We start from the raw sequence: 71,641 nt of genomic DNA, 5'->3' as shown, positions 1-71,641 counted from the left end.
GTTCTTTGAAAGAGAGGCGGAATTAGCAGGAGCCCAAGGAAAATGCAGACTCTCCCTCCCAGACTCCAACAAACTCAGCAACATGGCAGATAAGGTCTCCTGAGAAGGGAATTTAAGCACAGAGAAGAGCTAGAAAATTGGCAGTTACCGAGAAAGACCATGTTAAAGCACAATGGCAACCGACCTATTGTGATAGAAAGATAGGAAGCAGAGTAAGAGACCATTATAGCTGTGTCAAAAGCTCTTTAGGGACCTGAAAATCAAAAAGAAATTACAGAAAAAGTGAAAATTAGACCACAAAGCTAAGGACCAGCATAAAAGAATAGCATAAAAATCAGAAACGCTAAAGAACAAAATTAATTGCAATTAGTAACGGACATGAGGCTGCAAGTAAAAGTGCTAGGGTATCAGCAGAGGCAGAAAAAGAGAACACACAGGCTATTATTTAATGGGAAAAGAGGAAACAATGATTGATATAGAGAAGGATGAAGTAGCCTAATCCATCTCTGCTTCAGGCTTCCTAACATACTTCAAAAATTAATTCGAACACGGGGACAGAAATGCAAGCCAGAGCAGAGAAAAAAAAATCTTCAGATAAATGAGATATGGTCAAATTATCAGTGTCTTCTGAAATCCACCCTTAAGCATTGAGGGTACCAGCTGTAGAAATCTCTGATCTGTTCAAAAATCATCCCTGAAATGCATGGTGTGGGAGAGATCACAGGAAACATAGGAAGGGCAAATACAGTATCTTTATTTAAAATAAGGGAAGAGGAGAACATGGAAAAATGCAGACTATTCAGTCTCCCTGGAAAAACAGTAGAACAGACTATTACCTGATCAATATATAAAAACCCAAAGGAAAACCAGTTGATAAAAAACAGCTCAGCATAACGAATTTATCAAGAAAAAAAATAATTTTAGTTCTTCATTTCAATGAAAAGTACATCAAATCAGTTGTTCATTCCACAGAAAACTAATTCTCCTCTTTGACAGGGTAACTAGCTTTGTGGGTATGGAAGAAGTAGTTGAAATACATGTTTAGCAAAGCTCTCAGTTTTGTCCCATGTGGCCATAAGCAAACCAAGGAAGTACGGTTTAGCTTAGCAGTTGTTTAGCTTTTTGGACCCTTGAGCCATAAATTGTCTTGCTGTCTGTCCTTACCATTAACCTTTTAACAGGGAAATATTCATAAGGAAGAATGCTTCCTTGGGTCGACTGCAGACCATGTGCTATGGCTTTGTGGCTCATCAGCAATTCACAGATGATGGTGTGGGAGTCACTGGTCTACATGAAATTGCCTGTAAGTGCAACTAGGTAGACAAAAAAACCATAGAGTCAGTCATCAACTACTAGTCTGAGATTTCATCTGGATCCCAAAAGAATCTGTCCCAGTCCTGAATTTGTTCCAGTTCTTCAGCAGTATCTTGAACAACTGAGGACACTGTGTATTATAAGATCTGCAGATCACTCTGAGTTAAGAACACATTTGTAGAATGGGACCTGAATTCAAAGTAATCTCAATAAATTGGAGAAATTATCTGAAGTCAACAAGACACAATTCAATAAACCCTTCAACAAAATATGAAACTAGGAAAAAAGAAAGCAAATACTGAGACATCAGATGGGGAATAACTGATAAATTAGAAGCATGTATTTCAGGATACAGTAAAATGCAAACCCAAGGCGAATCTGGTCTCATTTTGGCAACTCTTACTCAGTGTCATCTGCAAAAATCATGAGGAAATCTCTATCTGCTACTCCACCCCAGTGAGGGCTGGGCTGGTGTCTGGTATCCAGGTCTGTGCATGAGATGTGAAGATCGAAGCAGATGAAAATGTAGAAGACAGCTGCAAGAAAGACAGAGATTAAGGAAGCATGGCACCAGAGGAGATGGTGAAGGACATAGCATTGTTTGGCCTGAAAAACAGGAAAGGTATTTTTTAGAAAAAGTTGTTATAAAAAGATTTCCAATGGAAATGGATCTTTATTCCCTTTGGGGGAGGGTGATGTTTAATAAATAAATAAAATACACAAATAAATAAAATATGCATTATTTTATCATCTCTGTGTTGGAGCTTAGTGGAGGGTTGGATTCACTCCTACTATTTTCCCTTGACACTACTGAGAAAAAAAAAGTAGGATGATGAAAACTAAAACAGGTGAACAGGAGAGAAAAAAGTCAAAAAGTTAGAACTAAAAACATGTCAACTTTTCAATTTTCAAAGATGACAGTTAAACATTAAAAGATAAAACCAAAATAATGTTATTTTCTCTTTCTTAATTAAAAAATATGAAAGAAAAAGGAATACTTCCTATTATTTTCTATAAAAGCATAACTGAATATTTTTTACCAACTCTGGATGTTTTAGCCCTTCAGCTGCCTCAGGAGCTGAGATTACCACCTCTGCCACCAAAGAAAAGTGCAAATATCACAGGTCTCTCTCCATGACACTCGCCTCTCAGCTTCCTCCCAGTGCAGGCTGAGACGGTAGGAATTTTTTCCTGTTGCTCTGTATTGGTTTGGTCACCTTATTAGCAACATTACAGTTCCTCATCAGAGCTAATGCATCGTCTTTGATCATCCTCCTAGTTTACATTTCTCATGTCTTTTATTCACATCTCACAACCCTCATTATTATACACATTTCCAAACTTTCATCTCCCAAAGGGCAGAGAGGGAGTAACAGAAAAGTTGGAATTTAACCAGATTTGGCACTAAGCTTTGATTTATTGAATCAAAGGCCAGGGGGAAGGAGCACAGAGAAAGAAAAGGGCAGGAGAGGAGTAGTGCACAACAAAAATTTGCAAAGATCTTAGATGCCAGCAAAACCTTGACTGTTAATGACTGGCTGCTTTCTGCAGTGCTGATGGTGAGGCCAAATCTCTCCAGGCTCCTGGCTCCACAACTTCCCCTGGCACGTTTTGTCAGGCAGGCCGCTGAGATGGATCCCAGCCAGCAGCTCAAGGGCTGTCACCCTCCCTATATGCAGATACAGACACCCCCTGGAAAGGTGCTTTACCACAGGCTCAGCAAGGCTGGACTATTGCCCATCCCACCACCACCTCTCTCTGCAGGTGAGACCACAGGCACAGCCCGGCTCGCTCTCCCTCTCATCCCACCTCTCTACTCAGCTGTGTGGGAAAACTACTGACCTCTCACCATGCCTGCCTTGTCCCCCCTCTGCCTAACAAAGTAGCCTCTCTGGTCAGAGAGAGCAAGGTCAGCCCAAGGGGAGGGAGCCCTGGTGCACCCCAACACCAGCTGCATGCCTACAGCAGCAAAACAGGGCTGCACAAGGGGTGCTTCTGACAGGACCAGAATGGGTAGTTGGTCTTCAGCACCTTCTCACTGCCCAGCAAGGTTGCTGCTGGCCCTGAACAGCTGCAGAGGGTGTTTTTGACACAAGTCCATCCTCCAGAAGGTGCCAGAGGACCAGCAATGTTTAAGGCCCCATGCAAACCTCCTGCTTCTCTTCTGATAGGAGCTGCTGCTCCCCACAAAAGTTTATCATACCCAGCATCACGGACTTCAGTCACCCCTCCAACAGGTTAACGATGCAAAAACTGAGCTGCACTTGGAAATGCTGCCTGCTCCCAGTAAACAAACAACAAAACTGCCCAACATTTTACAGCTGTCTGGGCAGAGGCAGCAGTCACCAGGAGCCCACTGCAGGGTGACAGAGGGAAACGCTGTTGCTCCCTGTTGCACAGTTGTCTGCCATGTGAAAATAATAACGGCTCCATCTGCAAGAGCCCTCTAGCTGTCGACACTTGCAGATTTAAAAATGCTTTGCAAGAGACAGACAGACACATTTCCCAATTTACAGATCATTACCCAGGACACCGGAGGTACAGGCAACCAGCCTGCAAGGTCAAAGAAGACAGAAGTCAGCATAAACTTATCAGAAGCTCAGAGATCCTCCATGCAAATATACTAACCATCTGCGAAACAGAAAGGATAGACTGAGCACGGGAAGAGATGGCAATACCACTGCTTGTCTTGTCCCTGTTTACTGGATAAACAAAGGACTCCTGTAGATAAACAAAAGATTGAGAGTCTAGCACTTTTTCCACTGCCAGATTTAGAGATAAACACACAGATAAAAAGGGTTTCTTAGAATAAGCTGGACTGCTTTGGCTTTTGGCACTGGAAATGACAGAGATTTGTGTCAGTGGGACTCCGGAGTACATTAATCCTTTATAAATGCTTTTTAAATAATACATGTGCCCTGAAAGAACATGTGAGGACTGCCTTATTAAACTGAGATCTAAATTTAAAGGCGTATTTGGGGAAAGGCATCATTTATTAAACTGTTGCCAACACCTTCCAATCTTGCAGGACGCCCAGAGCACAAACATCCCCTTCCTGCCTTGCTGGACCCCTTGCCAGCCCCAGTGAAGCTCACACTAGGCTGCCAAAGCAGAAGGGCAGGGAGCTGCACGGCCCCAGGGCACTGGGACACTGCCAGGCCAGACCGTGGGGACCGCCTGCCGAGCCTCCCTGCCTGAGGGCTTGGTGCAAAGCCCAGCAGCAAGGGACACAGCGAGCAGCAAGCTGTGGAGTCCTTGTTTTCCCCAACAGAAAAGCAATATCTGATGCAGCATATATTAAGACATCCCTGTGACTTTTGCCAGGGCTTTTATACGCATCAGCTTTGGCTTCTGAACATCTGAGCGGGCAAACTCTGTAACACATGCTTTTTTTTTAGCACCTGGGCAATTTCCACACTTAAGTCAAAGCTCACTGTAAGTGTTTTGCTCTGTCAGGGACCTGTTGGCCTACCTTCAGAAGCAGAAAAGTGTATGTCCAGAAGGTTGAGTTCAGAGACAAAACCTACCATCCGAACCGGACCCCAGGCCCCTAGGCTGATCTCTTGTAGGTGACTTCAAAACCAAAGTTTGGTCCTGACACCACTGTGCTGCCCAAATGAGTTCATTGATGCCTGACTTCATCTCTTCCAGGGCACACACATGTATACCTGCAGTGTTGCTTGTGCACCTCAGGCCTGACCTGCAACAACGCCTGCTTTTTAGATACAGAGGCTCCCTCTTCCTCCCTGTGGTTGTGGGGTCTTTTAGCAGTGGGTAAATGGGGATGAGGACTACCTGCAAACACCTTTAATCCACTTGTGCTTTAAAGAAGCCCCAGACCAGCAAAGATTAAGATCTGTTGCCCCTGGGAATTAATCAAGATGGAGATGTAGCATGGATGGATCTTCTACCCACTGGTAAGCCATACTGGTGATTCCCCTTTAGCTCTGGCACCACCAGCAGGAGCACCAGACTCCTTTTCCTAGAGAAGAAGCCTCTGGGCAGAGGGTGCATTTGGGGATCTCCAAGTGCTTGGGCTTTAACCTTACCATACTGGAGGAAGCACTTCTCCATTTTATTCTCCAGAGGAAATCAGAGCAGTTAGCACCCAGCCTCCCTCCATGAGGCCGTGGCGGGTGGGGAGCAGTACATCAGAGATGTGAGCTGCAGACCTGAGCTTCTCCCTCCTCCCCTTGGACCGTTATGGGGTCCACCTGGCCCGGGACTTGCTGCCAGCACAAGGCATCCTAGTTTACCTGCTCAGCGACAACAGTTTCAACAGACTTTATTATCAGGTGAACAATATCAGGCCCAACAAAAGCATCAAAAAATAGAGACAGAAAAAGAGAAATTCCTGACATGGCCTAATTTGAGGTCTAACACCAAACAGGTGTGCGATAAATTGGAAATTTTCTTCACATAGCAGAGATCAATAAATGTAATTATTTGGACTTCAACCTCATGAATTCTGAAGAGCTTCTTGGATTACTTGGAGAATAAGTGCTATTTTATATGATGTCAAAGCTGATCAGAATAACAACACTCACAGCAAAGACCCCATCAGTAGGGATGAAACCTTACAGTATCTCACTATTCTTAAAGGAATATTACCAGGGCAGAAATCACATTAAAAGAATTGATGTCTCCTCTCTTGAGCTATTAATAAAGCAAGCTGGGCTTGTAAACCTCTCATCATTCCAGTCTCTATCTCTGATCTTAAACCTAACACATTCTTCAAATTTCATTTGTTTTCCTCTGTGATACTGGCTGTTCAGGCTTATGCTTTATTTAAGATGGATGGTGAAGTTAGATAGGACTGACTGTCAGGGATGAGGCCCAAATCCAAACCATGTTCCCATGGACCTGTGCCCTGGGATTTGGGAGAAAATAAGATTGGCTCCCAAGTCACCCTTGATAAAGGAAAATTAAAATGTGAGCAGCAAACTAAGCCAGACACAAAACCCGCCCCAGTTTGGTCTGTTTCCAGGACCTTTACATACACTGGTATGAATCAGGGGTAATGCCACTACAGTCAAGGTACTGCTCAGCTGGAAAAATGGCATTAGAGGAGAATTTCTCAGGCCCTAGGGTTGAATCACTTTCACTTCCCATTAATCCTCCCCAGTATTCCAGCAGTGCACAATGTGGCTGCACTGAGCTCGCAGCAGTACAGGACAAAGTCTGAAACAAATTTGTTCCCAGCAGCAGCCTACCAGCCCAGAATTCTATGCATTTTAACCAAGGCTATGCGCTGGAGCCAAAATGCCATCCTTAGAGATTGAGTATTTAGGCTGCACTTGCCTCAGATGCAGTAAGGGGAATTTTAACCAATTTAGATGGTGCATGACCTTGTCTAAACAGAAAAAACAGGTCAGGCTTTCTTGTGAACCCTGTGGATGAGCAGCCCCTTCCTTGCTGCCAAACCCCTGCGTCCGTCTCTTTGCACTACTCCTGGGCCCTGGTACCTACAACCTGCCTGAATGCAACCTGATAGTCACTGTTACAGCTCTAGTGTAGATTTATGTACATCCAGATCAGCATTTGAAACACCCAAGCAGAGGCAGGCCCCAGACCCTGGCTTTCAGAGTGCCTGCAAGACAGGTTTCATGTCACGCTATGTGCAGAGAAGGCCAGTTTTTTGCACTTAACTAAAATGCAGGGGGGCAAAGTACATCCCAGTCCTTTGGCTTGACCCCAAATAAGCTGTCAGTCCATGCATCTGAAAATTGCATGTGCAGTGAGAGGGGCTGGTCAGCATACGCACAGAGCTGTAATTATCCCAGCAAGTATTTCCTGCTAGAAATAAAGATTATCGTTGTTTCATTCAGAGCAGTTCCCAAACTAAAATAAGAGGCAAAGTTCACAAAACAGCTTTTTTAACTGGTAGAACAGTGTCATCAGCTTGATTCACCTATCCCACCTCACTGCGAGGACAGAGCCTATAGGCAAAGAGCAGGTCCCTGTGAGATGATGAAAAAGGATGAAAATGCCTGGAATTACCCACACTTCAGGAAACAAGCTGGAAAAAAGTCTTCAAAGCAGGAATAACCTTGAAGAAGTAAACCAAGTACTACCCTTCCCTTTCATTTCCAGCCACCACAGGACAGGACACCTTACAAGGCAGCTACTGAAGCTGGACCAATATCAGGATGGGAATCCTGCCACTTCACAGTACCATGGAGACAGGAAGAAAAACCCAGCAAGACCAAGTGAGACAGAGGAAAAAGAATTTATTTACTTTGTGCCAGAGCCTTTATTTACACCAAGAAGTCCAAAACTGATAAGATATCAGAGTAGCCGATCATGACACTAGCCTCCCTTCCTTGAGGCCAGACATATCTGTGCATGTATGTTTTACTTCTTGGAGCCGGGTCTCAAGATATCACCCACTGTTTGTAAAGTACCAAGGCTGTACCCAGGCTGTCAGTGCGCAGAGACCTAGCCAGCAGCTCCTGGCAATGAGCTCTGTGAAGTGCATGTTGTTCTCTGACACTCAGCTCTGGGACACCTGACGGCTATATTCAGCTCCTCTCAGGTTTCTCATCCAAGAAGTGGAGCAGGGAATGCTTTACAAAGACTCCTGTTGCCCTTGTCCCTGGGCACATTATACAGCACTGATACTACCAGCACAGGTAGGGACAGCCCCTCCACAGAGAGACACCAGGATCAGGGATTGGGGGGGGAGGGGCGGGGGGATGGACGACCCAAAACAAAACAAACAAAAACAAAGTCAAAAGATGTTAAAACAAGCTCAGGGAAGACCAGTGTCTAAGAAGAAAACATTTCTCCATAAACCACTGGCAAAACCATGCTGTTCCTGGTGTCTCTGCTGGTTGCACTAATTGCCTTTATAAGTCATCAGCTTATCACCTACAACTGCGTCTGATAAGTCAAACAGCTTGTAACACTTGGTTACAAAAGCCCTCAGGAAGCAGGAAAACAAGTAGGCTAAGGCAAAATTAGTGGAAAGGAAAATATTACTGATTTAGTTTGTTTTTAAAACAGGAGACCAAAGACGCCACAGGTGACTAAACGAGGAACCTCCACCCTTCTGCATGGCACAACACTGATCATATTCCCTCCAGACATGGGCAAATGTTTCCTGCAATCAGAGAAATGCTGAAGATGATACATGATCTGACAGCCCGAAGTGAACCAGGTTCTGTCCTTGGCAGCCCCAGAGAAGATGCAAAGCGAGGGCCTGACTCCACTAGTGTAACTGAGACAGGAGTCAGGACCAAGAGCTCACAAACCGAGTAATATCAACATTCTGATAAAATTAAAATATGCCAGATAGTACCTGTCATTAGGTGTTTATAACTGGTAGATGCCCACAAGGAAGTCCAGCTGTGTGAAAGGGAACAGCTTTCCAAAAGCCTTGGAGATGGTGGGAGGGAAGAAGAACATTCCCCTTCTCCAGCCACACAGTTCTTTGTTTCCGGGTTTTATGGGGTTTTTTCTTTTTTCATCCCCAAACAAGTAAATTGAGTTTTTCAGCAAATAATGACGGAAGATCATTGGGGGATAGATGTCAGAAGCATCTCTGTATGTGTGTGTCACGCTCTCATTTCTATTATTCCTCTTCTACATCTTCTCTTTCAACCTGTCTGCATTACAGACAGATATTGCTTTCTGTTCTGCAGAGATCATTATATTCGTAATTGGAAACCTCAAGAAATTTTTCTTCCCTCATCTCCTCTCAGGAACAGCCGACAATAGAAACTTTGGTGTCAGATTGTCATTCAGATTATGGGAAAGGAGATATAGCTATGGAAACGACCTAGAATTTTCTCCCCTTCTCTCTCTTCCTTCAAGTACAGTTAAGAGCTGATAAAGAGGTTGCATTGCCCTGAGTAACTGGTGAGCACAGCAGTGGTAGGTAGAGACAGATGCTCCCTTTGAGTGTGGTTCAATTTTAAATCCAGACAACCTCTATATGCAGCTGATTTTCTCTTCCAGTCTATTATGTGCTGGAGCTTCTGCTCCAGGTTTCAACTCAGAAGGAGAATTGTCCTACCTGCCATGCTGAAACCACACTGACCACATCTGCTTCATTGTGCCACCCCTCTCTGTGTTGTACCATATAGCATAAATAATTGCCATTTTACCCTGTGTCTCTCCAAAGCTGCGCCAAAGCAACCTTGGCCACAGGCAGTGTCTCCTGGATGTTCTTGCTCTGCCAACAGCTGTATTTCATCATCCTGAGAAACTGCAGTAAACATTAATAATAGTGATGGTTATCTGATATCCTTTCTTTTACAGGTTTCACCACCTTGTGCTAAAAGTCTCTGAGACAGTGAGTGGAAAAACAGAGCAAAAGTGGATCCTGGAGTGGATCCTAATGGAAACGTCAGCCCAAGGGGAGGGGTAGCAAAGACATTATCCTGGGTAAAAAGAAGGAAAAGATGAAGTGGAAACAAAGGTATAGGAAACAAAGGTATAGGAAAGGTTTCCAATTCTAAAAAAAAAATATTAAATTGGGGCTTAAACACCTTGTTCTAGGCAAACACCACTAAAAACTGAGGCAAAAGAGCTTTCTGTCTAGCTGTGGTGGAAAAACAGTGGAAAATATTTAAAGACCTTTCTTCCTATATAGCAGAAATGACTGTACTGAGGCAATGAAGAAAGCATTATGCAATAATGAAGAATTTTCTAATGAAAAAAAAAAGAGAGAGAGAGAGAGTTTCATCAAGAAACAAGAAAGTGAGGAAATCTCCCTGCATCACTGGCCAGCTTCGAAATCTTCTGCAGTACCTTTTGTATCAATAATTTCTCATTAAAAGTTCTGTCCACTTGAAAGATAAGGAGCCCTGACCTGGGCATCATGTCCACTGTCTCCTCAAACCTGTTCAAAGTCCAAGCTGTAACCCATCATACGATACTTATTTATCACATTTACAGCAGCCTGCCATGCATGCTGAGCAGTGTCCGAACACTGAAGAAGGATGGAGCCAGATCTCAAGATCTCATAACCTCTGTCATCTTCTCTCAGAATAAGAGAATAATAATTCGCAATTTAGGTTTAAGACTTATTTTATACTCAGGCCAGTCTTCATCACGTTGGCAACGTAAAGAGGACTTCATGTAGTAAAAAAATGCAAGTTTTTATTCATTTATGGCTCCTTTACATTTTCAAAAGGGAAAAAAGAACCTTTCTATAACTAAAAATCAATCTCCAATGTAGAGATCTGTTCAGTTCAGGTAAACAACCCAGCAGAAATGTGTCTCTCAAAGGATGCTGAAAGCGGAAAGGGAAATGCTACCATAGATCCACTGTTTCCACACACCTTTGGCTTTTTCTGCCTTCAGGAGTGCCCTGGGCAGACTTTCTAGCCATTTAGCTGGATTTAGCTGGCAAAGACGAGACATGCCCTCTCTGCTCAGCATCTGCACTATATGCTAGTCTCTCTGGGATCATCGCACGGGGAGCAAAAGCCCTGGGCAAGGGAATGCTCTGCATTATGCATGTAACCCACTGTGGGCTCCCATGTGGATGCTAAACTCACTCTGAGGACAAACGCACCGTAACATGAGCACACAGGATGATGTCTGCTTGTATACCCTGGGACACCTGTGGTAGACTCTGGGCAGCACCGGGAGCTGGCTAGAGGAGGCAGGTGTGCAGAGCCTCACCTATGGCTGCTGGCAAGTCCATAGGGAGCCTGTTCGTTTTCTCATGGAAAATGTTGGGAAAGCATTTCTCCGTCCAATTACCTGTGCAGATCGGGTAATCCAGAGTTGGTCTTTTCCATGTTTGACAACCCTGGGCATCACAGGCCCTGCTTTGTAACACCGGTCTCTCCAAAATCTTTCCCATACACCTTCCTCCATCCATCCCAGGACAAGACACACCATCACCATGCAGCCAAGCCACGCTTTACCCGCGCAAAGCTTGCCTCATGGCTCAGCAAGCTGTGCAGAGCAAGGTTTATCACTGATTCATGAGCCTGTCATGCTGTGGCCCAGATTCCCATCACCCAATTTGTAAATCTGTGTAGCCAAGCCCTATCTCAGAACATTATTCCAACATATGCTGCTGTAGTAGATGCAGTTGTCAGCACAGGATCCTTGACAGGAAACAAAAGATTTCCACTGGGTCCTCTAATGCAGTGATTCATCTTTTTTCAGGCTTCATCTATTATTAATTGTTATTATTATTTTTATAATTTTAAGCACTTACAGGATATTTTTCCATGCACAAGGCTAAATTATGATCCTGATCTCTGAGAGGCTGTATTTTAAGTCAACAGATTTTTCTCACAAACTGCTGTGAGCTCATCATAATTTCTGCAATATTTACAGTATGTCTTAAATGCCTACCACCTAGATCTTTAGCTTTCTTTTTATTTTTATAAACATTTCTTCTTCTTCTGTTTGCAATGAAGTAAAACAGACTTAGAAACATAATAGGTATTATAAAAAACAAACAAACAAAAAAACCCCAAACTTTTAGAGTTTTCTTATTAATAATATGATTTCCTAGCCAATCCCCTGAATTTTCCAGAACTGCAGAGGACTCGTGAGAAATTCTGGTGAAGGCCAATGGTGCTAAAACTACACTCTTCAAGCACAGCAAAAATACCCCATGGTTTATACATATGATTGTGTTTCCTATACTATGTCTTGCGCTACTTGAGCGTACACAGAAGAAATACTTTTTGATCTCTTCCAGACTACATGCATGTTTCATCCATGCACAGGGTGGTCTCTGATCTGGGGGTCTGGGTTTGTTGTGGTTCCTGCCCACCCTCCCCATCTGACTGTGGTATCTCAGGGCACATGTAGACCCTGTGCACTGCAAAGTGAAAAATGACCCAAGCTTTGAGGCAAGGACTATGCTCACTAGGAGAAGGTTTTACTTATTGTGTTCACAATCCTTGCCCAAGCATTGGAGTTTCTGGTTCAGAGCCTTCTTTTAGACATAATGAATAGAGGAAACCATTTCCATGGCCTTGGACTGGGGCAGTGGCTGCTGGGACACCCTATACTGAAATGGCCAGAGCAGATAAAGCAGCTTGCCGCAAGGAATAATGATGGATGTAAAAGCTCAGGTCAAAGAACGGTACTGCAGCTGCTCCATGCATCGCCTTTGAGAAGCGTGATCTCTTTCCAGTGCCTGGAGGCAGGAAAAGAGTTCAGAGAGCACCATAGTGCCTGCTTCTGCTGGCCAAGCAGCCTAGTACCACACCTACTGCTCTCCCAGCCAAGAGCAATACTATAAGAGGCAGGAGAGAGGCCTGTGGTTATTTATCGTTTTAAAATGAACTGGACGTATTGATTATTTTTCCCTTTTCTTTCTGAAAACACAATTAAGTTGGTATAACAAACAGCTCCACTAATGGACTGTGTCAGTAACTGATGTCCATCCTGAGCTGAAATGAACTGCATCCTTCTCTGCTTGTTTCACCCCTGCGTTCCCTGCTCCAGCAGTGGTCCACATATTGACTCGTGAAATCCTTCCAGACCTACCACAGAGGGCTCTCCTCTCAAGACGAGAGTCACCATTTTTTTTCTGAGGGGCTGTGGTGCATGCAATGAGCAGATGTAGTTCCTTCATCTTGCACTGACTCCTTATCCCATTTAAATAGTGCAGGGCAGCTGACTACTAGGCAGAGGCTCAAGAATGTTTCATGTTCATTTGGATGCTTTCTAATGGGGAAGCACAAGGAGGCAACAGCCCCTTCGTGCTACTTCTCCTAGTCCAACACAGAAAATATGCCAGGAGTGGAAGACGTTTCTCACAAAGGTAAATCAGAAAGAGGATGACTAAAGACATCCAGACACCCAGCCAGTGCCCCAGCCACTGGCTCTCTGGGACCCATCCCAGAAACTAGCCCCCATTTCCTGAGTCCAGATATGAGACTGAATCGAGTCGAAACATCTCAGCAAAGCTCCTGCCGTCAACAAGGGTCATTCTTCTTCCCTTCCTGCTGTCAGATCCTTCCAGGAGTGCATACCCAGCTTTCCATCAACAAAGCATCATGGTGCTGTGATTACAAGCCTGCCTTGGGGAGTAGCAGCTGTTGGGCTCATAACAGGACACAAGATGCCCTCTGCACTTACAGCCAGTGGGTCTCAGTGGTACTTAAACAACAGCATCAGTGTGCACTGACTGCACGGCGCCACACACCCCGGCTGCCTGACGGTCTTCTGGTGGTCCACGATGTGAATTAGGTGGAAACAACCATGTCCATGAACTAAACCACAAACAGGTGGGGCTGCTTGCATGGCTAAAATTTGGTACATCATTCAAAGTGCCATTGAATCAAGGGCCTGACAGACATGGGGAGTGCCCCAGCTGAAAGCACCCCCACCCCATGCCGTTTTGGGGGATGGAAGTACCTTGTGCAGAGAAATGAGCTCCAGGCTGAGCTGGCGGGGCTGAGGGCATCAGTCATCTCTCTGAAAGGATTACAGAGAGTGGCCTTGCATATAAATAATAGAAATGCACCACCCAGGACTTTCTGTCTCTGTCAGACTACGCTCAATATGCAGTTGTGAGAAATACAGCAGCCACATGGTAATAAAAAACAGGCTTATATTTGTCACCTCACTGAATTCAAAACAAGAAGTACAAAATATGATACATCTTCCTCCAGCAGACAATGTCTTCCGTATCACCTTCAGGCCAGGTTTAGACCCACTGAGGCCCCTGAGGGAAGGTATAAATTACATGCAGACATATGCACATGGGTACTTCCACAAGCAATCACACACAATGCATTCACTACCTGCCTGTACGGAAAACTAGAATCATAGAATCATAGAATCTTTAGGTTGGAAGGGACCTTTAGAGGTCATCTAGTACAAAACCCCTGCAATGAGCAGGGACATCTTCAACTAGATCAGGTTGCTCAGAGCCCCATCCAACCTGACCTTGCAACCTGACCTCCAACTACTGCAGAGGATTAAATAGCCTGCCCCACCCCACCTCTGCCTATTTCCTTCTACTGCCATCAGTGAGAACCATGAACATGTACTCAAAGGCAGAGGTTGGCCTGTAAGTCTCCACCTTACCCATCTAATTAAGCAAAAACCTGTATTTTCAAACAAGCCGACTGTCACGTGACATTGCCTTCTCATCACACTAACAGCTCAGATACCAGCAGAGCTACTGGTATGAAAAAGACTACACTTGTACACAGTGACTTTGCCAGAAGAGCCATTCAGTGTTTCTATGCAGACAAGGCACTGCCAGGGAAGATGCATCTTTTGGTAACCCTGTGTTTTTCCAGGTATTTTTCTGTGGGATATCTGGAAAGCCAAGGACACGTAATGAACAATCCAGGCTCAGACTGTGTGGACTTAATCTGCCTGTGAAGAAGAAGGCCTCAAGGATGTTGCAAGTTAAAACCAATGTATGTAGCTGTTACTAACAAATGTGATTTTGTATTTACCAAGACTTACAAAGTGCCATTGTACAAACTTACTGTGGGGACCTGCAGGATGGCATTACGTCTTCCTAATAAGTTGCAAATTCTGAGATTGGCCACAGGCACTACTCTGTCAACAGGGGCCGCATCCCATACCACCGGCGGGAGTGTCTCGTTACAGTTTAGCAAAACCAAGGCAATCCACATTCGGGAGTTGCTGATGCTGCTAGTGGCTATCCTTACGGTAAAGCCCAAGGCCGTACTGACCAATTAACTAGGCTTGTGTGTAATAAGGTGGTTAAAAAGCTATATTAACCGTGCTGTGTCTGTAATAAACTGGCATTTGCTTGATCATATTGGTCATGTGCTGTGTCCGTGACTTCTGCGTCAGCAGTTTTCTACCAAATTATGTCAGGAATAGGGCAGTTCCTCCAGAACTGCAGCAGGGCTGCAGAGTTGTAAGAGCACTGCTCAATACCCCCACACCACCAACCACTGTAGCCACACAAGCAAAATCCTACAAATGCAAATATTTGTCAAGAAAGGCACAGTTTAGGTCCCAAATTTATAACTGAAGAAGTGATGCTCAGGACCTAGAAAGCACAGATACTTTCCCCAGCTCACCAAAAGACCATTTCTGGATGTCTTATGTTCTGTCAACACTGGAAATATGTGAATGGCTATAATCATGCTTACTGGATTGAGTGACATGACTAGTTGATCTTTACATCAGGGTACTGTCTCCCTTAGGGGACTGATCATCTCTGAATTATTCTTGAGAACCTCCTGTGTGTGTCTAAGGTTGATTTCATACAGGTAATGCTTCATGCTGTTAGCTCAGACTGATGCTACTGTTTCCCTCAAAGAAATACAATGGAGGTGTGAAAGTGGTTTGCAGGGGACTAGGTTGCACTGCTCACCTTGTAGGGAGGTAACAGGGTTCCAAAATCTTGAGCTGCAGTCTTTGAATGCAGCCAAAACAACTGTTATAATATGTAACTGGGGGTTTTCCTCTTCTGTTATCTTTGTTTTCTTGTTTCAAGGGCAGAAAGAAGATGGAGAGAAAAGCATCCTAAGAATAAACCCACTCACAGTTAGGGAGAAGTCCTCCATGCACTCCCAGCCTGAACAAAACCAAACCTTTTCACTTTCATCATTTTTTCACAGAAAAGAGATTGAATTCATTAACTGTCTATTTTAGCCATGTAGTTGCAAATGCAATGAGATTAGATGAAGTAGAGAGATAGGACTTAAAATTATCTTTGAACAAAAATCTAAGGCTGTCAAAGAGTACCCTGAGACTGATAGATTACTTCCATTGCACTTGACACCCATTCCCCACACCACCAGGACCCTGAAAGTCTCCAGTGCTGCCATACCCTATGATGGAGCCTGTGAGTCCCGTACTTGGCCAGGCATCCTACAAAGGGCCTGCTGGGGAATGAGAGAAAAGCAATACTCTAGGGAAGTGGCATCAGCACGGGTCATGGCCAGGAAGGCAGGTAGTGCCAGGCAGGTTTTCCCAGAAATTGTTCTGAAAGTCCATCTTTTGCTTTGAGCAAATATTTTTGTTGGTACCTAATCACAGCTGCCTTTCTCAAGTGCTCCCTGGTAATGCTTTCATTCTTATTCCTCTGTACTGTTCTGTGTTTGTGGCTAAGAGCCTCCACAGACTCCTCTGCACGTACCACTGAAATGGGGTTACTTCATGCTCTGGCAGATAGATGGGATTGTGCTGTGTATATTTACATTTAGAAAAAAAGGTATCGCTAATGCATTTCAGTAATGATGATAATAATAAAAAAAAAAAACATTTCTAGCCATTACAGTAATGGCTTTGAGCTAATTGCTTGCATTTGCACTCAAATACGGTTCTCCCCTTTCTGACTCATTTCCATTTTTATGGAAATCAGCTTGCTTGCTAGACTTTTAACTCACAGCTCTTGAGGACCAGCTGTTGCCTGACTTCCTCACTCAGGTGGGAACTTACTCTGCTGGTTGCAGTAGGACCACTTTATGGAAGAAGATGCTGCTTAGCACAGGTGAAATTGCCAAACCCCAGCTCATAGTCCATAGGCTGTGTTAGGAGATGCTGTGTGCTTTCATTGCATGAGGAGGCACACCCAGAAGCATGCAGGCAGCAAGAGCTCCACGAGGGTGTATGCCACACTTGACAAAAGTCAAAAAGTGGGACCAAGGTTGCTCTGAATTCCTTTTAACTTCCCATTTATGAGTTTTTGAAGCCACAGGGAAAGACAAAGAAGTTTGAATTTGGAAACTTGCTTTGGCCAACCTACAGATAAGAAAGCCCGTTCCACAATGGATAAGCTGAGGCCATGGTCTGGCAGGATCCACAGCCGCTGGCAGTCCTCCTGCAGAACTATGGGATAACTTCTTTTCTCTTGAGCACTAGGGCAAGAAAACGCAGCTAAGACGTGCATTTTGGAGTCACCTTCAAGCACTTACTGATGAACAGTGACTGAATCTGGTCAAGGATTGTTGCACTTTTCACAAAGGAGCACAAAGCCTATCGGAAAGCGTCTGCTGCCTAAATGCTGCAAAGCTGCCTCTGCTCAGAGCACACTCGAACTAGCTTGGAAAAAATGACAACCGTGAGCAACACACCCTGAACACATGGGAGGAGAACTCCAGCTCTGAAACATGTTTTGGACACTGACCTGAAAAGAACAGGGAGATATTCTACTGCTCCATGCTATTTTTCCACACGCAATCTGGCCACACAAAACCAGAAGCTAGGAAGGGAGAGCTGCTTGAAAGAGGAATGTATGCTGCACTGGTGTCTTTTCTTCTCTGGGGTGATTGAGAGAACTGTTAATACCTGCTGAGCACCTGTGTCACATCTCTGTTTGGCTGTTGTGAAGTCCTAGTAACTACCACGGGGAGGGAGCTGTTCCTAAAATACCTGTTTGTGTTGCTGTCAGAATCAAGTTTGGGCTTGAGTTCCCAGAGCTAAATGACTATTCTCAGGTGCAACTCTAGTATTACTTTGGTCATGTTGGGTGAATTTCCCTAGGTGCCTCTGCTGGAAGAGCAGAGTTCTGGTCATCTTCCTTTTCCATTTAGCACCTCAACTTGTCGGAGTATCACCAGTATATTCCCTGAGTCCTACTTTGCACAGATCCATGTACTCAACATTGTCCCCATCTCTTTGCATGTTATTTGCCAGTTTTTTCCTCCTTTTCATTCACTCAAGACTTAGAAAAAGGCTTCAAGTCTTTCTTCAGGCAAAGCACCTCCAGGTGTCCCCAGGAACTTTGTCCAAAGTTTGCTGTGTCCGCTTTAATGCTGGACATAAAATATGTGACTGTATCCTTGAAAACTGAATGAAGTTACTTTATTGCTGTATCCTACTGCATAGATGTGACCCTTTTTTTCACTTGTGAACCAGCTGAGGGAAAAATTAAATGAGTATCTTATAGATCTACATTCCCAACTCTGAGTTCCTTGCTCTATGTCCCTAAATCTATCTGTCAGCTTCTATCACACATTAGGGCCCTTGCTGGAACAACGGCTCCACCATTCTTAAATTAGCTTTCCTTTTTGGTGCTTAAATGAAAAGAGACATCTAATTTGTGAGTGAAAACGTTTGTCATTTCTTAGGGGGATCCAAACACACAAAATACAATTAACATCTCTGAAGAACATTGCAAAGAGGTTCAGCAGCAGCTGACAGGGAAAATGAAATGAAAACAAATAAAATCAGTTGCTCTAATACCATAACTCGAGTGGCAAGTGTAATCTTCTCCTTTTATCTGAGATCGGAATTGCTTTCCTGCAACAGCTTTCATTATGAAAATGTGGCACTTCTCTGCACAAGAATATTAAGACAACACATGCCCACAGGGGCCCAGATCATTTTAACGAGGAACAAACAATCCAGAATGCAGCTTTTATGTTTTTTTCTGAACTAACACCTGCTTTGCAGCAAATGAACAATGATAATGATAAGTACGACAACTCAGATATCTGCACTGAGATGTGTGTCGCTGGCATTTTTTCTTCCTACCAGCTAAAGAAGGGCCCGGTGGCCAGTGTTACTTTTAGGCTGCCAACCCTTGGCCACAGGCTGGAGACAAGGTCTGTGTTTTGTGGAGCTGTTGAGCTTGCGGGATGGTCCTGAACTCTTCAGGAGACTTTAAAAGCAGCCAGTAATTTATTGAGGGCTGGATGGATCTTTACCACTGTTTTACTACTGTGGCTCAAGACTTATAAAATATTTGCTTATAGTCACAGAGTGAATTAATGACCCAGGCAGAAAAGAAACCAGAAGGCCTGGTTCCTGCTTTGTGGCAGTTCCCCTGGGGGCCCTCAGCTGCATTTTTTTTTCCCCCTTCAAGTTGGGAGTAGGAAGAGATGGACAAAGGAGGAAGCTGCATACCTACCTGTAGTTTTCCACAAGTAGTTATTCTGGATACCTTTCTTAAGGCCCGAGTGAACGACTTCAGCACCCATTAAAAAAAAAAAGTCCTTGTGAATTTAGCAGTTCCTAAACCCAGCTTTATTTATTCTCTGAATGAGCAGGTATCAGCTATGGCTGTGAAACTTATGTGCCAGAGCTCCTCGAAGTGGAGTCTCCTGTCCAGACCAGTTTTGATATCTTGGGGCTGAATTCTGCCAAGGTTTCCACTGTGACACATTTCCCACCTTCCTGGGAAGGCCCCCTGCCACTCTCTTTGTCTCTCGGAGAGCAGCTGCCATGTGCTGTCCCAGTTCTGGCTGGTGAAGGCAGTGTGACACCTGGCTGGCACAGCTGACCTGGGACTAGTGCAACGCCTCCTGCAGAGAGATGCAGTATGCTTCAGGGAGAGATAAGCCACCTGGATGGAAGTGACCCAAGGGCTGATCCAGGCTATGAGTTGAACCATGATGTCCTGTGCAATAATCTAAAAGTGAAATGTAACCTAGTGGTTGAGATCCAAGTGATATGCCAGCTTGTGAAAATATTAATAATAAAAACCTTTAATTCAAACAGGGATTTCCCACATAAAGACATCCTGGCACTTACTGGAAAAACAAAAAGTATTAGCTTTGAGGATCATACAACCTGCCTTCACTTATTTGCCATCACTTTTTTTCCAAAACTGTTCTGCATGTCTTGTCCTCAAGTTGTTTCTATCCAGTTTTTTCACTACAGATTGGATGATGGAAGAGAAATTATGCTTATTAAATTTGCTATCACTAAGCTGCAAGGGACTGCACGTACAATGGAGCACAGGGTCAGGATTAAGAATGACCTTAACAGGCCATAGAAATTGTCCAGGGAAGGAGCAGGTTAGAGAAGGTGTATGCGTGAGATTTTACACTGTTGAATAACCAGCAGCACAAAAAACAGGATGGAAAGGTACAGGTCAGATCAGAGTTTTACAGAAAATCAGCAACAGACCCTATTGTACCTTAACCTGCGGCAAGAAGCATACAGGCTGCTCATTAGAAAATACTTTTTCGAAAGTAAGGAAAGCAGCTTGGTCACACAGATTGCCTGGGAAGCTGTGGAGTCTCCCATCACTCAAGAGCTTCGAGGAGAGATTTGGACAAATGTCAGTCAGGATTGATTTGCATACCAGTGATCCTGGATAAGACAAGGCAATGGACTGCAGGACCTTTCTACACCTCCCCCAGCTCTATATTTCTATGGAGCTATGAGCTAGACCTGTTGCAGGACGGCTCCGTTGCTGCACAGGGGGTTCTAGCCAGGGCCCTGGAGAAGGAGGGCTATCCAGTTCACCCAAGGCCTGGAGAAGGCCAGAAGCTTGAGATTTGGGACAGCCAGGGTCACAATTAACCTTGCAACCATGACAGAATCATTACTGTAGAAGCAGCCCAGTGATTTTGCCAATAGTAACTGCAGAGAATCTAAGACTAACTTGACCTGAGGATTATTTTCCCTCTGGTTTAGGCTGAATCAGAGTTTCTGGTATAGCCAGTAGGATGACTGTCATCACTTAGGTAGCGACTTGCACAGGATTTGCAATGCTGTAACGCCCAGACACTTGGAAAGAGTTAATTTTCAGAGGAAATTCATGTAACTGAGCAGACAGTCCGTGATCTAGATCTCCCTCTGCATGTCCAGTCCCTAGAACTTACAGGTCTCTTACAGACCTCCTACCTTCAGCTCAGGTTATAAAGGGGGTCACGCTTTTAAGCTCTGGAAGTTCCCCCATTCAGTCCCTGGTGTTAGCCAGCGTAGCAGTCATCCCAGTCACATTGCAGCTGCATTACTTTTGCTCTGCGGATAAAAAGAGGATTAAAGTCTTCAGAGCTGCCAATCCAGATTCTTTTGGTAGCAGTCCACTCATTTATGCAAACAAAACCTGCAAAGCTGGAAGGAGACTGACACATAAGATTTAGAGCAGAGTATAGAATAGTGATGCTGTGTTTTGCCAGACAGCAAATCTATGTGCATCTCACTGGGAAACCAAGTGGAGACCTTAAAGAAGATGGAGGAGAGCAGAAAGGATGTCACAATTCACCCACACACATTGAAAGTAAAAGGATAGGAAGACCCACACAGATTGAAAGGAAAAGGATAGAAAAATTTATTTGCAAGACAAAAGATGTATTTTTACTTAGTCCTCAACAAAGAATTATTGCTCAAAAATGAAGATCTGTTTCAGGATTACACCCTGATCATCTCCATGTAAAACAGAATTTCCACGACAATTAGGGATTTCTCAGAAGGGTCCTGAAAGATAATTTTTTGTAAAAAAGATGTACTCTGGTATAAGCTTTGTTCAGTCTGCCAAAAACTTACTAGCTTTGTCTTAGCCATCATAAGATATATCAGAAAGCTTGACACAGCTTATATGAAGGGTGGTATTTCATAAAAGCGACTGATCTCGTGCCAACACCCATCTGTGTTCCCACTCCGCTCGCGTCCCAGTTTTGTCTCTTTTGTTTACCAGGGGCTGGAGCCTGCCCGGAGCACCAGGCTGCACACACAGGCATCAGCTAGCAGAAAAAAATATGACTGAAACAATTACTAGTGGCTAGTATGCTTTGCATTAACTTCTGTGTGGGAAAACTCAGTCCTGACAGAAAATGGTCAGAGTGGCAGCCCTGGCTTTTGAAAGCCTCCCTGTAGCGAGACCAGGGAGCATAATGTGAAAGCAGAGGTTGTTATATATTCTCAGGCTGTCCCAGTGCCATTCTGTGGGGAGATGGGCCTTCAGCTTTCATTCAGACTTTTCATGCTCCTCAAAGGGTACAGCAATGGAGCCAATTAGCACTAACGATGGCAGAGGTGATTTGGAGCATGGGCACTTGTGTATAAGAAAATGACTGGTGCTGTCAGATCAGTGGAATAAAAAGTCATTCTTGGAGCAGTCCAGTCATGCCAGTTAGCTAGAGGCATTGGGTGTCCAGAGAGATGAACTGCAGGTCCTGACCTAAATTTGGCCTGATGAGCTTTTTTTTTTAATTTAATTTTGCTCATTACACTGCTGTACTGCTCTTATCCAGCAAAGCATTGAGGTGTACATATAATTCAAAGCACATCCACAGCCTGTTGTTCATATACTTAAATTACAGATGTGCTTATCTGAATTGCTAGATGAAAGACTAGGAGCATTACATGGTTATATCAAGTACCCAAAACTCTTCTGGTCACACATCCCACAAAGCCAAGAGGCTGACAGACATAACATGGGAATTGCTCACAATCCTTTGGGAACTGTAAATGATATGATAGCACCTGCGTAGCCACATATGTAACTGTTTTGTACATCTCTGCATAGATAAACACACTTACAAATACTAACTACATCGGTATTTCCCAAATACATACCTACATAGATTGCCCGCTCCATCTCTTCAGCCTTTCCTGGGTCAGTTTGAACCACTGAAATCTCACGGATGCCGCAGGATTCAGGGCAGGAGGAGAGGGATGAATCAAGACTTGTAATTTTTAACTTCTGCAGTTCCTAGAAGAATTTGTCTCTCCTTTCTCTTTTCTCTGCCTTTCCTTTCACTTTCAGATCCTTCACCCCTGTACGAATCTTCAATAGATGCTCCAAGAGCTCACGCTTTCCCTCTAGGTGAGACTGCTCACAGATTTTCTGCACAGACTGTCACTGCCTCTTCCATCTGCCTTTCTGAAAAGAAACTTCATTTCCTTCACAGTCCCACGCTGGCGTTCACGGGTACATGTCTACTTGCAGCATGACTCTGCAAAATTACCTCTGTGCCTCATTAAAGCACCCAAGAAACTCCCACGAACACCACCAGAGTGTGCACCTGTAGGTTCTGAAACTGCTTAAGACTCCAGAAGATACCAGACCCATGAAGAATTTATTAACTAAAGTAAACAGAGTCTATGCATAAGGGTCTGTGCCAGGCCAACAAGCAATCCCCTTTCTGGCCTGCAATTGCAAGACCAGACATCTTCAATCCCCACTTGCTTCAGGAGTACTCAGTAGGACCAGACCATTAGTACATTTTCAAGGAGTGATTCTAATTAGATGCTCTAAAAGATAAGCATCTTACAAGGTATCTAATAGATGCCCTGTAAGGAGAAGTGCAGTCATTCATTATGGAAGTACATTTTGCACCCAACCCAAGAACACAGCTTATCAAAACTGAGCATGCAAACAGAATTGCAAGACACAGATAAAGGAGGGGAAAAAAACAGTGCTGAGAGCTGTAGGGGCCCCACTGATCTGTTGTACAAACCTGATTTTTTAAAGACTGGAAATGAGTGCAGGACGGTCTCTGAGCTTTAGGCTAGAGGATCTGAATACATGAAGGAAAGTCTCTTTATTCATTTAATTTATTTGGTTTCTTTGAAGTTGTGGTGGAGGATTTGGATATACTTAAATGTAACTGGTTAGTTCACTCTTTCCCACAGAGAGATCCATTCAGTAGACAAACAATTATATTTTAACCTATGTGCCTGTTTAAAAATACACTGTATTATAGGGCATCTGTAGTTAATAGGGCTGTGACATCTCAGCCGTATCAGACCAATTTAATTCAGATGCCACAATATAAATGTGACTCCTTTACTTTCAATGTGACCATCAAAGAAGCTGGGAAGTGGATGTGTGCCTTCATTTCTTTAGAGGAAGTCTTGCAAGATGGGTTTAGATACTAAAGCATTTCAGGTTAGAATTGTTTCATGTCATTTTCTTTAGGCATTAAGAGTTACCAGCAATTGGCTTCCTTGCTGCTTTTCTTTACTAGAGAAATCCAGGACTGCTGTACAACAGAAGAGTTATATCGACTAAAATAATAGCAAATTCATGGTACTTCAAGAGTCAAGAGAATGACAATGGGGGAAGATGGAGTGTGTTACACTGGTCTGGTTACATTCATTTAAGTCCATTCACTACTGGGCATTGCAGATGGAAAAGAATGTTTTTGCTAAATATTTAGCATCGCTGGCTTCAAAGGAGCTGCAGCAGCAGCAGCCACGTCATGTTTACCAAGCACACTAAATTTTCCTCCAGCAAGATCAGGAACACCAAAACCAATCGCGTGGCTGCTCCATGCTTGGAAAATGTAATGAAAAAAAAAAAAAAAAAAGAAAAAAAAAAAAGAAAAGCCTGCTTTTTGTGTTAGTATTGGCAAACACTATCATGTTTCCAGCCTTTCTCAAAATACTCTGAAACTGACGCCCACAAAGGGTAAGCTTCCGTAATTCACAAAATCTTTCATAGGGTTACCTTTTAACAAATGCCAGCTCTGGCAAAGCAGGGCAACACAGACCCAGGAGCATGTTCCGTGCGTGGCCCAGGCTGCCGCAGTAAGGCTCCACCTGAAGTCCTACTGTGCAGTTCCTGCCTCTCCCCCTCCTTCAGCCTGGAGGCATCAGGGATGGAGGAGCTGGAGGAGCTTTATGCCGGAGCTGGAATCCAGCCTTACACACTGGGCCACTAGTTTGTCCAGCAGCAGCAAGATGGAGCAGCTGAGAAGTGCTGCCAGCATTGACACCAGAGACAAGAGGTTAGGTTCATTTCTCACCAACATTCACAGCTTCTCAGAGGAACATAAAGTAATTAGCACTCACTCTAACAACAGCCTGTATTATCTCAGCACATATCCTGAAAATCCATAGTTTCCTTGCAGTCTAGTATCTCACCTCTCCCTTGCCTCCCAGTCAAATGGACTCCATGGGCAAGGGGACAGATTAGCCCAGGGGACTGCCCAAAGGGTCACCTCCCCATAGTCTCATCACAACCAAACTTGGCCTTTTTAGAGACCAGCCCTCCTTCAAAGCATATCCAAGTTCCAACTTCCTTTCCTCCACCAAAGAAAAGAAAACTTTGGTTAAAACTAAGATAACTAATCTTGCCCGATTTTTTTTCACTTGGAGAAAAAGGTTGCCTCCTATGTCTGCTTTGCAATTCGAGGCAGGCAGCAACATTTTGCTGTGAGAAACTGGGCGACAAGGGCACAGAAATGCCAGCAGGAGCTCGAGAGGAGAATGAACGATGTGGTCAAGGGCGGGATGGGGGCAAACCTAGATGAAGAGCCAGGGGTGGCACAGGTGGGCAGGGACAGCAGGACACTTGGATGGGGCACAAAGCAGAGAGTGAGGCACAGCTACAGGGCGTTTGGGGTCTGAGGTGGCAGCTGAGATTTGAGGGAAAAGCACAGAAGGTGGATGCCAGGGCCCTGACAGGCATTAGAAGGAAAGAAGACCCACTGTTAGGGCCCTGCTGCCTATTGCAATGACACCCCACACACGCCCTAGAGCAAGGGCATGAGCTGATTCCCAAGGGGAAGGGCTGATCCAAGAGCAGGGGCTGTTCCTGGCCCGCCAAGCCTGGAGGGAGAGACCCATGAGCTCTGCAAACTGCTGAGCATCAGCACAAAAGGGGTGACCACCCGACCACCCCCCTGCCACAGATTCCCCAGCCCCACTTTCCCTGCTGCAAGGACACTGGGTGCTGAGCCCACCCCAAAGGAGATTTCACCATAACTCATAATGAGGTCTTCGTCTTTCACGCAAATGTTTCTATAGCAACGAAGAGGCGATTCTAATCTCCTAAATAAAAGACACAGTAAAATGACTTGGTTTGGGGTTTTTTGGGGGAAGGGAGAGGTTGTTGTTGCAGCTGCGAGTAGCCCTCCCTGGGCTGCAACATCCCCCCGGCTGTCAGCCCCCTGCCAGTAGCATGTGGCCAGCACCACCACGCCGCTACAGCCATCCCCAGTCCCATGGATCACCGGCACCAACCACACCCGCAGCAGGGCAGGGGGCAAGAGTCACGGGCACAGCGAGCCCACAGGCCGGCGGAGGGAAGCGGGGTCCGTGTGCTGAGATTACTTCATCAAGACTCCTGGCAGCCTGCAAGTTCAAGGCTGCCACAGGATGGGCACTTCAGGTTGCTGGAGCAGCGGGAGGGAGAACGGGGATGGAAGTGGGCCCAGGCTTTAATCGGGTAGGGTGCAATCCAAACGGGTGATTGCTGTCATCTTCCTCCAGGACCTGCCAGGGAAGTGAAAAGCACAGCCCCAGACTCACCCACAGACTGGGAAATTAATTCAGTAGTACAGGCTTCAGAGGACAGCAGTCCTGTGGGCAGACTGCTCTGAGGTATAGGGGTGATGGGAAGCACTATGATTATTATTCCCTCTCTCCCAGCAAGCAACACAGGCCTATATCCTAATTCATGGTATGCTATTTGCAATTGTTTAGCAGGGCTATCAAGCATCAAACATCTTCCCTCAGCTCTACTATGACAGGCAGAGCAGAGGGGAAAATATGCTGTGCTTCATTCACTGTGGTCTAAAGCAGTACGTAAAACAAGTAGACCAGCACATAAAAGAGCAAAGTACAAGGCTTGGAGCAGGGCTCCTATATAGTTTGCTAATATAAGTAGTAGAAGTATACATAAGTAGTTGCTTCAGAAATAGCACTTGCTAATGCTATATGAATACCACTGTGGTACTAACATCACTTTTGGGACGCACTAGCATTGGCATCCATGAAAAATAAGACTTCCATTTTCTCTGGCCACGTCCTGGAATAACATCTCTTGTCTCCCTAGTTGTGACATTAACACTGACATCGTCTCAGTAACGTATTCAGGCCTGCAAAAGGTCTACTCCAGATCCCACATAAAGGTAGACAGAACACAAAGACTGGCCTTTGCGTTCACAGCACCATTCTTCAAAACAAACAAAAAAATCCACACAACACCTTTAGGATTTTTACCTCTGTATATTTTACTTTATTTTCTTAGAAATTACAAAGAAACTCTCCCCAGGAGAGCAAGGAAAAAAAACAACCCTGAAATATTTTACAAGCAATTTTGTTCCTTACAAACACAAGCAAAGTTACATATTTCGTTCACATGCATGTACAAAAACATTTTAAGTAAAACATCCTTCACACATAACATGTGCATTAGTCTCAGAATTGAGCACGTAATCAGATTAGCCTCACCTACCCTACCTAATCTTATTTTCCTGTTTTCTTTTTAAATTGTAAATTTCTATGCAGGAAACATCTCTTTTTCTGCACAGCATTATGCATATCCAAATTAGCATGTATGGTCTTGGAATTAAATCACTAGGTAGCACAGTCTGACACACAGCTGTATGACAAAGTTGTTACACTGCTGTTTATACAGTGAACTTTGTTGGATACCAGGCAAAATTCTTCAAAAGGAATAAAAAGGTATTGCTAGAGGGAAAAAGGAATATGATACACAGCGCTCTCTCAACTACAATCCTGTATGATTCCCATGCAAAACACTTCAAAAGCCAAGTAATTCACAGATCTTGCTCTCCAAATTGATATCAAAGTTCCCACCAATTTCAATCACAGCAAAATAAATCACTAAAGACATCAGTGCTAGTGGATATGGACGTGGTCAGTACTCAATATTCCAATTTGCCATCCACCCACCTTTGGAAAGAGAAGGGAGAAAGATGAAAGAACCAACAAAACTGCAGACTACCGAAGCAAGTGGGTCAGCAGAACCCTTTACCAGCGACCAGCAAAAACTACTGTGAGAGCAGAGCTTCATTCCAACCCACTGCATAATCTCACTGTGGCTTAAAATTTGGGGATTACATGATCATTACACTCCTCACTAGTTGCCCAAGGCTTCATTTAACACCTAGCAAAATCCTATTTGATTCATCAAAAGAGCATGTTGTCTGCATCTGACTTCATGAGCTACATTTGAAATTTCACTGTTTCATGCATGATGAACACCACTGTAAATCTAAGGACTGTAAATGGTCAGAGGGGAAGGGTTCACCCAGAAGGTAAAGCTTCCACGTGCGTAAAAGGAAATGTCAAGCACACAAACGTCAGAAGCAACACTTGGCATAATGGGGGAACAGGAGGTACAGATTTTACTCTGCCATCATTTTTAAACGTATAAGCAATGCCAATACATTTCTTCTCTCTGCACAAACATGCATCCCAAAGAGAATCAGTACGACTTCTCTCTTACACTGCAACGACACAGCTGAATCAAAGGAGGGTGAATTTCCACTGTATTTAAATATACTTGAAGCACTCAGGCTTGGCCTGTTGCAGAGTGTGTGTTACAGGGTGAAATGGGTATGGAAACGGCATGTGAAATTAAAATAACACAATTTAAAGTAAGACAGAACATCTGTATGTGAGCAATATAAAGAAAGCACTTACGACTGATGCTTAGGAGGTTTAACCAAATCCCTGGAGAACACCAGGTTTTCATTTTTAGTCTGCCTGAAATCTTGCAAACGAGCAAGCAATGGTGGCTGCAGTCACTCTGTCCTCTAGCCCCTGAACATAGTGCAAGAGACTTTCCATAGGTGCCCCAGCCTCAAGAATACTCTACTGAAACAGTTTGGCAAAGCATCTACACAGAAAGGCCTAATGACAGGTGTTCTCACACAGTACCAAAGACTCAAGGACCAAACTAGCCTGAGCCTCGAGGTCCCAGCCTAGCACATTCTGTGTGTTGTGGAGAACACTGGATCTGCAGGTTGAGGTAAGATGAGCAGTCTGCTTTTAGCCCCATACTACCATTTGAACAGCAAGCTCTACTACATGTGCAGAAAAGAAAAAGCACCAGCCCTGCAGGAGGAAGCCTCCTCTGATTCCCATACAGGAAGGGCTAAAGTCAGGCCCCTTAACTCAGATATTGATGGTGCGGATGTCTTCAGCTGAGGTAGTCAAGTTGAACTCACTTTATGGGCACACAGAAGAAAAAGACATTTCTAGAAATGCCATTCACCTGACCTGCTTTATACTTCTACTTCAAAGCCAGATGAACAGTGATATAAGCATCACTATTTCTCTTCAGCTGCAAATGGGGTCCAGAGAAACAAATTTAGATGCAGACATCTAAGGCTCAATGACAAGATACCGCCCCAAATGCCTTCCTTGTACCTGGGCAGTTGAACAGCACAGCAGTGCTGTACTTCATCATGATAAGCAGTTTTGCTTAAAACCAGTATCATACAGGTCTGTAACACTTCAGTGTCCATCTAAGCATTCTCCAGCCAGCAACAGTCCTACTGAAATGGAAGAAAAGCTCGCAACTCAAATAAAACTCTCTGAATGATCACAGTGCCTTTTTTGAATAGTAATTAAATCTCAAACACATTTCTAAGAGGCAAATACTACTTTTTTTTTTTATAGCTGAGAAAACTTGGACATTGCAGCTTGCCTAATGGTGACTCAGAGGGAATGAAAATAAAGAATTCTTGATACACTGGTACGCTCTTCTACTACTGACTAGGCTCCAAACAGCCAGAACTTACCCCCCAGGAAAAGCCTTTAAAACAGTGACGGACAATTTTAACTCCAAAGTCCATAAAAGCCTTTGGTCACACATTGTTATTAGACATTGAGGAATTTTATGTTTGGCTTCCACTTCTACAAAGTGGAAGAGAAATAGATTCAGGAAAAAAGAATTAAGGCTAGGCATGTTATACAGAAACAAAAATACTATGCCTGGAGCTCATTCTTTCAAAAGATAAACTTGCAATTGTAAGGACAAATGGGAGGTTTGGTAAATCTCCCTCAAACACCCCAATGGGTTACAGGTATAAAGCCAGTTTAAGTGGCTGTTCAGTCTTGATTCATGTTCATTCCAGCTTTTTTGAGAGAGACACTCACTGAATCAAGTTAAAGACTGACTTGATCAACTGAGGATTGTGCAGAACAAAAAATGCCATCAGTCAGCTGAGCCATAAAAGCAAGCAGCAAAATAGATTCTGTTTCAGACTAAGTTGTCAAGATAACAATTTTGAATACTAAGCCTCAGCCGGTCTGAAGTTGCCACACTCAGTCCAATGAGAGCGAAGGAAAAGTTTGCATTGCCAGTACTGGCTCATACCAATAGTAAAAGCTGCTTCATTCTCTCCAGAAAACCATATCAACTTCCCTGACTAGATGATCAAGATATCAACTAGGGAAGAAGATCTGCTGGACTTGTTTCTAACACAGAGGAATTGGTGGAGAATGTAAAGGTCTTGGCTGCAGCAGACATGGAACTGTGGCATTTAAAATCCTGAGAAACGTATACAAGACAGAGCCCTGCAGCTTTAGGACAACATATTTTGGTTTATTCATGGAATGTCTTGGGAGGATCTCAAGAGAGACTGCCCTGGCCTCCCAAAAGGGCCCAAGTGTGCTGCTTTATCTTCAAAGAATGCTTCTTCATAGTAGAATAGTCCTTTCTGATGAGCAGAAAGTAAAGCAGGCATGACAGAAGGCCAGCACAGATGATCAAGGAACTCTTGACTGAGCTCAAACACAAAGGAAAATGTACACAGAAGTGGAAGTGAGCATGGGCTGGCCAGCAGGGATACAGAGACACAGCCCAAGCATTCAGGGACAGTTAGGAAAGCCAAAGCTCAGCTGGAGTTGAAACTGGTAAGAAATGTGAAGAAGGGCTTCTTTACACTGGAAGCAAAAGAAAGGTTAAAGAAAACATGGGTTTACTGTTCAACTATGCAGGCAATGTAGTGACAAAGGATACACTTTGTACTCTGAGGCTGATATACTCAACACCTGTTTTGCCTGTTTTCACTAATAAGGTCTGCCTTCAAGCCTGCCAGGTCCCTGGGTCTTCTAGCAGAGTGTGTGGGAATAAAACATTACCTACAGTAGAGGAAGATCGAGTTAGCAAGAACTTAGGCCAGCTGGACACATTTAAGTCCATGGAATGAGAGAGGATGCATGTGAAGGCACTGAAGGAGCTGGCTGATGGCACTGTGAGGCCATTCTACAGAATCTTTGCCAGGTCATCATAACAATCACTGATGGCTCCCCAACCAGTGAAAGACCCTGACTTAAGACTGCCTTGTTGCCTGCAACAGTCATCAAGCATGTAGCCAGCACAGCAAGGGAAATTATTATTTCTCTCTATTCAGCGCTTGTAAGACCATATCTGGAGGACTGCATCCACACTTTTGCACTCCCCCTTACAAGACGGGCACTGCAGCGATTTCAATGTAAGGCCACAAAGCTGGTTAGGGGGCTGGAACGCAGGACATACAAGGAAAGGCTGGGGGAGCTTGGTTTCTTCACACTTAGGAAGAGGAAGGCTAAAGAGAGATCACACTGTATACAGCCACTTAATGGGCGGGTTAGAGAAGACAGTCAGACTCTTCTCGGAGATGAACAGTGATAGAATGAGAGGCAACAAACACAAGTGGGAATGTGGGAAATTCCAGCTAGATACAAGAATATATTTCTTCTTACAATGAGGGTATTCAAATATGGGAAAACATTGCCCAAAGAGCTTTGGCAACACCGTCCTTGGAGATACTCAAAACTCACATGGACAAGGCCCTGAGCAAGCTGCTCGAATTGGCTGTGCTTCAAGCAGGGGGCTGGACTAAAAACATCAAGGGTCCCTTCAACCCAAATTATTCAATGACTCTATGACTTAACAAATCTCCTCCTAACTACTTTCCACTGGTAACTTCCTCATTAACCTGACAAAGCAAGCCATGCCACCATCAAATGTACAGGGTGACCTTCAATCTCATGAGTCAGGATGGAGTATAGAAGCCAGCAAAGAGGGGAGCTGAAGTGCACTACACATCAAACCTCTCATAATAATTTTATGCAAGCTCCCTCATACACCAGGGCCAGCCCTGTTTATGAATCATAGACATCACAGTACTCTCTTAGATAATTTCCAGTCTATTACATACCATCAAGGACTAAATAAAAAGACTCTCTCTTTTCACATCTTCTTCATCTTTTTCTTGCAGCGCTGGTTGAAGACAGGTGAGGATCCCATCAGACTATCAGCAGAGTGAGAACCATAGCTGCTCTCAGAGCCATTGGGGCTCTGTGGCATCCCAGCTTCGCTCATGCCTGACATCGGTTCCTCAAAGACATCGCTGCCTAGGACCCCATGGCCATGTACATTAGCCTCCTCATTTTCCTGAGGCTCCATTTTCACCTGTGCCAAGTTCCAGAGTGGGGAAGCATTCACCTCAGCCCCTAGAGAAAGAAAAAGCACACAGTAGTAACTGAGTAAAAAGACAAATTACAAATGGCATGCAAATGCAATGGACAGCAGCACTGGTAAAGAAGGAGAAAAAGCAAAGCTACAGGTGAATTAGGCTGGGGGGAAAACAAACACCAAGCACTGTGAAACAAAAAATAAAACTGTTGGCTTTTTTTTTAATAGCCCAGTAATTGCCGCTCTAAAGCACAGGATGCTATCCCTTCACAGCAATCGTCAGCAACTTAAAGAGCCCACATTACTCTCCAGAAGGAGTGTCTCAGCAGCAATGAGTACACCAACAGCATGTGGACTAGACTCTGCATAAGCAGGACTTAGAGGCACTCCAGAAGTCATTCATGACGATGAGGTCCTTGCAATGTCAGCAACCTCCATTAAGCTGTAAGACATACCGGAATTCTGCAGGGGAGGTGAAGTAAGAGGACAGAGGAGTAGGTAGATGAACACTCCCAAATACCATTCCCAGCACTGAAATGCAGGGACACCAGAGCTGCAGTCAGCCACCAGCCTGCCTGCCTCCTTGCACGCAACACCCACAGGTCTCATCCCATCCTTCAGCAGAACACAAAGAAACCCTCTTGGCTCAACCCAAGAGACACCCTGCTGGGAAATAGCTCCCCTCTCCTGCCTTTTTTTTGCAGATTGAGGATTTTCTGTACAAGATTACGAAACCATAGTTCTTGTTAACAGCAAATGTTTTTCTCTCCAAGAGCAGTAATTATAGATTGCATTACTTCTGCTTATTTACAGTTTTGAGAGACAAAAATCCTATTAAAAAATATACAAATTGGGCTCCTTGCTAAGATGGGCAAAAACAACCCAGAACTGAACAAAGCCTGAAATCTTATCACTTTTAAATCTAGTCCGTCTTGTGTGGGGTTAAATTTGCATGGAAAATAAAATAAAAAAAAACTTAGGAGACAAGTTTCAGTAAGTTTTCCAAACCTTGTGTGTCAAGGAGCTCGGCTACAGTTTGAAAGCACAACCAAAGTGTTGTACCGAGGAAGTATCGAGCCAAACCTATTACTATTCCCTATTATCAATATACTACTAACAATAGTCCCTTATTACTAGCAATTACAAGGAGGACAAATCTTCCAGCACATGCTCGTAGTGCAAATTCTTCCTTATGAAGGACCGTGGAATCTCTTCCAGAGCAGCTTAGCCCAGTCCAGCGTTTAGACCTCTGTAGTAACACAGCCTACATTAGCTCAGCAGTTAGAGAGCAAGCCAGAATGAAAGTGCTTGCTAGTGCCCAGTTGCCTTAATGAAAAGTCCTTTTATGTTAATTTTAAGTAAATGTATTCCTCTCAACAACAATGGGCACATCATTAAGACGCTATCAGGTCCACAGAATAATCAAAGATGCTCACTAAAATTAACTGTGTCTTTCTTTCATTAATTGCTCTTCATTGCTCAGCCTTATTCCTTTCAGCTCTATCACCTGTCATTGAGAGAGTCACTAATGGCTAAAAGAACTTAAGCATTGACTCAGGACATGTCATCTTCAAAGCACTTTAACTTCAAAGTACTTTACAAATTAGCTAATCCTCATGTTATCTTGCTGGGTGGAAGAACCAGTTCCCCAGTTTTGCCTCCATTTCCCCAACTGCAATGAAATTAAGCAGCTAGCCCATGACCACAACATCCGGCATGAGCAGAAACACAAGCAGAACACAGAAGGCTTTAACAAGAGTTTTGCCCTCAGACACTGAAGCCTTGATGTCCTCTCTACGGGCCTCACACTTGTCTTTTTGAGACGTTGGTGTCCTAATTGCAGCAGCTTTTTCTTGCTCCTTACGATATTACGCTCTCCAGCCTGCCCAGCAATAGACTGGGACTTCTCACAGTGATGAGATTTCCAAAGGCCCTTGTGAAGTGAAGAGGGATTTTCAGGGAGGAACAGAGCACTTGTATTCTTAATTAGAAAACATCAATTTGGTATCAGAGAGGCAAGAGGCATTTAATATACAGCTAGCATGCTAACCTCTGGGTCTCGAGTGGTAGATGCTAATACAAAGCTTTCCAGATGAATCACTCCCAACCCCAGATGGGCCAGAGGAGTCTGCTGTTCCCTCTCCCACAAAAATCCAAGCACTTCACATTTCAGAGGTACTTTGGAAAACAATATGAGCTTCCAGAAAAACATCAGATGGATTTGTGCTTTTTTAAAACTCAGCAAAATGTGCTGAGTTCATTGTTTTTTTAACCAGTTTCTTTAGTGAAACAGTTATTATTGCAGGTATTTGCATAGTTCAGGTGTTTCTATACAAAAATTAAAGCTGGCTTTCTTTGGGAGAAGAATGTCTCCTTCATTTTCCAGAAAGTTTAGCACTACTAAACAATGCACAGAATAAAAGTTGTCTATATATATACATATATATAAACATAAAAGTTATTTTTGTCTTTGTTACATTAGACTGGGGGAAAAAAAAATGCACTCACATCTGCAGTAACTACCCTAGTTCAAAAAGAAAAAATAAAGGCCTTGGGCCATCAGTGTAGAAAGACAATCTACCCCACACCAATAACATCCATCCAAACAACAACCAAAACCATCCGCTAAAATGAAACACCATATAAAGCATTTTGTGTTCTGCAGGGTCACAAATGGAGTAAATATTTAACAAATCCTAGCAACTGATACCTTTGTTTCTTTGGTTTTGTTTTTAGAAAGCAAGCAAGAGTTTCCCTCCCATCCAAATCTTTTTACTAAAACCTAAAAATTTCTTCTCCCTCTCCTTCCTCACATTGGGATCTGCTATTAAAAATGGAAACAAGATCACATGGAACTGCTGATGGACCATTTCCAGGAGCAGCACAAAGCCCCTACCTGAAGTCTGTGGGGAAGCTTCTACTTCCAAGTTGGCAGAGAAGCGCTCGCTTTGAGCTCCAAGGACTCCAACAGGCAAAGACTGGTCACCAGAAGCCAGATCTCCTTCCAGCTCCTCACTTATGGGGAAGGTAATATCACTAACAGGTTCCTCCTTAATCTTCACAGGCTTTGTGTCTTCGGCTGCCTTTTCAGGGTTCACAATCTTCTCATATTCTTCAGAGAGCTGCTTGCTAACCTGTCAAAGATCAGTGGGAGTGAAAAAGAGGCCGGAAAGGTCAGAATGACTTCAGAGACTCTGATGGCAATTACACTGCAGTGCGCTCTGTTCCCAGAATATTATTAACATCTGACCTGAATGAACAAGTAAACAGAAAGATTTTTTTCCCCTTTGAGAACACCTTCTGTCCTGTAACGAGGGACTTTAATAAGAAGTTTAATCTGTTAACACATCTGCTTGATAAATATGAGCACCTTTATTTCACAGACAGAGATGATGAAGCATAGAAATTTAAACAGAGTGCGACACAAAAGCAAAGTATCTCAGTCTTACTCTTTCGTTTTACCTATAAGACTGTCCCCCATCTGCCAGTAACACGTTTACTCCAGCATTGAAAAACAAGCAGCTCAGATACTGATCAGCCCCTTAGTCACGACTGGGCAAAGCCTGGGTACCTTCTGTCAGATTCACAGCAGAAAACACAGAAGTTTTCTCCAGTCAGAGAAGTGAAACAAATACAGGAGTGAGATTTAGAACTACCCTGAGCTTCTAGAAACTTAACAACTGTGAACAATTAAATTAAAAATTTCGGATTTCATCTGCTACTAACAAATTATTGTTTACACCACTAAATCCCAACAGTCAGTGAACTGTGCTTAGGAAAAGCCCAAGGCTTTTTAACAGCACAAGCAAGAAGGAAAAAGAATAGCAAAGCCTATTTCCCCCTTCTAGATATAATTCCAAATACCGAGGCTATTGTGGACCTCAGCCCTGCGTGAAGAACAGAACAAGTAAGGGAATGACCAGCAGCAGGATGACAGTGAACTGCATCAGCTGAATGATGCAGAAAACCCAGATTCCAAAAGGAGACAACATCTGAAAAAAACCATTTGAACAAAAATTAGTAGAACTGGTTTTCCGAACAAAAATATTCTTAATGAAGACAGATCTTGATGATGTTATTTTTATGCACAAACCTCAGAAGTCCATCACAATTCACATACTACATGCACTTTCAGACGTCTCTGATGTATATTGCCTCTGTAAGCCACAAGGTGCCAACGCTGGGAGAAGAAGGAGCACAAGGTAGCTGCTCCAAGATGAGTCAACTGGCACTCAGATAACATGACAAGGAAGAAAGGATGGCAGGTTTTGCCTTTGGTCACAGGCTACCTACTTGATTCAAGTCTTGTTTTTTGATGAGTAGGAGTAAAATTCCCACTTCGAATCCTTGCATTTCTCTAAGTCCACAACAGGCAGTCTTATATCATCCAAATAAAATGCATATGCTTAATTACACAGAACACCTGGACCAAGAGAAACCGTACCCTAATTCTTACAACCTATGTTTATTCGATACCTCTTATTCCAAGGAATTTAATGATTCCTTTTCTTTCTCCACAGAAGCACAGTTCCCTCTAAAGTGGAAGGTAGCACCTGTGTGACAACTCAGATCAGCACAACAGCACTCTATACTCCTAAAGCTTAAGGAAGTCACCCTTTGCTTAAGCAAACCCAAGCTGCTGTACAGCCTAGTAAATTTTGTCTGTTTACTTGTTTTCTGAAATGGTAAGCAGCCAAACATCCCATTGAAGCAGAAAATTCTATTAATCAGTCAGTACTGTTTTTAGCTCTACTTGATATTTTCGTCTGGGCCATTCAGGAGCTGGGGCCCCCCTCTGAAACCCAGACAAACCATTAGTAGAGCCTTACTAGGGAAACAAATACGGAGCTCTGTCTTCCAGTCAAAAGAATCCTGTTTCTCTTTTCCTTGATGAATCCCCTTCACAGCCAAGATGCTTCTAATTGGATTTTACCTCAGTAAGACCCAGGACTTGCTATAGGAATAAGTAATTGTGCTGGGGTTACATTTCTTGGTGCTGTCAGGTCCCTACTGCTCTTCTCACCTGAAGCATGTAGCTGTGATAATCCTTAATGCGGTGCTGCCAGAACTTCTGCAGTGAGAGCACGCTGCCAATGCCCACTTCATGGAAGACTTGCTCCATGACATCAGGGAAAGGGGTGTGCCCAAGTCGAGCTTCCCGATCCACAGCAAAGCGCAGCAGTTTGGTGAACTTCAAGCAGTACTCGTGGGCGATATCTGTCAGGGTCTCCAGGACACTCTCATTGGCACACTCAAAGCCTGTGTGAGCCAGAATGGTGGCCATTGACTGGTAGAGAAGCTGCCGGCAGGAGGACCAACTCAGCTCAGTCACTGGCTCCCCTTTTCCTCTAAAAACCAGAAAATACAAAAATAGCACATCTCCAAAAACTGAAAGGAATGTATCAGTTGAAGACACATTGTCAATAATAAGATGATGTACAAAGGGAAAGCAGACTGTTTTAGGGTTCTCCACAGCTTCTCCATTACATACCCTTACTAAGTAGTTTTCCTATATCTGCTTTCCCTTCTTCCCATCCCTCCAGATCAACACTGCCAATTCTCATTTTCCTGTCTAATGCTGCAAGATTCCTTGGGTGATTCATGAATGTGGGATGCAAATCTTTTGAACCCTTAAGCAACTCCCCTTCCCATTCAAGAGCTTTTCTCCTGGAGATGTGAATTAAATGGGTCCTTGACACAAACAAAAAAAAAAGGCAATTTAAATAACAAGAATGCAAATCATTTCCTCTCTCAGTTAATTACATTTCTCTTCCTTATTATCTCTGATGTCACAGGCCCAATATTCAGATACAAAGGCTTCTGGGATAGACAAGATCTGAATTTATAATGCAAAAGACACACATAAAAAGCAAGAAATGGGATATACATACATTTCGTAACGGTACACTGTAGGCAATAAGACCATTTCCCTGCCCTCATTTCCAGTAGTCACTAAGCACAACACTCAAAGAAGGGTCCCCGTTATGCAACCTAAGAAGTGAACACCAGGCCCTGGGAGGAGCCCTGGAGAGGTCCTGCCGTAGAGCAGCATTCCCTGGCCTTGGGTTTGAGACTTCTCTTCCTGGTATTGCTAAGCAGAAAGGAGTGACCATGCAGGACAGAGGAGATGGAGAACTGACGCGAGCACTTCAAACATCCATTTACAGTCAAGCAACTGAATTTTTCATCAAAGTGAGTTAACAGACAGAAGTTCCACATAGGAAAAAGAGAAGATGAGATAAAGCAAGGCCTCCGAGAGGTAAACATATTTCTACCAGACTTCTCAATGCACAGTTAAATGCATGAGATGTATTTGCCCCTATCAGTAACACGGTCTTCAAACACTGATGTCAAAAAAAATCAAATTTTCTTTCTGCAAAGTATGGTATTTATATACTTTTTTACACTCCATTCAGCACCAATGGCAGAATTAAGCTAGCAATTTCACCCTTCATTTGTTTCTGATCAATTTCTTCCAACATCTCCCACAGCCCACCCTGAGATTCGCCTCGCTCTCACCCTACATAACTTGCGTATCACCACACACGCTTTCCAGTAACAAGGCCTGATTATACAGTACACAGGCAGTATTGATGCCTTGATAAAACTCTCACTACTCTGTCTCTCCAACAAGTGCATTAGGTACCCTTCAGTCTCTCAGTGAGACGCTGGGTCACAGAGCCTCAGCTCCCCCTGATCTTTGGAACCGACCTGTAGAAAACCACTGAAACACCGCAGTAAAAAAAGAAACATTTCAGGGGAGTGAAAGTGGAAGGTTAAACTTAAAGCTATCAGGACCAAAATCGTTCATTTTCAAGAACACCAGCTCAGCACTTTAAGATTATTCAAATAAAGGTGGGGATCACACTACATTAAGAGCTGCAGATGATGATATTTCTAAGTGGATATTAAGAGCAGTATATGGATCTCAGGTCATGGATTCATCCCAGTTATTAATTGCTGGAAAATGACTCACATCCCAATTCCTCCTCAATTATGTAACTGCTTTGTAAAGAAGACAGCAGGTGCCCTGACAAGATGAATTAAAAGATCATCAGTTCCCTTTTAAAACAAGTGTCTCCCATACTGGTTTTACATCTCTCTCACTCCCCCTTCCACCTCCCAGAGAAAGATTTCTGAAGTTCACAAACAGCCATATGTCTCATACAACACTGAGACCAGGAGGCTACAACATTAAAAAACAACCATCAAACAAAACCATCCAGAAAACAACCATCAAAATGTATGCCTAATACAAGGGATCTCTCCTTTTTTAATGCATATAAAGGACATACCTAGCTGTCCAGCAGCCATCAGCTGAGAGCATCTTATGGTACCAAAACCACCGAACACCAGACTACTATTAATACAGAGGGGTTGTTTAGTCTGGAGAAGAGGAGGCTGAGGGGAGACCTTGTCACTGTCTACAACTACCTGAAAGGAGGTTGTAGCAAGGTGGGGGTCGGTCTCTTCTCCCTAGTAACAAGTGATAGGACGAGAGGAAATGGCCTCAAGCTGCGCCAGGGGAAGCTTAGGTTGGATATTAGGAAAAACTTCTTCACCAAAAGGGTTGTCAAACATTGGAACAGGCTGCCCAGGGAGGTGGTGGAGTCTCCATCCCCGGAGTTATTTAAAAGAATGGTGTACGTGGTGCTTGAGGATATGGATTAGTGGTGGACTGGGCAGTGATAGGTTAGCAGTTGGACTCTTATGATCTTAAGGGTCTTTTCCAACCTTAACGATTCTATGATTCTATGAAATAAAGAGCCATTATTGACACTCTGCCACTCACTCAAAACACTGTGGACAAACTTAAACTAGACACAGAATTTGGCAAGCCCAAGCAGGATATTCAGCCACTTGTAAAGTAGAGCACAACAACCATTTAGCAATGCATATCACTGCTCAGAAGCAGCAGAGACTGTTATATCTCTTTTAAAGTCCTAGAGGAAAAGAAACTAATTGCCAGCATTAAAATGCAGCTAGATCTCTATGCTGAAAGGGATACAATCAAATTGAAATCTAATCAATTAAAGACAGAGAGAAAAGAAATTTCAGGTACTGTACTCAAATCCAAATCCCCACCTCTTGCTCTTCATAAGGTCAATCAATTTAGTTTTGTTTTTCTTATGTTTTCTTCTCTTGTTTTCCTGTTTCCCACAATAAGCAATAGAGGAAGATGATGAAAAGCCTGATTAGACAACAAAAACTGAAATATTTTTGTAGATGTTAACGGAAACCAACAAATAAGAATTTTGGGGTTTTTTTCCTTCATCTCCTTTAACTTTCAGGTACTGTCTGATAGGAATGCATAAACAAAAACAGCCATATAGACATATTTAAGATTAGAGTAGCTATCTAATATCAAACCTTCCCAAAAAGGACCAGCAAACTCCTTCTTTTCCCTGATGATCATAGCTAAAGAGCCTTCATCTTAGATCTCATCCAGATACCTAGCACCTAGAGAAGCACCCTCCCAGACACTATCATCATGGAGAATGCCACCTTCTGCAGCACTTACTGCTTTGCTGAAAGACACACCACCCAGCAACCACCCAAAGCCAGACCTATTTAACATACTACCAGGGTCATATAGCTGCAAGTAAACAAGAACACTTTAATCCCTATAATTCTGTCACCAGAGATTAACAAAACTGGCAATTCGGCCCGTGACTTGGCAGTGATCATCTGTACAAAATAGATAGTACGAAATTTATCACAAATACTGGCCAACTTGTCACTCTTCAATTCTGTACTTCCAATAGCATCTGTACTTTTATATATGGGCCACCAACACCAGATGATGTTCCAAACAGAAATCTACCTGCCAACCCACGAATTCATCAGGCCCAAAGCCCAGCCTTCTCCCGCTGCTGCCAGGAAACCTGCAACATGCAGAACTTCACAACAGAAAAAATGTCTGTTTATACCAAACAGACTTACTTTCAGGATTCATAAGGTTTCATAACTCACAAAAGGCCCATTTTCTGTGTCAACAAGACATTCCCCAAAGGCACCACAATCCATCCACCCAAGCTCCTCTCCTGTAAATCTGTTTTTCTTAGAGGGAAGAAGATCTCGTGGTTCATTTCCCGTGCAACTGTCTTCAGGGGAAAGTGTCTGGGCTAAGTCAGTACAAGGATCAACAGCTGAGGTTCATTCAACTGCTGTAATGGATTGAAGTGCTCTGCTCCCTCCTAGGTGAGCATAAGCTAGCAGCAGATGGAGGGAGGGATTGTTTTTCCTATGAACACATCAATTTTATGAAACATTGCATTGTGAAGTTGAATTTCTACCAAATGAGGTGCAACAAGGTCACTTCACAGCCATTTTCCCCAGAACAGCAAAATAAAGGAGAACATTGGAAAAAAACAGGATTATACTGGTCAGAGAGTGCATCAAAGTACACAGCACACTAACTCAAACCAGAAAGCTGTTTCCTTTTGGAAAAGGGCCTCTTTCCACCTCATCCTGAGTAAGCCTCTTTTAAAATATCTCTGCTATATCTACAGAAGGCTGCACAGGTATAAAAAGAAAATGCTCAACAGGTAATGGCAAGAAGTAATAGAGAACGTTTGGAAAATAGGTTGGGTCCCAGCGGCCCAGCCCAGAAGACCGGCCAGTTCAGGGGCTAAGACGAAGTGCTTAGTCCAGCAGGGGAAGTATGCTCCGCCTGCGCTAATTGCCATTGCTCCAAATCCTTCCCAGCATTAAACCTGCTCTCTCACCCACACGTTTCCCTACTTCTGTACAGACATTTCTTAACTACAATTCCTTCTGCCATGAACTGTCTTCCCGTTTCAAGCTCCCAATTTTGTTCACAGATCATCTTTCAATGCAAAGCACCCATCCAATATGGTCAGGAACACAAATAAGAGAATGGCAGAGAAATCCGTTAAGAAACCAACCATGTGCACACAAGAAAAAACATCTGAAAAGGCACGTAATGAGTAGGTTACATTTCTTTTGAAGACAGATCCATGCTAATTGGAGGAAGCTGAACAGAGAAGAAAGAAAAGCTAGCAGCTGTATTATGGTAAGAGCCTCCCGTTCAGAGACAGGTTCAGGTCTAGAGTTCCTTACTCATTCATCAATTTTGCTTTAAGCTTACCTTCTGTTTCTATACAAACCAAAACCAAACATTAACCCTTTATTGTGTATTCCAAGAACTGTAACATTAGCGGTTGCAAATCACCATGATCAGAGGCAATTCATCCATGAATACTAAAGGAACTCAAGAATGAAATAGCTGAATAGCTGCAGGGAGTCACCTCTTGCTTTAAACTGCCTTGGCTCATGAGGACCAGAAAAAAAAGTGAAACCATTTTCTTGAATAGCTTCAGAATAGATGTGAAGAATGGCAGGCTGGGAAGCCTGATATATTCTGGTGCATCAGGGAAATTCAAAGAGATTACAAGAACAGAATTAGAGGGCACATGGGTAAATATGATACACTTGGAAAGAGTCCAGACAGCTTTTGGAAATGGAAAACCTGCTTCACTAACCAACTAGAGTCCTCCAAATCCATCAAAAAGCAAGTACATAAGAGATCTCCACTGTGGAGCCCAGGTCTTCCCTTGAGGATCTGTGCCAGAATCGAGGTTTGTTTCAATATATTTATAAACAGTCTGGAAAAACGGAGGAGAGGAATAGCATAGTGATTAAAAGTGCTGGTGGTACAGATTTTGGGGGGTTGAAAAGACCAAAACAACTGAAAAATAGCAGAAAGTTAGGTTCTGCCTCTTCCTCATCTCAAAATGGATGAGGAGGTAGGGGTTACAGGTATGGGGCAGGGCAGAGGGAAGGAAAAGCAAAATGAGTCCGGGATATACCAAAATAAAAGACAAGGGTGTGGGGTCAAAGGGTGAAAGTGAGTAACAGGGAAACAGAAGAGGACGTGACTACAATAAAGAAACTTGTGGTCTGATTCAGGCTGGCCGCACTGATCTTTCTTTCTTCCTGTGTCTAAATATACCTATACACTGCTTCTCAGACCCAGGTTACTGCCAAAGAAAACAGAATTAAAATATGGATTTAGTCAAATACTGTAACTCTTGATAACAGCACTTCAGAAGGCAGCATAAGATTAAGCAGTACCACGTTTTATCAAGGAGAAGAACGGTCTTCCTTAAATTGTTTTTACACACTAAGAACAAGAATCGGCAAATCACATAACTTTATTTTTACTACTGTAACAGCAGCTGCTGTTCTTAATTCATTTAATTGTCTTTAAACGGTTAAGAACAAACATGCAACAACAAACTCAAAGCTTTCCTCCTGAAAAAGCATAAATGTGTTTGGTTTAGCAAGCACACAATTAAATTGTAGTCTACGCTGCAGCTCCTTATAAATCCACCCTCTGTCAGCCACAAAACATTTCATTTCAAAATTATCTATCCAGTTTTTTACAATCTAGTCCTTAAACTCCCCCATGTGGTTGACTGCTAAATAACATTTCTTTACTCGGACCCTAGAAACTCACAAGGGATGACAAAAAGACAAAGCAGCCGCCAAAACATGGACGGAGCCACAGGAAACTGAACATAAAGCTGAAGCCGCTGGGGAGGACAGAGCAGAACACTGCGGAGTTCTACTAACCACAGGGCCAGAAAGAGCAGGAGTCACGGGGCTCAGGCTTTATCCTCACGGGACTCGGTTTCCCTTCACGCCTCTAGGCTAATTAATTATTTCTTCCAAGAAGGATGATTGTGTTCCTCCACAAACAACACTAAAGAATTGCTCTACTGTTCAGACAGACTATGTTACCAAAAGCAATGTCATTCAACAAAACACATTTTATACAACCATTAAAGATCTCAGTTGCATTTAACTGATACATTATATTTTACTGACACATATTTCCCCCATTTTAAAAACTAAAATGTATTATCCTCTCCCACATCATGTTCATTGGGGCACAGCCTTTAATCTAAGAACAGAAAGTTATAGTAGTGAGGATTAATCCCTGAATTTAAATGCACACAACCTACAAAGTATCGTGAGATCCTACAAGAAATGCAACATCTCTATGCGAATTTAGTGCTCGTCAGAGGGCTAGACAGGGAGGTGGCGGCAATATTATTTAAAGATTGGCTGCAGAGGTAGAAGCAATGTAACATTCCTTTATATTTTCTCCAGCCCTTGGCTGGTGGAGCCAATATCAGAGACAAGAATGCCCTTCACCCATACTCATCACCAACCCAAACCAGACTAACACCAACAAACAGGGTGAAATGTGATAGTTACTACATCACAGGTCCTTCGCCACTGAAATCTTACAAATATGCTATCAAAACATCTTTTCAGAACCTACAACTAAACAGCCAAAACCTAGACATGCTCTTCTGGATTTTCAGTCACAATAAGGCAAGTTTAGTTGTCAGTAAGTGACCTAAATAGAAGAGACTTCACATCCTACAACTAAATGTGTCAAAATACCATTGAAGGTAGCAAAACCATTCACAAACATTCACTGTAGCACTGAGAGAAATCAGAAACAGATATCAGCACTACACATCTACGTTTAATAGACAGGAAACAAAAGCACATTTATTTTAAACAATGTGCACATTATCCATACAGCAGAAATCTAAATCCTTACTTTTTGAAGCCTGTTTTATGCTTTACATGTAACTGTTCGACCCTGCAACCTAAGGGAATCGACATACCTACACATATATTTAAGAACACTCAGCTTTCCTTCAGCCAATTACTAACCCAAAGAAATACCAACACACCTGTAGAAATCACTTTCTGGGTCACTGTGCCTCAGCTGAAATGGCATTTTTGGGGTTTTGCTATCCAGAGGAAGGAGGTCATCAGGGAGAGGGGGAGAGGCTGGACAAGATGGCAGAGGTTCGTTGTCTTCAGTTTTTATGCCCTCTGCTTGCTGCTGGTTTTGAGCCTGAGCCATGGCGATCAGGCTGCGCAGCCGCCTGTTGTGCTGGATGAGCTGAATGGTGTGAATTGTGAGGCTGCAGGGCTCCGAGGGGATGTCCAGCATGGTGGTTGGCCGGGGTTTATTTGCAGATGGCTGATGCAATGGAGGATCTTGGACTTCCACAGTACGAAACTCACGCTGAAGCAGGTCAAAAGAGCTGCGGTTGGCCTGGTTAGATGAAACTGGAATCTCACCCCAATATCGCAGCATTTTTACATCACGTATCGTAGTCAGACCCCAGAAGAAGGCTACCAAACACCGTAGTATAAAGGAGCCTTGTCTCAGGGAAAAACACTAAGATTTGGGCAACAACAGAAACTCGAGCCGGGATGACACTCTGAATAAAGCAAATTATGACTGTCAGGAAAGCTGTCGCTCAGCGCCCCTCGAAGCAGCGCGGTTTCCACGATGGCATCAGGACGCAATACGGGCACTTGACAGATTACACTGCTCCTGAGAGGGGGGAAGAAGAAACGCACGCGTGAGGCGGTAATTATTTCTGTTTACAACAGCGGCTGGTGTGGCTCCGCCCGGGCCGCGCCGGCACCTCGCTGAGCGGGACCCACGGCGCGCCGATGTGCGTGGAGGAGCCTCGGGGGCCGCACTCGGATTGCCCGCCGCCTCCGCAAGGCCCCGCCGGTCGCCCGCCCGCCCTCCCCAGGCCCAGCCCCGGGCCCACGGCTGCCCCGCACCCCGGCCCCTCGCCCCGACCCATGGCTCGCCAGGCCCGCCCGCCCGGTGCGGAGTCCCCGCCGCCGCCGTACCCCACAGCACCCCCGCACCTCCACTCCCGGCCGCCGAGCCGGAAGTCGGCCCCGGTCCTCCACCAGAAGCGGCTCCCCCACCACCAGCGCTCTTTCGTGCCCAGAGAACGGGAGCGATGGCTGCCGCCACTCCCGCCTCCGCTACCTCTGCCTCCCTCCGCGCCTCACCCCCCACACTACCCTAGGCCGTGGCTGGGCAGTGGCGCGACCCTCCGGAGCTGCGTCCTATCCCCGGTACGGCAGTCGCAACGGTGCTCGTCCCCGGAGGACTCTATTTAGGACCGGACCCGGGAAGATGGCGGAAGCGATGGAGGCGGAGGCGATGGAGACGGAGGCGGCCGCCGAACCCGCCGCCTTCAAGCTCCCGAGCCGCCCGCTGCCCGCCGCGCCCCGCGCCGTCGAGGGCGGCCCGTCGGGGCCCGGACAGCCGGCGTCCAGCCCGCCGGGTCCCCCCGTCCGCTCCGCCGCTGCGCCGGCGGCGCCGCGCTACGAGGAGCCGTCGTGGGGCAGCCAGCCGCCGGCCGGCGCCGGGTACGGGCTGGAAGTACTGAAGGGCGGCGTGGCGCTGGGCTCGGTGCGGCTGGAGGGCGGCAGCTGGTTCCTGGTGGGGCGGCTGCCCGGCTGCGCCCTGGCCCTGGAGCACCCCTCGGTGTCGCGGCACCACGCCGTGCTGCAGTACCGCGGCGCCGGTGGATCTCCCGACGGCGACGATGCCGCCGGCTTCTACGTGTACGACCTGGGCAGCACACATGGCACCTTCCTCAACAAGGCGCGGGTGCCGCCCCGCACCTACTGCCGGGTGCGGGTGGGCCACGGGCTCCGCTTCGGCGGCAGCTCCCGCCTCTTCCTCCTGCAGGTGAGTGGGTGGGTGCCCGGGCGGCCCCACCGTGCTCCCGGGGCCTCAGTCGGGCGATTCGTGTGGTGAAGGCTTCCCCGGGTCACACGCGGGAATCTCCATCTGCGTCTCCCTGGGTGAAAGCCTGGAGAGGAGAAGGTGAAGAGAGACCTTATTGAGCCTTTTAGTACTTAAAGGGGGCCAATAGGAAGGATGGAGACAATCTCTTTAGCAAGGCCTGTTGTGACAGGACAAGGGGGGATGGTTTTAAACTAAAGGAGTGTAGATTTAGATTGCATATAAGGAAAAAAATTTTTATAATGACTGTAGTGAAGCTCTGGAACAGGTTGCCCAGGGAGGTTGTGGAGGCCCCGTCCCTAGAAACATTCAAGGTCAGGTTGGATGGGGCTCTGAGCAACCTGATCTAGTTGAAGATATCCCTGCTCACTGCAGGACTAGATGACCTCTAAAGGTCCCTTCCAACCCAAACCATTCTATGTTTCTATGAAAGCCGTTTCTGAGGTGTGAGGCGGTTTGGGTGCTTTGGAAGCAGCCCAGTGCTGCCATGGTTGTTTTACCAGGGGAAAAGTAGTCAGCTGTAGGGATCTACTGCCAGCTCAGAGGTGAGGTTTGGGACTGAAGGACAGGGTGGGGCCAGGGGGTCCCCTTGCTGTATTACCCTGGTGAGCTGAGCATGGGGCAGCCCTGGGTGGGGCTCAGCATGAGGACAGGGGTGGCGGCTTCTGCTGGTGTGAAATTAGTGCAAAAGGCTTTTCTCTCCAACAGTATGATGTGTCAGGTAAGTTTCTCCAGCAGTATGATGCATCAGAAGAGTAAAGCACTAATATTTTTTTTGTGATTAAGGGGAGCCTTTATTAATAGGAACTTCAAGAGCACTTGGCATGCCCCGCACACAATTCAGAAGCTGCTTGTTCCCCAAATTCTCCTATGTGGCACTGCCAGAAATTTTTGCCCTCTGCCTTTAAAATACGGTTATGTTTGAGATTGATCTGACTACAAGTACATAATAAAGGTCGTTTCTTTTTTTCCCCCCTTTGGAAAGGGCATTCAAACTAATATATCTGGGGATGCAAACCATAATAAATGATCTAATAATTCCACTTTTTGAATAGCACTATAATGATTTATGTTATTGTACATAATCTGTGTGTGTTGAAAATACTTCTTTTTTTTCAAAAAACACTTCTGCTAAGTTACTGTTTGTGACATAGGGACCCAAAGAGGACCAGGAGTCTGAGTCAGAACTAACTGTGACTCAACTGAAGGCACTGCGTAAGCAGCAGCAAGCAAAATTAGAAAAGAGAATGCTGGGAGAGGACTCTGATGAGGAAGGCGAAAAAGAGGAGAGAAGTGAGAGGAGTCAGAACAGTGATATGACCTGCTCATGGGGAATGGGTAAGTGACAGTGCATAAATCTGCTGATACACCCTGGAAGGTCTTTAAGCCAGTTTTCAGTGAATACTAGGATTGAAATTCCAGCTGGATGCCAAGTGTCCCAATCCAGTGGGAAGTTCTTGAGTACATATTAATCCTTTTCCTTTTAAAAAGAAGAGTGCTGTGGCAAGGCAAGCTTATACCTGGTGAGAAGTATGCAAGAACTCCTTTTAAGAGGGAGAAGGTAACTTGCCCACGCTTATAAAAGGCCATGAAACAGAGTTTACGTTAATGCTGTGTTGTTTGTTCCTGTGATGATGTCCACATCTTAGCCTGAGAGGTGAAATTTAATTGCTTGAGACTTTTATGCAGTATAGCTGTCTTTAAATTTAAATAGGAATTCCACATCTCAAAGCTAGATAAATCGTAATTAATGAGATTTGCAGTACAAAATGAGTTGGTTTTTTGAAGGGAAATGTATAAGCACATAGCCCTTGAAAGTGCTGAAACTGCAGTGACGTTCATCTGCGGAGATGTATCTTATAACGGAATAACTAATGGCAAAAAGGAAGCAGGGTTTGGGTCTTTTTTTATTGGGTGCAGAAATAATATTCAAGTTACAGGAAATTATTTTAGGGTGATGTAGCTGCTACTTCCTTCAAACTAACAAAAGTTAAAATATACTGGTGTTCTCTTTCTAATGTTTCACAGGTGGGGGGGTTTTTTAATGCACTTTGTTGTCTTCTAGGGGAGGATGCTGAGGAGGACGAGATTGAAGAAAACCCTATTGCTATTGATTTTCAGGATGTACAAGATGCCTTCTATATGAAAGATCCTAGGAAGGCCTTACAGGGCTTTTTTGACAGAGAAGGTACTTTTTTCTTTTTTTATTAAATGTAATTTTTTCTATTTAGCAAAGTGTGATGTGCTCATGTTTTTCTTTGGGAATTAACGTGTGGGAGCTAAACTTTTCTGTTACATTGTGGGTAAGGTTTTTTTTTGTTTGGCCCATTTTTTGGGGCAGGGGGGCTGGCAGTGGTTTGGGGTTTTTGTTGCTTGTTTGGGTTTTTAGGGGTTTGGGTTTTGTTTTTTCTTTATTAAAACTTAGCTCGCCATTGTATATTTGAGACTTAGTTACTAATTCCTAAACTGGGAGTTCCAGAGAACTCCTCGTATTCCTCTGGAGTGACACACAAAGCACACCCGTGCTTTGAAGCTATGCTGAAAAATCCAAATCCATCAAATTCCACACTCTTCTGTTTGCAGATGGCTGTGATTCTGAGATAGAATTGGAAAGTATAAAAAGACAAAAGGCAGTAATGAATTGGTCTAAAATTTGATGGTTGCTAGTGAAAACTTACAGATGACTCACTAGCTAAAGTGAAAAATTAATCTTCAAGATAAACGATATCTGTGAATCCAGATTGCAAACTGTTGTTACTTCAATGTCATTTATTTTAATACATAAAGAGGCAAGATTGTTTTTTCTCTGAACTATGTATTCCTGAACAGGCCACTTAGAGTTTTTTTTGATCTGAAAAAGCCTTGATTGTGAAAAACAACTAAATGAGCATAATATCAACGGAAGATTCCATGGCTTAAAAAAACAGAGGCAAGTTCAGTCCTTTGATCTGTAACAAGGGCATTTTATCTCTTTTGTTTAACTGTGACATTCTTCTCTGCTGTAAAGATTATTCCTGCTGATTTCAATTTTGGTTACTACATCAACTTTCTTTTCCTCTCTAGGAGAAGAGTTAGAATATGAATATGATGATCGTGGGCACAATAGCTGGCTATGCAGGATCAAGTATGTATATCTCCATTCACTTTTGTACATAGGAGCTGATTTAATTGAACTCACGAATAAAAGCTGAAGGAATTACTTGTCTTGTCACAGTTGGCAAGAAGGCCAGCTGGAACTAGACCTAAGCTCTGATACTGAGAGAGAAGTTCAAGGATCAGTGCTTAGTTCTCTGTCTGCACTCCTTTCTGGTCTGGCAGCATTTGATTTTCCTCAGAGAGGAAAATTGGGAAAGCAGGAGTCTAGGCCCTTTCAGTGCCCCTTGTTTTGAGAAATACATGAAATTGAAATGCGAGAGAAGAAACTAGGAAACAATATCTTTCAATTCCTAATGGGAGAGAGAGAAAAAAAAATCATTCGTTCTATTGTGTACCCAGTTTCAATTCTTTTACATTATAAAGTGGTTTTTGATGGGTTCCTGCAAGAGGCCACTAATGTCATTCTTTTATAAGGCAGGATAAGGTGAGGTGGAAATTAAGTCAACAGGCTAGGTCTTAAATGCAGAGGTACAACATTGCAATGACTGTATTACTTAAGAAAGTTTTACTTTAGCAGGGGAAGTATTTATTACTGGTGTTGCATGGATGCAAGATACTGGCGCTTAAAATGATTCAGGAATTGATGTTTAACCTTTTAACTTCTTGTGTTCCCAATGGAATGAATACAGGAAGAATTATTGTTTGGACTAGCAAAACAAAACTTCTATGCTTTAGGAAATCCATGCTTGTCTTTTGATTGGTACTGTATGAAAACAAAAAGTGAAAATATTTAGCCCACAAAAAAAGACTAGAGTGAAATGGCAAGAACAATGCCAATGTGATAAATAAAATATCTGAGTAGCATCTGTGAAAAGCTCTTTGTATCTGAGCTGTTCTCTGATCCTTCAATCTGAACAGGCTGCCTGTGGATGATGCATCAGGGAAGCAGCTGGTGGCAGAGGTTCTCCATTCAGGAAAGAAGAAGGAAGCAATGATACAGTGCGCACTGGAAGCTTGCAGGCTGCTCGATGCTCGGGGAGTACTGAGGCAAGAAGCAGGTGAATAACTAGTCAAATGCTGTGGTCACTCTAAAAGCCCTAAATTAGGTATTTGAGCTTGCTATCTTGAATTTGTTTTATTGCTCAGTGGTATGCAAAGCATTGTTTCTTGCCTTCTCCATTATCTTTCCCAGTATCCCGAAAAAGGAAATCAAAGAATTGGGAAGATGAGGATTTTTATGACAGTGATGATGATACCTTCCTTGATCGAACTGGTGCTGTAGAAAAGAAGCGACTGAACAGAATGAAGAAAGCTGGTAAAATAGAAGAAAAACCAGAGACTTATGACTCCCTGGTAAGAAGAATTATTATGACATGCCAGGCTTATTCACTCATGCATGTGTTATTACTAAGAAGGAAAATAAAAAATATTTCCTGATCTTTCTGTGTTAGCTTGAACCCTGATATCATTTCAGACCTTTAGCTCTCAGTTGGCCAAGTTAGAATAAAATAGTGGGTTTTTTTGATTTGTGGACAATATCTGTAAATACCTGAAGATATTGCTTACTTCATTCTAGTGGAAGCAAACTACCTTGATTTTGCCTGTATAGTGTTGCATTCTACTTGGTGGATCGCAGCAGTGGGTGAATGAAATAATGGAACAGGATACTTTCTTTTAAAAGAGTTTTAAAGCATCAGAACATAATTGCAAACTTTCAAGTGCACAGGGCACATCCCAAAGAAAGATCTTATTCTGCATCAAAGAAGCAGCAGCCTGGACTGACAGGCATATGACAACTAAAAGTCCTACACAGGCAATAGGGTGTAGGCGACCAGGGATAGGGAGGGTTGGAGAATCACAGGGGTGGTATAACATTGCTGCTGAAGCATTATACATATTTTTGGGGTTCAGAAAGAAAATTATTTTAACAGCATGTGAAAGGACAGCATGTTAAGTTGTTTAGGAACAATCGAGCCTATAATTTTTTTCAGCTCAGAAACTCCTGGTCAAAGATCAGGAATAGAAAAATGGGGGTAATTTGATAGGATATTTGAGTAACTCCTTTTAAGAGGATTTTAAGACGATAAAAAGATCTTCTAAGCATGTTGTTCTTCATAGGTCACAAAGCTAAAGGAAGCTGAAAATGAGCTTTCTGAGATAACAGAGAAGCTGAAGGCTTCAGGGAAAGGTAAGGTATGAAGTTTATTTGATCATAGTACTTTCCATAAAGAACAATAAAGAGATGAAGGTATATCTTATGGATTTCTGTCTTAAGTGCTTTTTTTTTTTTTTAGTGTCCACTTTTCACAAAGGGGTAGGAAGATTTGCGGGACACTGAGGTAGCTGGAGAGGATACTTAGGCTCTTCATCAAATAATTTGTGTACTCTGTGTGTATAGTCACATGCTAATGAATGCAGCTTTTTCCAAAGCAAGCAGCATCTAAGTTAAGGTAACGAGATGAGTACAAGTTCCTGGAGGGTGAGCATTGTTACTGTGAAACTGACCCAATCTGAGGAACACCTTTTTTCCACTCCCTCCAAAACCATTTTTAAGGCAAGAGCAAACAACTGATGGAAAAGACAGTATCTTCTCTCACTGTAAATGCACCTTAAAAAGGAAGGGTGGGAAGAGAGAAATGTGGAGTCAAAGCTGTTGATGCTTAGCCCATACGTTCAGTGAACTTGCTAGCTTATGAGGGTGCTGATCAGGTTCTAGGATTCTGCCTTTGCGTACGAACGCAGAGCCTTTCCTAAGCGGTGATTGTATCTGGTAGTGCGTTAGATTTAAAAGCACACTATACAAATAGCTGTATTTTGCTTTCTGTTACTGATTATGTCTTGTGGAATAAAAGGAAGACATAAAGGAAATGTGTTTAAGCTGGTTCTTCATGCAAAAACCTTTTTAACAGAGTTGGCATTAATAAAGGTTGCAATGTCAGTTTGTCAGAGGAGTTTCTTTCCAAGAAACCTAGCAGCAATCTGACAGCTGGGCTACCTTTTGTGCATTATATGTGTATCTCTCTTTCTAGTAATTCAGCTCTACACCAAAACTCATTTGTATCAACATTTTTGGTGGTGATGGATTATACCAGATCACTGTTCAGAAAACAGTGCTGTTCCACAGAGCATTCTAACTGATGGGTGGGTTCAGTGTGTTTGAAGGAATTGTTTTCAGCATGACTGTTCTGATAAGTAGCTAACGATTGACTAGCAAGATAAGCTAATGCTTTATGTTGTCTGAGACATGTCTTTCCAAGCTCTCATATGTTATGACGCCTTTGTTTCTGCTGGTATTGTTTTTCAACAAGACTGTTAAATCATATTGTAGTAGAGGCTGGGAGGAGGAAGAATCAGTTCATTTATAGACTTCTCCTGACACCATATAATTCTGATATATGTTATCATGGTTTGGTAAATTGCAACTGGTTAGACAGCTAGTTTAGAGCCTTGGAAAAATTGCAGTCTCAGCACTTACCGTAATTCAGAGTAATTCAGTATTGGATAGGAATTTCCTAGAACTAGGTCAGGATAAAACATAGCAAATATTGCATCATCAGTTACTTGTGTGTGTGTGTTCTAGATACTTGTGTGTTCTCTTATTTCTTTGGATGATTCAAGGTAATCGCAGGTCTTGAGTACAAGTGTAAGCCAGGAAGCATGCATAGTGATCATGGGTGATTCTTACCACTGTTATGAGCTGCCTGGCAAAGCTGCTGCATTGCATACAGTTCTAAAACCTTACCACACTTTTGCTTGCTCTAAATGATTATTTGTAGCCTAAGTGCAAGAATGTAGAGAGACCAATGAGTGAATGACAGGCTAAATTGCAACATCTCTTACTAAGCACTTGGAGGAATTAAGTGGTTGTCTAAAAAATCACAGGAGAAGTTCAGAAATGGTTCTCTGGAGTTCTTCAGAACTAATTACTGACGGACTGACTTGGTATCTCTTGTATTTGATTTTCATTCAGCTGCATGAGTGAACATAGAGCTCTTGAGCGCTTCTTTGGTTGCCAGTTCAGAAGAAAATTACCAATAAGTTGATGGTGCAGTAAATAGCCCTATAGCTTTTTTCCGCCCCACCCACTAGAATATCAAGTATAATAGCTTTAATAGATTCACCTCCTAGCAATGTCAAATTTTACTTCAATAGTGTAGAAAACTGCTGCAACAGATACTAAACGCTAACAGTAACCCTGTAAGCTGAACTACCTGATCTTAGGCACTGCTGGTGGCATCAAGCAGAGAGCCCTATTTGCAAGAAGGGGTGATCTGATTCACTGAAGATCATTCACTGACTGAAGCACTTATGCTGTTCTGCAGCTAGAGAAGCGAGCTGTGGAACTATACCTTTAATTGTTTGGAATTATTTAACAATTTGAAATTTGGTGTTTAAATTAGATGATCGTTTTGCTCAGCTCCTGCCTGCTAGAGTTTCAGACTCTTAGTTTCGTTGATGTTTTTTGTCTTGGTTCATATAAAAAGTTATGAGGAAGAAGAGTATTTCTGTCTGAATTTCTTTTATGACATGTTTTGTCGTCATTTGTATTTGTGTGGAGGTGGATGCTACAAATCTTCAAAGCCTCTTAGTTCTGTATATCTTTGGAGAGTTACTGTTGTGGCTTTCATACATTTTAAATTGTAACCTGTGTTTTGTTCTAGATCAAAAATATCCTTTTCAGTTTAGTCCGCTTGTAAACATGAGACTTAGACTTTTCTCTAAATATTTAAGTCATGTAACACTGCTTGAATATGTACTCTTAACAATAACTTACACTATTTTATTTGTACACATTTAAAATTTCAAATGCTACTTAATTAGCTCAAGCTGAACTGAAAATAACTCATTGATCACATAATTATGCTTGTGCATATATAAATAAATGCTTATAATACAGCAGATAAATATCAGATTTGCTACTACTTTGCATATAATATTAAAAGGCAGAAGACTGCCTGTCAAAAGGCTTGTTAAAATTCTAGCAACAACCTTTTTCTTTGTTTGCCTCCAAGTTATTTTTGAACACCATATAAAAACTTGTGAAGCATTGTTCAAGGCCAAGAAATGAGTTTTTCTGGTTTTTTTTTTTTTTTGTTTGGTTGGATGGTTATTTGGAATCCATGTGTTAGAATTCTGTATTTATTTTTCTTAGTCATTAGAGCTTTAGTTTTTCCACCTGAGTTCTGTTGTAATTAGTCACATATACATAGAATTATTAATATTTGAAATCAGGTGGAGTAGTGTCATTACTCTTTTCCAAGTAGAGAGTAGTGTTTTCTTGTTAAAAGTCAAGTCAAAGCAAAGGTAAATTTTGTGTGATTGGCCTAACATATGGCTCAGTCATCCAGGGGTAGGAGGCAGCATCATGTGTTTGATTCATTTCGAGCTTTGCAAATGTTATTACATAAACATGTCAGGAAAGCCAAAATGGGATTCCCCATGCAGTGGTGTGAGATTCTTTGTAGCTCTGTTTATTTTAGTTTGTGACTACAAAAAGAACCCGTAAACCACATTTTTAGGGACAGCAGATCTTGAAGCGAGATGAACAATCTAGAAGAGACACACTTACTCATAAAGAAACATTAAATTCTAAGAGAGGCTTTGTTATGAAAGGGGATTAAAGTTTACTGTCAGGCTTTTGTTAGGAGAAATGCTTTAATATTTCCAGAGCTAACATACTCCATTATTTCACCATGCAACAGAAACTTGCTGAGAGGGTAGTTGGCGCTATATACCTTATTCCCTAAAGGTAGGACTTGGATGAGTACAGCTCTCATCTCCCCACCCGTAACAATATGTATCTTCCCTTTATCTTGCCTAGCTCAGTCCCAGCCAGCAGCTCAAGATTCCTTGGATGAATTCATGACTGAAATAAAATCAGGATCTACCTTAGACAGTGTGGCACGAAAGAAGCTTCACTTGAGATCATTTGAACTGAAGAAAGAGCAACAGAGACTGAAAGGGTTAATAAAGCTTGTCAAGCCTGCAGAACTGCCTGAGCTGAAGCCTCAGTAAGTCTTGGCTAAAGTGTAAAACAATTACTTTCATCTTTGTTGTATCCCTGGGCAGTTGTGCAAGCCCAGTAAATAAACACCTTTCCAAAGGCAAAAGCAAGGGCATCCCAAACTACCTGGCTCATCTCTTTAAAGAGCTGCTGTGACTTTTGGTTGTTGCAGCATCTATGGTTGAGGCAGATTCCCCACAAGGCGGGAGTATGATAAGCCCACTCTGGGAGGATTGGGGTGGGGGGGATTGGAAGCATGGTGTCAGCTTTTTTAATATTTTTTTTTTTTCCCCCAACCTGCATCCAAAAGGAACTAAAGAATTTTACTGGTATTATAGACAACATGAAAACCACTTTCACTCCATGAAATGTACCTGGAAATCAAGTGTAGTGGCTGTTCAACTATTGCCTAGCAGCGCTACTGCAATTTAAGAGGGTGTGTGCTGGGTTCATCATTTGCTAGTGGCAGCTTGATTAGACGATTAGTTAATTAATTTACTTAAATTGAGGTTTGCCCTCCGAGCGTGTGGTGTTGTGTGTGTATATATCCACATATGTATGTTACATATATACGTGTGTGTATGCAGTTGAATTTGAGGGAGTCTGTGTGGTACAGACTTTTTTTTTTTGCTTCCTGTTATGGCAAGTGCCTGAATCCTTCATTATGTAGGATGGAGGAGTCGTCTCCTGCAGCTTTCTCCTTGGATGTTGCAAATGAGAGGGGAAAAAAGGATTTTTATATATCCACTTCTAATTTGCAGATTATTTTTTTTGTCTTTGTAAATGTAAGACTTGTTTGATACTTTGTATTGTTTTCCTTTGTATCTGATTTTTATTAGGAGTGGGAGTTACAGTCTGGAAGCAGTGAGCAAGCCTAAAAAGATTACCCTGCCTCTCTTTGGTGCAATGAAAGGGGGGAGCAAGTTCAAGCTGAAAACTGGAAGCCTAGGGGTAAGTTAGACTGGTAAGTGCTGCAGGTTAGAGGCTATTTCTCAGACATCTCAGGCTATGGGAACTGTAGGTGGCAACCATGTCTTCCCACACGCATGGAAACAGCGTGGAGGCGCAAGCCTGCAGCAATAGAAGGTGCACAGGGCAGCAAGCAGTGGCTATTGGATGTTGTTTACTGCCAGCAGTTGCCATTCCGTGCACTTGTACAGCCAGTCTCCTGGGGCAGAGCTGCGGTCAAGAGGCAGTGGATCAAGTAGAGGCAGTCTGGGGACATCAGGCTGAACCACTGCTAACCAAAGCTGGTCTTTCACTTTCTTTTGTTTTTCTTGATCTCATAGCTGAGATCACTTCCAAGATTGATTCAGTTTCCAGTGTCCCTGTTATGAAAAGACTGTACTGCTTGTCTATGGACTGGACATATTTTTTCATTTTCCATCTCTATTAATAGCTTTTCCTTAAAACCTAACTATTCTTCATCCTAAGAGTGTTTCCTTACTAGATGTCTCTATACTAGTAATATGTGTGCTTTCTTCTGTAATGCCTATCTGTGACACCTATCTCCATTTATCTCAGCACTGATGCACAAGTCTTTCTCCCATAGAAGTTGCCTGTTAAGCGTCCAGACATCCCTGAAAGCTTGTTAAAAATGAAAGATGATGGACCAGAGGAGGAGGAAGAGGAAGAAGAGGAAGAAATGGAGGAGGAGCAAGAAGTAGAAGCAACAAACAGCAGAGCATCAAACCTGGAAATGAAAATGTCAGCAGAAGAAGAAACAGGAAAAGAAACTAATGCTCCCGATGGTTCTTCTTGCAATAACAAGAATCTGGAATCCCTTCAGGATGGTAAACCATTGGTTGTGATTTTTCCAGTAATGAAGCTGGTACTGTTACTGCTGAATTTTTTCAGAGCAATGTGAATCTCCTAAGGTTTGAGTCACGGGTTCTCCAGCAGATTTCTTTTGCATAGATTTTTGCCATGAGTCCAGAGTCTGTGTGCCAACAGCTGAGTTTCACATGGTTCCAGCTGAAACTCTGCTTGGCAGTCGGTTTTTTATGCTTTTGGTAAAATAGAAGAAATCTCCGGGACTCAGGAAAGGTCAAAATAATGATAATTCATTAGAAGAGTGTCCATAGGAAAACAACTACAGTGTGTCATTGTCGGGGAGAGTGACTTCAAAGGAAAACAAATGTCTGTGTAAAGCTTCAGATCCATTTGTAAGGAGGAAAAATATTTTTAAAAGTGGTAATGGAGGGGTATCTGCCTTGTATCTGTGTGGTTCATCTCCAATCCCTCCTTTTCTGTATCAGCTTGATGCATTTGAAAACTCAGTAATTCTGTTTCTCAGTAAATGACATGTTTGATGACAGAAACCTAATTCTAACTTTTCATCTTAATGCTGGACAGGTTGCTCTTGAAAAGTATGTTTCAACTGGTCACAAGTTTTTCTTTAATATTGTATTGCAGTGGACTTGGTGGATGAAATAAGTTGCAGGACTTTGAGAGAAGAGTTCTTCCTGAGGCAAATGTAGCTAAGAGTTCCCTTTTGTACTTTGTCTCAGATGCTGGCGCTCAACTCATCAGAGTTACTGCAAAGTGCTCGCTTAGCTCTTTTTTCTTTTACAGGGGTTCATTTTCTGCCTGAGCCAAAGATACTAAGGAATACATCTCAGATAGGACCCTCACAAGAGAAATCTCAAGGTGAGCAGTACAATTTAGACTCTATGGTACAGTAGCATGTGGGTTTAGAAACTGTCTGAAGGACTTACTGTCTTCTGTCAATAGAAGGAAACTAAGACTAATCTAGAGCCTAAAGACTCTAGAACTGAAATGAAGGATATTGTTTTGCTTGGGAAGTGGTAAGTGTATGGTGGAGGCAGGTCACTTCGACTATGTTTCAGCTCTCCTTGCTTTTCATAGTCATTAACTGCTTTGAGATCCTTTGTTTTGAAAAAATAACATGAGAAGAGAAGAAAAAATATTTTAATTTAGGAGCATAAACGTAATGCTTCTCCCCTGCTCCCCCCCTTACTCTGTTGCAGTAGCTCTTAACGCTACAGCAGGACAGAACTTTCTTTTGTAAAGTGACAAATACTACATAACATCAGTTAATAATCTGTTAATGACTGAGATGACCCCTCCACATGTTCACAAAAAAAAATATCAGATCCTCAAAATGAAGATTCTTTAGTGTACTGAACACGGAGGAGTTCTCTATGAATTTCTATTTTGTAATAACTCAGACTGTTAAGAATGTCATCCTGTCCCCATCATCTCAGCCATAGGCTTAAGCCACAAGAGTCTCAATATTTCACAGATTAAGTGGCAGAAAACCAAAGCATACTTCCATCTCTTTCGTAGTCCTCTCACATATGTTACTGTAAAGTTTCGGTTTTGGTTTGTTTGTGGTTTTCTGTTGTTTGGTTTTTTTAAAAAAACTGTTGGTCCTGCACATTTCCTACTGTTTCCTTGTAAATCAGTCACTGCAGTGATTACAGATTGAGAGTATTTTTTAGAAAATAAACATCTGCCATTAACTAAAGTGTGTAACAGAATCCCAAATAGAAGACCTTATTAAACTGCATCCAGGTAGGTGGTTGACAGTGTATTAAACATAAGTTAATAAATCTATGAAAAACAAAAAGCTGTTTAGCAGTCTTAAGTATGAATTTTGTTGTTGTGAGCTGTCTTGGATTGCCTCTTGGATATATCCATTTTTACATTAACTTGCTTTAAGCTTATTTCTGATAGAATTGGTCATTTGTGGTGTGTCACAAAACAAATCTTCTTTATTCCCAGCATATAAGGAACCTGAAGACACATCTGAGAAAGTTAAGAAAATTAATAGCTCAAGCAAGGTCAGTTTATGACACCATGACCCCTGCAGCTTATGAGTTTCAGTACGCTCTTTTTTTAGTGAAATATTAACAGTTTGAGTACGGTTTGGTGATAGTAGTGCTTTTCTGCTGACAATTTATTTGTGGTGGCCATCTAATTTTAGCCCTGCACCACTTACTTAAAGAAACTTAACTCCCTGCAGCCTGTGTGTGCTAACTGCTGCCTTGTTAGTCTTGGCAAAGGACCCAAGGGTCTGGTAGACACAGCCTTTAGAATTGTCCTTTGTTGCTGGCCTATAAAGCACGTTGTTAAAGAAAGCAAGAGTAAATTTATACTGTTAAAGCCCAAGTTATACTATTTCTATGAATATGGGAGAACAAGGCAGCTTCTCATGCTGAGGCAATCAAGTCAGCACAGAGCTCGCTCTAAGACTGAGCATTCTCCAAATGCCAGATGGCTTAGCTGTATTCTCTCTGCCATCACAAATCACTTTTTCCACATGCTGTCTGCCTTTGGGCTCAGATCTTGCATGGAAAATACCAACCAGAAGTCAGCTTCCCCCCCACCCCTCTTTTAATATTTGAGGAATAACTTTGAATCATGTAACACTGGAAAAACAATTCTAAACTGACTGTTCACAAACCATATTTAAAGATTGTTCAACTCTGCAATCTAATGTTTTGGGAAACATTTGTCTTCCAAAAGAACTGTTTTAGAGGTTAATTTGGGGAAGGAGAGTTTTCTGAGGGAATGAAAAATTGCTTCAATTGCATAACCTAAGGCTGTGTCATGATTCTACAAAGTAATGCAAATCAGTGGTGAGTAACTTGGCTACATTTTGGGCTCTTAAGTCTTGCACTCTACAGTTGTATTAATTTTTTTTTTTTTATAACTACTTGCAGTTGTTGAAGGCAAAAGTTGTTGAGAAAATAATACTGGTGTGGCAAAACTTAAAAATCTAGGGACAAAAAGACATTACTGTGCCAACATTTGACTTGCAAGTGACCTGTTTTGGTTTGCTTTAAGCACTTCAGTGACGCCAGTGACACCTGACAAAATTGGGTTTCCTTTTCCTTTGAAAAACTAAATTATCTTTATATAACAGCTGAACTTTTATATACTCTAGTTTGAAAGTCAATTTAAACCCAAAGTTTTCAGTGGGATTGCACACTGAAATCAGTAAAGCACTTGAAAATCCTACTCTAAAGCTTTTCCCTGCATAAAGAAATTCTGTGTTTGAATGACACTACCAAACATTAGGATGACAAGATTAGATTGTCTAGAGTGGACAGTTAGCAGTGGTTCTGTTTTGAGGGGGAGATTGGACTGGACGACCTCCAGAGGTCCTATCTAACCAGCATTTCTATTATTCTGTGACTCTACTGGGAATAAACTGGACCTATTTGAGAGTTTTTTATATTTCTGCTTTCCTCTGTATTATTGTTTTCATTCCTTACTCTCAGAAATAACCCTCACCTTTCAGTATTTGCCTCTGAATTAACGAGAGATTTAGTGGCTGTGACACATTGCTGGAGGGGAACAGACCTTAAAAATCTTTTCTCCTTTTGCAGGTCCAGCAACCTTTTTTCTCCTCACAGTACCCAGATGATGACCCAGACTACTGCATTTGGGTCCCTCCTGCAGGTAACAACATTTTCCCTACTGTTTTTAGTCTTATAACTCAAGAATCTACCTAATGAGTAGCCAGGGTGTCCTTGTAACTTCTTGAGGAACAAGAATTCAGGAACACTTTACCCAGAACCTGATGTTTTCTGGCATGTTATGCCCCATATTTGTTGTACGGCCACGCAAGTCTTGCAGTGAAATACAAACTGCATCTGTAGTAGCTTCATCTCACAGGACAGATACACCTCAAGTTTGTTTTTCAGTTTTATGACACCTGAGGGAGTTAACTCCATTCACACATAGTGATATGATGATCTACTTGAAAGACAAGCTCAAACCTTCACTGGAAATAAATGTTCCAGTAATCTTAGTATTCTCAGTTTGCACAGAAGTCTGTAAAATCTGAAAATCTTCTTTGCAGATTTTTGCAAAAGTCATTGGAATACAAACTTTGGGTCATGGATTTTGGAGTGAAGTCTTGGTAACACTTTGGTGAAGGCACTGAATAATCGATGCGTGCATCCAATATACGTTGAAGTTGAACAAACTTTTTTACTTTAGTTCCAGAGTGTTTTTAGCTAAGTGAGCTTATTCTTAAACAGTGTAATGAATTTTCAGTTTCTCTAAAATGAAAAATTAATTTTCATGCATTGAGGTTTTTATAGTAAGTTCAACGCTTAGCTTTCATTTGATAGATTCATTACAATAATTTTTATAAGGCTGTTGCAGGCTTATAATGTAGATAGGCTTCAGAGGGCATAAGAAAAGTAAGAATAACTTTCACTGAGGAAAACTAATCTGGTGAATCACCCTTCAATGAAAAGACTGCACTTGTCTGACATATGAATCCACTGGAACGAAATATCTGATTCCGTAACTCAGAGGTCTGATCTGGGGATAGCCAAGTGAGCTGTACCCGTAAGAGGGAGCTCCTTTTTCTCTCTGATTGCTAATAATCAGACTTATCTCCTAAGCTGGAATAATGAGGACACCAGAGGGGGACAAAAAAACCAAAGAAACATATGATGTAAACTTGACACTATTAGTATGGTTAAGAGGAATTATAAGTCTAAACCAAAAGACAATTTAAATTATAATATCCAGTCTGACTTTTTATCCTCTTTGTGCTTGTCTGACTGGTGCTGCCTAGAGACTATTTCATACTTGGGTGCACATTTATCTTGGATGAGGGAGGGGAAAAAATAATGCAACTCTTCCTCTTTGTCCATTAGGTCAAAGCGGTGATGGCAAGACTCATCTCAATGAAAAATATGGCTACTAAGCTTCAAGGGCCCGGAGTACATCTGAGGTTTGAAGGACTGCTCTGCTTTGGACTCTTTCACCACATGTTAAGTGAGGAATAAAAGAGTTGGTTTTTTAGATGCTGTTCCAAATTTAAGGGCATCAACAGCCACTCTGGCTGTTAGCTCTCCCTGCATGTTCTCTGTCTTCCAGGTACTTTTTTTAAAAAAAGACCACACATTCTTCTGTCTCTTCTTCCACTTTTAGCCTTGCCCTTTTTATTTGGCTTAAATCTGTAGGCTCACCTTTCCTTTTGTAAATAAAAAAGTTTAATAAAAAAACCCAAACAAACAAAAAAAAACTCTGTATACTTACACGCTGGATAAAATTTATTCATGTTGGGTTTCTGCAATTAAAATGAGAAACACTACTGGTTTGCTTCTGTGGTTGCTGTTTGAGAATACTGTCATGTTAAACACAACACAAAACTTGAGGGTTTTTTTTGTTCCACAGAAAAGAGAAAAAAAAAGAAACTTATATTTTGAAAAGAAAACTGTTTTTACTCCTCCCCTGTGCAGCTGCTGGAATACTTGGTACGGAGCAGATTGGAAATGGTGAGCGTACTCTGGTATAAAGGTGTAGAAACACTGAAGAGGCTGGCACTGCCTGTCTTGAATCAGAGGGTGACAGAACGAATGATGGAAGGATATCCTGGAAAAGCTTATAATGAAGGCTGTTCTTCTCCTGTCACAACACAAGAGCAAAGCACCATCTTAATGCAATTTTAAGGGATGCCTGCTCTTAATTTATCACAAATATAGTCTCAAAAGTCTATGTAATTAGGCTATGAAATTCTTTGCCATCAAAGGTTGGTAAAGCTACAAGTAAAGCAAGGTTCAAAGAGCGAACAGGCATCTTTTTATAAAGAGGTGGCAGTTAGTGCTGCAAATGTTTATTGGAAGGACCTAATCCTTTTCCCTGCACCCCACAGTAGGTCAGTGCAGGGAGTCCCGTCCCGCTACAGCCATGGCAGCCTCCTCCGTGCGCAAGGCCAGGCCCAACCTCTTTTCATCCTGCTCTCTGATTGGCTGCTTGCCGTTTTATTTCTGATTGGCCATGTGCATTGGACAGTCTCAGGTGTTCTGAGATCAACCATCTCATTTGGACCAGGAAGTGTTCAAATATAACAATATAGGCTTTTCTGTCTATGTATTAATATATATCTGAAGGAAGATACAAATATTTATAAATATTTGTGTTAGCTATTTGTGGATTCACTTCCTATATGCATTTATATATGTGCCTATTAAGTGTACTTATGTTTTATATATTTTTGAAATCTATAATTTAAATATGCATCTGAGAAAGTGCAGGTACATATTGATTAAACACTCTAATAAGAGGTAATGAAATTAATAATAGGAGTTTAAATGTGAATGGAAGTAATTAAACAAAGGCAAAGGACAGATTCATGCCCCCATTTTCCAAGGCTGTGGGTCAAGCTCTTTTTGGGGTGTGAGGGGAGTTAAAGAGGGTGGGGGGCTGCAAGCAAGCTGTGGACCAGGGTTATGGACCCCTGCAAGGAGGCCACCACAGGGCTGCCTGTCCCTGCCCAGCCTGGGCTCTCATAGAAAAATTGACCTTTTCTGTTTGCTGTACTTTGAGTCAAACCTTTAAATTTCAAGCAGTGCTTTCCTCCAAACTGCAAGTAGAGGTAGGATTTGGGACCCAAAGACCCAACTCGGTAACATGGTCATCAGTCATCAGCTCACCTAAATAGTCACCAACTGGGGGGTTCCCTTCCCCTGGATGACTCACAGTTGTCCCAGAGCCTGTGTTGTGGTAAAGGCAAGGGTCACGCAGGGCATCTGAGGGATTGTAAAGCTCTAGGCACAAGCATTATGTGACAAGAAAAGCGGTAGAAATGCTAGTGTGGTACTCCAGGGTGACACATCCTTTGGCATGCTTCCACCAGGCAGTGGCTGCATCCTCATGGATAATTCGCAGGAGGGTGCATCAGAAGCTGGGGATGAGGGACAACCATACAACTCTGTTTCTCGCAGTGGTAGTGTTGGAGCAATGGAGCTCACTCCAGTTTTACACCAGAGAGAATGTAAAACAGTTTGGCACCTTTGCATTTTGTAGGGTTTTACTTAACATGCTCAAGCTGCATCTTCTTTCTGCCTGTAATTTTCAACATATTTAGCTTTTTTGTTGTTGTTGTTAGCATCTGCGTGCCAGGCTGGGCAGCCTCAAGCTTCCTGCTTCTGGCAGAGGTGTATCTTTACATAATCCAAGGAAAGGCTGTTGCCCCTCCATTCAGAATGCCAGATCTCATAGGTTTCACAGACACTGTAGCTCTTCTCCAGAGCCTTGTTCAGTTCCAGGGTGCACCAGGCATCTGCAAGGGACTTCTGTTCACTGCTGTGGGTGCAGAGGGCCCAGCAGGTTTCAGACAAAGTGCAGCACAAGGGAAACAATAGTTTGCGATTTATGCTCCTAAGCAGCGCAGGGAAAAAGAGCCTACAAAGTGGGTACAGTACACCTTTACTTTGACCATCCTAAAGTAGGTGGTCAGTGTGTTGAAAATCTTAAAAAAAAAAAAAAAAAAAAAAAACCAACTTCTGGGTTCCCAAGAGGGTATCTTTTAGTTTTGCTATGAAAGGATAGAGGCTAGCAAAATCGCAGCGATGTATCTTTTCCTTGGGGGCTGCTGTGTAGTGGAGACAAATGGTATTTGTCCTGCTGCCAAAAAGCACATCTCTGGGGATCAGGGACTGGGCGGTTTAGTCCTGGCTAAGACCATGAGCTCCCCACCTGTTTCTTTTCATAGCAGCTCACTTGTGTTGCCATGCAGATCTGATGGGAAAACCTGCTCTCTTTAGGCAGTCCATCTTTTGTTGCATTGTGTAATATAAATACCCAAAGGTGGTCCCCACTGGATGGTTCCAGTCATTTTCATGGTAGCATTCAATACAAACATGGAAGAAGCACCCATTATATTCTAAAGTTGTTGTCATCCCATCAATGATCACTTAGCCATCCCAGAAGTAGGCTCCCACTTGATACTCATGGCTGGGTAACACATGGCAGGTTTGAGTATTTTCCTTTTTGGCCAGGTACATATGTCATTGGTCAAATATCTCTTTTTCCTGCAATGACAGCCATAAATCAGGATGTAGACATGCAAGTAGAGGCCACCGTAGTATACAGAAAGGGATCTACACAGTAATAATCCTTCACCTTTTCATCACTCTCTCTCTCACCCTCTGTGTGATAGGCCATCACCATCTTCTTATCTCTGTATGATCTGCAGGCCTCCCTCAAAATTTTTACATCTTGCTGGCCATAGTAACTCAGTTCTTATTGCAAGTCAAAGATCTCATGGTCTGTGTACTTGTCAAAAATTGCTTTTTTTTCCTTAAGCACCATCTGTGCACTCTGTCATAATCCCGTTGTGAAGAAGGCCTACATAATTCTGATTTTCAGCAGGACTGAAAAAATAGAGGAAATAAGTTTTGCAGCCCTTGATACCCAGCACCTATGGAAGACTGCTTAGTTTATGTGTAAAAATTTTAAAAAGTCTATGAAAATGAAAACTCTAGTTGCACGTCAGTTTAGCACCCTGGGTGATTAATTGCACACCCATTTTTTCTTTCAGAAGCTGGCTGACAACTGAGCAGCCGTCATAGCCTTTGGCGTTAGAGAAGTGTAGTCTTGAAACCTTGTGTCATTAAACAGCTGACTGAAGTCCGCGTCCCCTTGAGCTCCCATTCTCTTTCAGTTTTCCGTTCCACTCCATCTTCTTCCCATGGCGCATCTGGTGCTAACTCCATGGCAAAAATCTAATTTGGGTTATGTGCCTGGTTTCCTGCAGGCATCCTATCTTGTAGAGAGGAGAGCCCTGCCCCACATCTGGAGTTTTGATCACAGGCACAGAGCACTGCTGCTGGCTTATGTTACAGGTCTGTTTGTGGCACAGATTGCATTTCCAGCCTCTAAGTTTGAGATGCTTTTCCACACAGATCTTTCACTTTGTCATGTAAAATCACAGCCAAATAATCTGGGTTCCCCAGACCCATGCCGCAGCCTGCAGCTGGGGCACCTTCTCCTGATGCCAGTTTTAAGTGCACACTCATGCAGCAAGCAGAGGCAACAATATTTACAGCTATGGGTGTGACTATAGTATGTATGGCAAAGGTCACAAAGGTTTCTTGTCCCAAACAGCTTTACTGACCTCCATAACACCAAAATTATGTCCATTGTGTCAGAGGAGGAAAGGGGTCTTGGGGTATCTAGGACTGTTGCTTGGCTTAAGAATCCCTCAGCATTCTTTTCCGCTCAGATAGGAGGACGATGAGTATATTAACATGCAGCAGGTCCTCTGAGGGGATTCCGCTCAGCAAGACCTTCCTGTGCACAGATCACTATGGTTTTTCATGGAGCACTTTTGCTCTGCTCAACAGTTCTGTATCAGTCAGACCCATCGCTGCTGTGAGACCTTCAGCAAAATAGAAAACCACCATTACTGGTGGGTTTTAGCTCAATCACACAGCACCACTTTTTGTCTGTAATGTTAGACTGGAGATAGGCTGCAGGGTCCTGCGTGTCCCACTCTCAGCAGGTCTTACTGTAAGAGTAGCCAAGTGGAAAGTCTGATCACATCTCAGTTTCTGACTTTGTACAAGTGTACTGACCCTGTCTGAACATTTTTTCTGAATGCATAGTGCTTAAATTAACAGTGGAAGGCTCTAGTTGACTCTGTGCATGCAGACATCTTCAAGACAGAGCTGAGCCAAATCACCAGGATCGAACATGTGGCATAAATCATCAGAAACTTGCTCTATACCCCAAACAAGTGCTTTGTGAGCTTCATGCAGCAATACCTCATCCAAATTAACAAACCTGTACTTTTCTGCGTACTGCCTAGCCCTGAACCTCTGGAATGGCCATTCCCACTGCTGTGTGCGCTCTGTGGAAGCCATGGCTTTGGCTGACATCCTCCACCACCCTACATTTGAGCGTGGCAGTGAGGACAGACTTTCAGATGCACACCCTGGGGACTTGGGAGGGCAGCTGCTTCCACCATAAGTGGTCTAACAGGACAATCTTGACTGCATGCTGGGTTTTCTGCCTCTTCACAGAATCACAGAATCCCAGGTTGGAAGGGACCTCAGGTATCATCTAGTCCAACCCTTCTAGGAAGAGCCCAGTCTAGACAAGATGGCCCAGCTCCCTGTCCAGCCGAATCTTAAAAGTGTCCAACGTGGCTGAGTCAACCACTTCCCTGGGGAGATTATTCCAGTGGTTGACTGTCCTCACTGTGAAAAATTTTCCTCTCATGTCCAATCGGAATCTCCCCAAGAGCAACTTGTGTCCATTCCCCCTTGTCCTCTCTGTGTGACTCATAAAAAGGGAGTCTCCATTTTCTTTGTAGCTACCCCTTAAGTACTGGTACACGGTGATGCGATCCCCTCTGAGCCTCCTTTTCTCAAGGCTGAACAAACCCAGCTCTCCCAGCCTATCCTCGTACAGCAGGCTTCCCAGTCCTTTGATCATCTTGGTGGCCCTTCCCTGGACCCCTTCCAGCCTGTCCACATCTCTTTTGTAGAGCGGCAACTAGAACTGTACCCAGTACTCCAGGTGTGGCCTGACAAGCGCTGAGTAGAGTGGGATAATGACTTCTTTCTCTCTGCTGGTGATGCCCTTTTTGATGCAACCCAGCATCCTGTTGGCCTTCTTGGCCGCAGCAGCACACTGTTCGCTCATGTTGAGCTTCCTGTCCACCAGGACCCCCAGGTCCCTTTCCACAGAGCTGCTCTCCAGCCAGGCGGATCCCAGTCTGTGCTGCACTCCCGCATTATGTTTTCCCAGGTGCAGGACCTTACACTTGTCCTTGTTGAACTTCATAAGGTTCTTGCTGGCCCACTCTTCCAGCCTATCCAGATCTCCCTGCAGAGCAGCTCTCCCTTCTGGAGTGTCTACTTCCCCACTCAACTTGGTGTCATCTGCAAAATTCATCAGGCTACACTTGATGCCGTTACCCAGATCACTTATAAAGATGTTGAATAACATTGTGCCCAATATCAATCCCTGGGGGACTCCACCAGTGACAGGTTGCCACTTGGAAAAAGAGCTATTTACCACCACGCTTTGGGTGCGGCCTGTCAGCCAGTTCCCCACCCACTGCACAGACCACTTGTCTAGGCCATTCTTCGTATTTGCTGCATTGACCAATGGATAAGAAAACATACTGCAAAGGCTGCATCTCAGGCATAGCTGTAAGGTCCCCCACCACCGTGGGCAAACTGAGCTCATCCCACCACCTCTGCACGTGACACCTCCACATCGGCCAGCCCTTCCAGTTTGCAAGGTCATTTTTTTTCCAGATGCTCCTGGCCTTGGTGATTTTGACTCAGCACTGTTGTATTTTCTCTCCACTTCCCTCAAAGCCACAGATTAGCGCAAACAACCTCCAGATGGAGCTCAAGATGCACAGACCTCACCATACCTTAGGTCTCTGACCGCAAGGAGGAAATCCCAGCTGTATCTATGGGTATGGTCCCCTAAAGAACGCTTCCTCTTGCTTACCTAAGGAAAACTGAAGCTACATCCATGCATGTAACATTCCACTTTCTGGAATGGAAAGGAGCATTCATATGGTCTTTCAAAGCATTGAAAGGAGCATAACACCTATTTGGTTACCTACTTGTTGAACTGGGTTTACAACACTGTAAAAAGCTACAGGACGCAGAGAGATGTCATTAACAAGTAGACCATCCTGCAGCCAGCTCACAGGCCTTGCTCCGGCATTCAAGAAGTGATTGTTTAAAGCTGCTATTTCCTGCACAGAGCACACGATTAGTTGGTATTTTCTTTGCAACATGTGTTTACCTCATTATCATACTTACTTTCCACAGCTACAAAACTTCCAGTTCTGTATTCACCTAATAAATACTCTTAAATTTATGGGGCATCAACGCCCTAAGGCCCATGAGCACCTAATATTTGGGCAGCTGGCTGCAAGATATTTTGGGTTGCAGTTCTATGCGTAAAGCAATATATATTTTGGTACCTGTGTGGCAACACATTCTGCTGTTCTGGGTCACAGAATTATACATACACACTCAGCATAGCTGTAGACATGATATGGGGGGGTCTTAAGTTTATTTTTTACATTCTGAAAATTAAGTGCTGTCTTAAGAACTCTGAGTTTCATTTTCAAAGTGAATGTGAGGTAAGATGTGAAAAATGTTCTTTAAGTTAAAGGAAAGGTCTACATATCAGCCTGATTTGCTTAATTATGCTTTTAAATTGTGTAAGTGTTTTGTTGAGTGTGCAGCTGTGTGGATGTATATGCAGGTGTATGCACACTTTCAACCATGAATATATTGCTTTGTTTCTCTGCTTTGACCTGCTAAACCACTTGAAACTCTAGTTTATGCTTTTGCTGGACGCAGTCTGCTGAAACTGCAGTTTTAGGGCATTTTGAGTGACTTGCCTGTTTATGCTAAGTACCTGTTTCAAATCCAGTTTCTTGTAACACCTAGAAATGAGATATGCAGGCTAAGAATAGCATATGATATGAATCCACCTGCAGGTGATTGCTCAAGGGAAGTCTAATTGAGATTAGGCTCATGGAACAGCAGATCAAAACTCACCGGTGCTGGCCAAAGTGATGAGAGCACTGGGACACACCGTAGAAGGCTCACCAACTCCCCCAGACTCAAGGCAAAGGCACCAAGCCTCCCTTTTTGCAGGGATCATGTTTATACCCCTGTATATAAAGATACACTTGCTGAAGTCTTGACCATATGGTCAGTATGCAGTGTGTGCAGTACTTTGATTTAAATGCAACATATGGGCTCTGACAAAAATTGATATTCATGTGAACTGCAAAAATCTTCATACATAAGGAAATTTTTAAGAGCTGGCATATGTAATACAAGCAGAGCAGAGTCTGCTCCAAAAGGGCAGTTCCAAAAGGAAAAGATTTACCCAGCAGCTTCTTACACTTTCTTCTGCTTGGCAATCGGTATTTTTTGTTTCATGCAGAAGCCAGGGACTAGCAGACACCTTTCGAAGCTGTCCCTTGACAATAGCTTTTCCTGATTTCATTTCATCTTGTAACTTTTCTCCCACCAGACTTGGTTGGGTCTGTTTTGCAGCTGCTGGCTCTCCTCTGTTCTGCCACTGCTTCTCCTGTACATTGAGTCCAGTTCCATGTGGGGTAGAACCATGTTGAGCTGAGCTGCTTCCTTTATTCATTTTCATCCTCAAGCCCATCTCCACCTTAGCCATACTCCAAATCATCCTCTTCATACTTTTGTCCTGCTCCTGAGTTGCACAAGTGGTTTTGCTGGAAGTTGAACTTAACCAGAAACCAGACTGAACCACGATTTTCTCCCTCCCCATTGCCTCCCCCAGGCAGAAACTGAACCTGAATTTGTGTTTCAAAGTTTTGAGTGGGACCTCCAGTCCCAGTGGAACCCGAACCGAATACTTTTTTGTTGGGTGCCTGTCTCCCAGCTGCCCCTTTTCTTTGGGAGCCTTTTTTGGGGGTCCATCCAGTGCAGAACAAAGTGGGCAATATCTCTGGTTCAACCTGGTGCTGCATGGTTTACTCCAGCCCCAGCCTGAGCCTGTAAGGAATCAGCCAAAAGGGTTGGCTCAAATTGACAGCTGTCCTGGACAGGAGGTAGGTTTGCCATTCAAGCAGAGCTGAGCAGGCTGCTGGGTGAGGAGCTGCCAGTATGAAGCAGCTCAACACGAGGTAGCTGCGTAGCCAAATCTCTACCTTCTTGTCCTCCCTAATCAGAGAAGGTCTGAGATTTGGTCTTACAAATTTCTTCAGGGGGGAAATGGCAGAGCCATCAGCTTGTGATAAGGTGAGATGATGTTTCTTTGCAACAAGCCAGAGGAATATTGCTGTGAAATCTCATAACTTGCTCATTCACCCCCTTATTCCCCAACCATAAATAACCACCCCATTCCCCTTACACTTCTTCAAAAAAGAGCAATCCAGACTGCTCCATAACAGCAAGGCAGTAACATCCTAATTGCTCTTACAAGTTAGGGAAATTATAATGGGGTCTGTGGTGGAAAGATGATTTATTTTCCAGTGTTGAAAGCACAGCTGTAAGTACACAGACCTTCTCTGTGCTTCCTCCTGAAACAGATCTTTGGCATC

The 71,641-nt window shown here is 43.2% G+C and overlaps 2 protein-coding genes across 2 annotated transcripts; one reads left to right on the top strand and one right to left on the bottom strand.

Annotated features, from left to right (window-relative positions):
* Positions 1–29,297: 29,297 nt before the first annotated feature.
* SUPT7L (SPT7 like, STAGA complex subunit gamma) lies at positions 29,298–45,936 on the bottom strand. Its single transcript, XM_075089124.1, has 5 exons — positions 45,803–45,936; positions 44,818–45,473; positions 37,104–37,428; positions 34,977–35,214; positions 29,298–32,118 (listed from the first exon to the last, which is right to left on the bottom strand). Exons 2-5 carry the CDS (start codon positions 45,228–45,230, stop codon positions 31,856–31,858), a joined length of 1,239 nt encoding a protein of 412 aa, XP_074945225.1. The 5' UTR covers positions 45,231–45,473; positions 45,803–45,936; the 3' UTR covers positions 29,298–31,855.
* On the top strand, positions 45,900–62,881 carry SLC4A1AP (solute carrier family 4 member 1 adaptor protein). Its single transcript, XM_075089123.1, has 14 exons — positions 45,900–46,640; positions 47,852–48,035; positions 48,763–48,885; positions 49,761–49,821; positions 50,712–50,851; positions 50,986–51,146; positions 51,912–51,981; positions 55,615–55,804; positions 56,637–56,748; positions 57,350–57,590; positions 58,372–58,446; positions 59,545–59,603; positions 61,155–61,227; positions 62,442–62,881. The coding sequence occupies exons 1-14, from the start codon at positions 46,080–46,082 to the stop codon at positions 62,489–62,491; spliced, it is 2,100 nt and encodes a 699-aa protein (XP_074945224.1). The 5' UTR covers positions 45,900–46,079; the 3' UTR covers positions 62,492–62,881.
* Positions 62,882–71,641: the final 8,760 nt, after the last annotated feature.

The sequence above is a fragment of the Phalacrocorax aristotelis genome, chromosome 3 (genome assembly GCF_949628215.1).
Source record: "Phalacrocorax aristotelis chromosome 3, bGulAri2.1, whole genome shotgun sequence".
NCBI classification, from domain to species: Eukaryota; Metazoa; Chordata; class Aves; order Suliformes; family Phalacrocoracidae; genus Phalacrocorax; species Phalacrocorax aristotelis.
Note: the sequence above shows the minus strand (reverse complement) of the source record. Positions and strands in the feature narration are given on the sequence as shown.

What these genes read in the sequence shown, in the direction of transcription:
- SUPT7L (XM_075089124.1), bottom strand. Translation starts at nt 45,230, where the DNA reads ATGCTGCGATATTGGGGTGAGATTCCAGTTTCATCTAACCAGGCCAAC. An exon ending in ATCACAGCTACATGCTTCAG is followed by an intron (nt 35,215 to 37,103) that starts GTGAGAAGAGCA and finishes GATCTTTGACAG; the next exon opens with GTTAGCAAGCAGCTCTCTGA. An exon ending in AGCTTCCCCACAGACTTCAG is followed by an intron (nt 32,119 to 34,976) that starts GTAGGGGCTTTG and finishes TTCTTTCTCTAG; the next exon opens with GGGCTGAGGTGAATGCTTCC.
- SLC4A1AP (XM_075089123.1), top strand. Translation starts at nt 46,080, where the DNA reads ATGGCGGAAGCGATGGAGGCGGAGGCGATGGAGACGGAGGCGGCCGCC. An exon ending in CCCGCCTCTTCCTCCTGCAG is followed by an intron (nt 46,641 to 47,851) that starts GTGAGTGGGTGG and finishes TTTGTGACATAG; the next exon opens with GGACCCAAAGAGGACCAGGA. An exon ending in GCTGAAGGCTTCAGGGAAAG is followed by an intron (nt 51,982 to 55,614) that starts GTAAGGTATGAA and finishes TATCTTGCCTAG; the next exon opens with CTCAGTCCCAGCCAGCAGCT.